This window comes from Aulonocara stuartgranti (assembly GCF_965226115.1).
Source record: "Aulonocara stuartgranti genome assembly, chromosome: 7".
NCBI lineage: Eukaryota > Metazoa > Chordata > Actinopteri > Cichliformes > Cichlidae > Aulonocara > Aulonocara stuartgranti.
Window position 1 is genome coordinate 14,889,130 of NC_138945.1, and position 72,089 is coordinate 14,961,218.

General features: G+C 46.1%; 2 protein-coding genes across 2 annotated transcripts; one reads left to right on the plus strand and one right to left on the minus strand.

Moving 5' to 3' along the window:
- Positions 1-764: 764 nt before the first annotated feature.
- arsb (arylsulfatase B) lies at positions 765-31,546 on the minus strand. Its single transcript, XM_082539624.1, is given in 10 exon segments — positions 765-1,369; positions 1,371-1,442; positions 2,384-2,442; positions 3,389-3,502; positions 10,774-10,844; positions 11,977-12,220; positions 23,052-23,259; positions 23,459-23,649; positions 24,956-25,142; positions 31,061-31,546. Coding segments are annotated over 10 exon segments (1,440 nt in total). The 5' UTR covers positions 31,328-31,546; the 3' UTR covers positions 765-1,342.
- LOC309710300 (histone H1-like) lies at positions 15,853-20,556 on the plus strand. The gene has a single exon (XM_082539629.1). The coding sequence runs from the start codon at positions 16,221-16,223 to the stop codon at positions 16,719-16,721; it is 501 nt and encodes a 166-aa protein (XP_082395755.1). The 5' UTR covers positions 15,853-16,220; the 3' UTR covers positions 16,722-20,556.
- Positions 31,547-72,089: the final 40,543 nt, after the last annotated feature.

Genomic DNA, 72,089 nt, shown 5'->3' on the forward strand with positions numbered 1-72,089 from the left:
ACCGCAGGGGCACCCTGATCATAATGACACGTAGGGGAAGACTGAGCAGCCTGTCAGGAGGGGCACTTCACCACAAACGGGGCATGAGAAGTGCAAAAGTGGTCTGCAGTCGAGCTGAGAAACTTACAGGCCCTGGTTTTACATGAATTGCAAACACTAGTAACGTCTAATTAAATAGACTATCCCATCATACTGAAACGCAGAGTTTTGATTGTAGAGTAAACTGACAAAGTGACAAATTTACAGCCTCAGCAAAGTAAGAAGCACTTTCTCAGAAACATAAAATAATCATGTGGTACTATGGTATTTGCTGTTACCAAAATCCCAGTTTGAACTCCATTTAACTGCCACAAATGCCATTTTACTTTAGCATGTGGTACCATGACAGACTTAGAAAACAAAAATGTAGAGTAGGTTTTAAAAATTTAAGTAAGAAATTGGCAGTGGACATGGGCATGCCATCTGGGCTGACTGTTATTTAATAAATAATTTAGTGAAATTTGCCCTAAAAAAATCTCAAAGGCCACTCATCAATTAAGCATCAAAATTCAGTTTAAGTAGGACTTACTTTGGACCACAGACAAGTGAAGACGCTGAGAAAGTCAATGTAACACTTTTGAATTATGATCAGTTTTGTGCTTTAAAGAGATGATATTGAAGTAAACTGAGTGTATTAAAACCGATAGAAAAGAGATTTACAGTGTTTTAAAATATACTTTACTCTCAATCAGCTTTATACTGTGCAACACAGTAAAAGATTAATCTCAAAACACTATACTCTTTTATTCCAAGTACTTTTTACTTACAAAAAAGTGATGTCACATATTTAGGCACACCGACCAGGATTTGGAAACATGTTAATAAAGATAATATACTTCATACAGACTTTTTGTGGTGCTGGTATTTATGGAACAAATATTAATAATTATAAATTAAGGAAGCCAAGGTATCCATTTCCTTATGTTAAATTACAAAACAAAAATCAATCCACTGATTTGCTTTTAGCGTAACAAAAGAACATTTCAAAACAAACCATTTAAACTGAAACACGAGTTCAAACCCTCACAACTTTGCATAAACGTATTGGCATATCCTTCACATTTAAAGGACAGATTTGAGTGGGTAACAGTGCAAGATATATGTTAAACGTCACATGGAGCAAGGAGCTGAGAGCAAACAGCATTGCAGCTTTGGTTTCTATAGTGACAAGTCTGGGAAATGTGACAAACAAAACACGAGCATCATTGACTCCTTAATGACAAATAGGTCTACGGCTCTGTTTTTCTGTAGCAGCAGTATTGTTGTTTGTTGTGCTCAGCTGTCAATCAACATGCAGGGCAGGTTAAGGGTCGCGGCCCACATTCGGACAGCGGCCGCCTGCTCTCAGCAGGAAGCATTTCCTGCTCTAGTCTGCATGCTGCTTTCAGTGGAAGGTCAAACACCTAGGGGTCAAAGGTCAAAGAGGATGCGTATATGAAAGAAATTAGTTTCTCCTGCTCAGATTCTAGACATGCAAATGTATAGTGTAGCTCCCCTCAGAGACAACACTATGCACTTATATACCTCAACCGGTCGTGATCTGACGAAGATTCACTGGTGAAGATAGACAGAGATTAATAATAACTAGTGATTTATAAACACACGGTGAGTGAAAAAGAAACACTCAGTCCATCAGGGGCCCCCAGCAGCCTAGACCTGTTGCAGAGTAACTAAGAGAGGATTCAGGGTCACTTGATCCAGCCCTAACCTGATACAGCCTAAGATAAAACGTCTGAGAGAGCAGATAAGAATCTCTGAGTAAGGCCCAGGTGGATGATAGATAACAAATAAAACTGGTTTTTGAGTTTTCCAGCAAGGATGGTTGGGGCTAAACATTAGGCTTCCAAATGAATTAAAGTGTCTGGAGTGAAAGATTGCTGCCATCCACCCTCCTCAGCCTTTGCTTTTATGGGACAATTAGCGGTGTTGATTCATTTAAACTAATCCGCTGTAACCAGATTTATGTAAGGCAGAGTAAAGGTGCTGCTGTTAATGACTTTCTGAATTCTTTGGTATTGGCTGTTCTCTTTTAAAAACAAACAAAAATTGTTGTAAAACTTCACCTTTCCCCACAAAGGAAAATTCCTACTGTTGTAATTCACAGTAAACAAAACACTACAATATCGGTAATATCCGCCTAAGCCCAGGGCCCCCAGGCTCCAGTGGGGCCTGGGTCACATCTAGGGTCATCGTCAGGAAAGTTTATGGGCTGAGCACTTTTTTGGTGGTGCTCTAGTCTACAGAGGAGATGCTCGACTACCTTGGGGAACTGAGCAGACACCTCATTTCTCTCTTCTGGATCCTTTTCAATGTTAAACAGCATGACAGGCTTCAGCTGATCTACCTCAGAGGAGCTTGAGTCGGAGGTGTTGCCGTCAGGTCGGGGGAACCAAACGTCACATCCTGGGGATAACAAAAAGGACATTAGCAGTATTGTTAAGAAGGGAAGAAAACCCCATCTGCATTTTCTGTTCAGCTTGTTTGTTCTTTTTTCCTGCCCTACTTATTATAGATGAATTTTATCATGTGCAAAAACTGAGACGCACTGCTAAAATTGCACTTTTCTTATATTAGAATATCTCAGGGATTAAATGTGTAGTTAAACTTCTTTACTGACAGAAAGGGGAGTTTCACTGGTCCGGTCCACTTAAGATCAGACAGAAAAAAAAAAAAAAGAATAATAATTTAAATAAATAAAAATGACCAGGCAACCACTGCTTTTCCTAGTGGCAACAAGGCTGCCATCTTTTTACTCTAGTGTGACTGAGCCATAAGGCAACTTGCTTCTTACTGGTTAGATCGATCACTTAGTATTGGTATTAGAACAATAATTTAAAAAATAACTAAATAAATAAATCCTCCAAGACCCAGAATACATTTTTACCCCCCCCCCCCCCCATATAAATATACATTTTCCACAGTGTGATCACAATGTAATGGGCCAAGTGGTACCCAGTGGGCAGGGCCACGGCTAATGGCACTTTGGCTCATTGACCAGACCACAGACTGAAGATAAAAGATGGTCTCTGGGTCTCAAAAATGAAGGAAGAGAGAACTATTTTCCTCCTGCACAATGAGGACATGCTGTCAGCTCTGACAACAACAACTTTACCGTTTTACATAAGATATATTCAAATATTTGCTACTACCAAACTTTACTTCATGTATTGCTACTTTATGACGTTGGACTTTTACTTGGGATGGAGTGTTTGATTGTATTAAGTTCTTTTTTCTTTTTTAAAAAAAAAATAAAGATAAGAAATGAATGTCTTCCTGTGCATTACTGTGTTTCATATTCTACGTCCCACTTAGACTAAATATGACATTAGAAGTGACAGAAGATACTGACCTGGGTACCCAGTCAGTAGCTTCCACTTTGAAGATCGAATGGCTGCGTGAATGGACACATTGAAGCCGGAGTTGGCCACCTGAGCCAAAGTTAACTCGCGCTGCCTGCCAGGACCTGTAGACAGAGGAGGACAGAGGACAGAGCTGATTCAAAGAAACCATCCATCTTAAAAACTACAGTTCGCTGATTAAGATGATATTAGTCCACCCCTGGATACAAAGCGCCTTCTGTGGATCGGAAACCAAATGAGAAGGTGGACTGGCATCAGCATACTTGACAATCACAGTTGGCATCAGGTGAAGGGTGTGAAAATAAATGTACTAATAACAGACTCTTGTGCTGCAAAATCTGCAGTGAAATAGAACAGTTTAAATAAACAAACCCCACGAAAATCCCTCCTGTTCGAGAACAAAAGTTGTTTTTTTAAATGTATACATTTCTGCAAACACACAGAACTTTGGGCCTGGAGGAATTTGACAGATACGGTGGTAATGTGGTCGACTCAGCACCATTCCTCCATGTTTGCCAAATATAATGAATAATGTGCTGTTAGTGCAGTTGTGCAGACACAAAGACAGAAACAAGGGTCGCAGTTACCAATGAGCACACTTTTATCAGTTTCATAGGGCCAAAGTAAATAACTGATCTTCCTTTTGATGGTGTAGAAATATCTGCAACTTCCAGTGATGGGAATAACGGCGTTACAAGTAACGGCGTTACTAATGGTGTTACTTTTTTCAGTAACGGGTTAAACTAATTACTATTCCTATCGTTTCAACGCCGTTACGGTTACTAACAAGAAAATGCAGTCGCGTTACTATTTTTCAACAAACAGACGGTTGAAGCTGTGTTCAGCTTACTGCACCTTATATCAGTTACACGGAAGTAGCTGTAAGTAATCCGGGCGCTACAGCTTTAAACAGCTGCGCGCGCTCCCGCGGACGGCAATCACTTTCTGGTAGACGATCACTTTTTGGCACAACACCTGGAGCTAAATGGGCAAAACAATGAGAGAGATTTGTGACGTTTAGCGTGTTTGGAGTGTGTAGTGTTGTGGATAGTTTTGTGTTGTGTGTCAGAATAATGAGGTGACTGCTGTCTCCAGGTATCAGGCTGTGATGTTCTCCTTTATAGTGGACAGAAATTATTTTTTTGTAGTGGCACAAATAATCTGTGCGGCATCTTATTGAATGCAGAACAGCTGATTGTTCTGTAAATAGTTTGAAATGGTTATTTAAAAAAAAAAAAAGAGAAAAAAAAAAGGGGGGTAAAAGGTAAATGGCTGCAAATAACTTTGTTTGCAAAACTTGTGCATATGATTTTAAAATTGACAATTTATATTTGCATTTAAAGTTATGAAATATGATTCAATAAACATGTTTGTGGTTGTTACATTAAAAAACAACTTTTTCTACTCTGATTTTACGTTTTTTGTCCGATTTTAGATCAATTGTGTTAATACAGTATGCCAAAATGAAAACATAACTGTAAATTCAGGCACGTGAGGTTGTGCTGAAAACAATGATACCAAACAAGACAAAGTAAATAGTTTTTAAAGGTGAAATGTAGAGGACACATCAAAAGTAGTCAAAAATAGCCAATTATACCCTGGAGCCCAGAGGGGTAAACATTTTTTTTTTTAAAAGTAACGCAATAGTTACTTTTCAAGTAATTAATTACTTTTAGAATCTTGTAACTCAGTTACTTTTTTTGAAGTAATAACTAGTAACTATAATCAATTACCCTTTCAAAGTAACTTGCCCAACACTGTGTATTTCTAACCCTTATGGAAAATGTCTCCCAGGAGTGAGTACACATCTCCGCACCTTCAAACACAGGAGATCTGGCCTTCTCAGGTTCATACCGCTGTTGACCCCAACAATATGGTCCTGGTTAGACAGTCAAGTACAAGCAAGTCATTTCAGCCTCCTAACGCTGTCAAAAACAAGCATGTCCTCAACATTCTTCACATAAAGAGAAATCCGCACCCACACAAAGCCAAAGTTCCCCATCGGGGCTTGTTTAATAGAGCCGATCCTGCCGCAGCAACATGAGTGAGGGAATTAAAACACTTCCGATCTCAGCTTTTTTGCGACCACATGATAAAAGCTTCGACAATGAATTCTTTGCTGATCGTTGTGCGAATGACGTGTGGGTATCTCAAACACTTCCAAATGCAGAGCTAAGCTGCTCAGCTCATTTCAGATCAGCATCGCTCACATGGTTGCGTAAGAATGGGGTGTTCAGATTCAGGTGTGAACACAGTTATGTAAGCAGGTGATTAATGATTGACAGGCTTGATTAATTATGCTGCGCACGAGCTTCTTCTTCTATTCTTAAAAAGGGACTGGACCTCAAACCCCAACAGATTGCCCGCAGTGTACACATGTCCATTTCTTACATTCATTCTTTGCAGGACAAAGGAGGCTGCACTCATCTGGATCCACAGCAGGATGACATACAAACAGGAGGAAGGGAGGGAGGGAGGAACAGTGGGAAGAGACCCCGAGTGAGCAAGAGAAGTTTCTAGAGGGAGAGCTGAGGAGTGATTTAAGGCTTGGGTGAAGTCCAGGAATCGTTCTCTCAGCAAGTGAGAAGTTCAGGAACCCCTCTGTGGCCCATTTAGCCACAATCCTTTTACTCACAAAGCGACAGCAAAGAAGATTTTGAAAAAGAGACTTGAAAGGAGTGAAAAAAAAAAAAAAAAAAAAAAAAAAAAAGCATGAAGAGGAGAAGGAAAAGGAGAGGGAGGTCTCAAAGAGGGGCTGGGTTATAATAGGAAAGAAGAAAAAGGGGAAAAAAAGAGAAGAATTTCAGCCTGGAAGGGAGGGTGGGTGTCAAAGCGGTGGCCGACAATAAACTTTCAAACATAAAACATGAGGTTGAAAGCTTGTAAAGCAGTGCTTTCCTTATCAAGCCAATGATTTAAATGTTAATGACCACCAGTAAACTTTGAGGGTAATTTGAGCAACACTGGCTGAAGCTGTACAAACAGCCTGTTTCAAAACAGACAATAAATCACTGTTTGGATTTTCTGGAATTATTCGTTTAAACAGGTTTGCGAATGAGGGATTTTATTAAGTTAAAGCTTCATTTACCAATATTTGTATTTGGTTTTCTTCCTCTCAGCTTGGTGCAACCAACTATTACAGCTTTCACATTACATTTTTTCAATGATTATTTTTGTGTCTTTAAGCTTGTTTTGGTTTGACAATCAGCAACTTTAAACTTTTGTTACTCTAGTTCAGTACAAGAGGCCCTGATAAACTCAAAGTATACTCCCTGCTCAGCAATAAACAGCCCACCAAAGACATCAGCAACCAGTTAATCTGAGCCCACGGTTGCCCCTAAAGAACTGCTGATGGATGCTAATATTGTTTTGTTCCTCATTTTTGATGTCTACTACACATCATTAAAGACAGAACATACTGTACTTTGTAAAAGTCCTGAGCCATCCTTTATTTCTTTATATCTGGCTTCCAAGGACCTAATTTGGTCCTTGATAGTTATCTTGAGCAAAAGTTCTCCAAACTCTTAGATGTTTTCTTGGGACACGGTCTGCTTTTTAACTCATTTTCAGTCTAATCCTGTACACTGCCATTTTAGAAACACACTGCAGGCGGTTTAGTGTCACGTCTAAGCCTAACCTGCATACCTAACACCGACCTATCAGTCAAGGATGAAAAGACATAAATCAGTATTGTATGAACATGCAACAGACAACTTAGCAAAGAACCAATTTTTAATTGGCTCTTTCAGCACTGTGTTACTGTCAGCCTGTCACAAAAACAGTTTGCTTTCACTACTTAAGTTGAATCTAAGAAAAATGCCAAAGATCAAACAGTTTGACAGGCATTAACTGACAAAAACCTGCCAAACCTGCCATGGTGTGCAGTGTTCCTTTAAAACAATTTGAGGAAAAGACAAGTAGGACAAAATTATAAGAATCAGGCTTTATGGACATGACTTTCAGATATTGTTCATCTGCTGTACACAGTTTTAAGAAACAAGAAAAAAAACAACACAGATACCTAACACAGGACCAGAGCAAAGCATCTGTCATCAATTCACCCATCTACTGTTCACTGAAGCCTTATCAGAAATGGTCTCTATGGAAAGATGGTTGTCAAAAAGCCATTCTTAAGGAAGGCAAGCAGAGAGAGAAGACTGGGGATGCCAAACACACAAGAAGTGGACTGAAAATCAGTGCCAACGGGTCTTATGGGATCATGAATTCTAATTTCAGTCAGTAGACGTCGACAGTAGAGGCCCGTGAGTTTATATGCTCATCTGTAACACATGGTTGAGGCGCTTTCATGGTTTTGGGCTGCATTTCATTCAGTGGTTTTTAGGAAGAAAAATGAAGGACTTTCGAACGAAGAAAAGTACCGTCAGATTTTCATCCATTGTGCAATACCATCTCCAAAGTACCTGATTCACAATGGCTTCTTTTCAGCGTGACATTGATAGCAGATAAACTGGCAATACAGTAAAAGCATACCTGGAAATACACACACACACACACACACACACACACACACACACACACACACACACCATGGATTGGCCTCCCCGGGGCCCGTAACTCAACATTATTTCCGCACTTGCATCATCTTGACAGAGAACGGAACAAACAGGGACTCACTAGTGAGCATTGAGGCCTGGTCCAACCCACCCACTAGAGAGTCGCTAATGTAGATAAGTGAACATGATCCCACCAGTGAACACCAAAGGTTGCCCTTAAACCTGAAATTAAGCCCAGATCTGTGCAGTGCTTAGCTGACTTGAAATACGGATTGACGTCGAACACTGAAAATCTCATATTAAAGCAGGCTGACGTTCATTGTTGAATATGGACTCGGGAAGGAGCGTGACTTGTACAAACTCTAAAGGACTGCTGTTTAAAGAAATCCAGATAATATTTTGAAAAGCCCCTAATACATAAGACTACTGTTTGTTTCACATATGTTTGATCAACATATTAATATCTGTCTGATACATCTGTGAAGCTTTTCAGTCCCAAAAAAGTTTGCAAAAAAAAGAAACAGAGAGCAACCAAGGCTCAGTTGGTAGAGTGTGCTGTCCACTAATAGCAAGGTTGGTGGCTCAGGTTGCAGTTCCTCCACACGTCTGCGTGTCCTTGGGCAAGAAACTAAACCAAAAGTAGCTCCCTATGGCAGGACGGCACCTTGTAGGTCTCTGCTGCTTTAAAAATGCTGTAGGAGAAACACTTTAGAGCATTTTGGAAAAACCACCAAGGTTAAAAAGGTGCTATATAAGCAGGATTTTTTTTTTTTACCATTTCAGTCCCCTTGGACCTTTACTATTTTTAAATGTGTAACTGAGGTGTAGTATCCGCCCCAAAAGTCAGAAAGCACGGCCCCAGATAACTGCCCTGCTACCTCCCCAGAGATGGAAGCGGTTTGGTCCACTAAATATTAAGTGGTTCAGACAAGGATGAGTCCAAAAAAGCAGTCCCATAGCAGATTTCCTGTAAAACCTCCCTACAATCAGAGGTTAAAGAGCGAACACCCGCCCTGCCCTCTAACATCAGCTTTCTCAGATTTCCTCCCTGGCGACTGATTACAGTGTCAACAGTGAATGATTAGAGTTTCACCCCCGTGTTATCAGCATTCCTCAGAAGAAAACAAAATATCTGTTATATACGAAACAGTGAGGGGAAAAAAATCTGATAAAATTCTCTGGATTCAGCTCATTTTAACTAAGATTCCAAACACTCTTTACAAACCTAACAATTTCAAACACTCTTTTTGCTTTATTCAAATGTTATATAAGACTCTATTCTAAGGTCTAAGCTCAAACAATGATCCTTTCATACAGGCTTAATGAGAAAACACAGCAGAATTACATTGTTAGTAAGAAAAGGAGAACATATCCTACACTGCAAGCACACAGAGGAGGAGGAGGTCAGTGCATGAGGTTTTCATCATCTTAAACCTTCACTGGCATGTGAATTATGACTAAGAGTGTTTAAGCTTGCCTGTGTGAGTTTCATCCTCAGTACACAAGCATGCAGGTTAGGCTTAGCCGTGACACTAAACTGCCTGCAGTGTGTGATAAACAGATGATCTGCCAGGCAGCCTGCAGTCCACCTTTGACCCAATGTGAGTACACTCCAGATACCCATGACCCTGCACAGGACGAGCAGACTGATTTACAGCAGCGCCGCTTAAGAACAGCTAAAATCCATATCATGATTACCTGTCACATTTATTGCAATAACAGGTCAGCCCTCCATCGTTCTTTACTGCTTATTCAATTCAGGGTCGCTGGCGAGCAACCTATACTCTAGCTGTTATAGGGCAAGAGGTTGGGTAGCACCAGACCTGTCACCAGTTCGTCACAGGGCCCATCACTTCTCTTAATTACTTTTTTTTTTTTTTTTTTTTTTAAATGCAAGTGAATGTAACTAATCTGCATAATGTTTTAATTATCTGCACTGTGCAGAAAAGAAAATAATTTAACATAATTATTGTATTATAAAGAGTTACATGGATCTTTGGAAACTCATTTCTAGATCTGTATCTTTTTTCATTAGCTCTACCAAAATAGTTTTGAATAATTAAAAGCTCAAAATAGTCACATCCACTGGTCAGCTGGGACCTTTCTCTGCGGGGCTTGCCTGTCTCAGGGTATTCTCTCCCACAGCCCAAAGACAATTATACGATGTGTTAACCCTTTGATGGACTGGCGACCAGTCCAGGGTGTACCCTGACCTCACGCTATGACAGCTGGGATAGACTCCACCTACCTGGAGACACCGAACTGAATAAGCAGTGATGGTCAGTTTATACTTTCTATTTTTTTTTTTTAATGAATCATATACATTCAATTTAGCTTCACTGAAGATTTTCTTCTTGGGGTCATTTCCCACCAGTGGGGTCATCCCACCAGTCCTTTAAACCAGCACTATTGTGATTAGCTGCACCCTCATAAACAAAAGCTTTAATAAACAACAGGTAGGTGGAGCTTCTGTGCTCACAGTCGAAACAGTGTTTCCAAGTTGATCATATCAGGGCTATCTGATATTTATGACATCATACATGTAGCTGTTTAGCAGCTTCCCCAAAGCAATGCCCACTCATGTATTTTCAATGGATTCCTTCTAAGTTCATGACAATGTATCAGATGGTTGAAGACATTATTACACACAAATCAATCCATATTTCCAGTATAATTTTCTATTTTCTATTAAATAACCTTAAAAAAAAAATACTCACTCAACCTTTAGGGAAAGGCATAATTGACTTTAACAATGGACATTCTGTGAAATCAGCAGTTTGAATTAATTGAGAAAATTTTCAGACATACTGAAAAAAAGATTTCCAATAATGTTAAAGTGGAAAAAAGAAATGTGAACTTACATGGAGCAATGTCATAATACAGAGGGTCGATGTTGTGCAGCAGCTCCAGTCTGGGTGAGGCAAACCCTTTGCTGTAAGATAAAAGCAGTGTTGCACTTCAATAAGAGAACACACAACCAACACGCCACGCTGACTCATGTGCTGTGAAACCCACCGGGATCTGTAAATCTGAAGCAGCTGGCTGTTGCTCACCAGGCGGTCATATGCGCTGACCGCACTCCACCACAGAGAAAACGCACCACTTTCTCTGACCACACTGACTGATAACACAACTGAAATAAGTCTCACTCTCTCACTGGGTGCTTCCCTGTTCTGGGCCTTCGTTTGGTTTACCCTTCCCAGGCCGTGCTGTCGGGGCTGCTGTTTTCTGCAACTGGGACGTCCAATTAAAACACAATGAAAGCAGCGTTTTGTGCTCTGTAGTGCTGCTCACACGGCCGTGCCAGCAGCTGGTGGTCAGCTGACACGCAACGGCCAATCGAGTCAAGTGGAGGCTGCGAGTAGTAGTTTGCGGTCCTGGCTAAGCCTCGATTTTCTGCCGGGGCTCTGCTGTAGCCCTCAATTTCACCTCTTTCACTGTGTCCGCATTTAGTTTACAAATATAATGCGTCAGTCAAATGGGACACAGTGACAGCTCGCCTCACATGGAAAGCACATCTGTGGTCTGCAAGCTGCTCCGTGTGACTTATCGATTTACTAATAGCTTCTTTGCAAAGTTCTCCAAAACACAAGAGGTCATCCAGACGTTTAATTGAATATATTACATTTAACAAAATTGCATCATCTCAGGCATGTCCTGACATAAAAGGATTTGCAGCAAAACAAATTAGCTGATCTAACAGGAGGACAGCTTAATTTTTAGTCTGAAGCGAAGCTGGGGGGGGCAGAACAGAGGGATGGATGGACTACAGATTTGTGTGAGAATGACTGATGCAATTTCCTTCTCTTTGAGCTCTCAATGCCACAGCAACAAAGGGCTTATTGAAGAAGCAGGGGCTCCTACGAGAAGAAGACAGAGGTAGCTGGAGAGTGCGAGCATGGGGCGGGGGTGGGGGAGGGTCTGAAAGGGGCACCAAGAGAGGGCAAGCTGTCAAACTTAAGAGCTGGTATCACTCACAAAAACCCTCCAGGCTACAGCCAACTTCCCCCTCAAGTCCTGTGACAGATCTTGACAGTAAAAAAAAAAAAAACAGCCCAGCTCACCTGATCGCGTTCCACACATCGAAGCCGTCCAGCGGCTTCGTGCCTGTGGTGTTTCCTCCTGCCAGGCCGACAAGTGTAGGCAGCCAGTCGGAGATGTGGATGAGCTCACGGTTCACGGTACCCGGCTGTTTCAGTAACGGGCTGGCAACAAATCCAACGCCTCGGACTCCTCCTTCCCATAGTGACCACTTTCTCCCTCGCAGAGGCCAGTTGCTGCCACCAGACAGCGTTTGACCTCCATTATCTGAAACAACCACAGGGGCAAAAGGTATGAAGATCATTTGTAGATACTGAAACAATGTTCAAAATTTCCCAGAGTCTGGATTTCATATATGTTCAGGTTCCAATGTCACTCTGTGGAAATTCGGTTTCTGAATGTTGATTGTACATCAGCCAAACATTTTATATTTCCAGCAGACATGTGGGAAACCATGAAAATGAATTTAAAGGTGGAAAACCCATCTAAGCGATATGTGCTCAGGTTTTGATGAGTCAAATACTCTTTAAGCAAATGCATAAAGTTGTTTTCTTTCTTCTTCTTTTTTTTTTATAAGGCAAAAAAGCAACAGGAAACTCCTATCACCTGATAACATTTTATCCAGTCAGCTGATATCCTTCCACTTTATGTTACCTAATTCAAGTGAGCTGAATCACTGAATGCCAATAAGGTCAACTGTGACTATAGCAGCAACTGTAGCCTTTAACCTTATAGCAAATGAACAGCATCAACAAGCTGCAACATTACAAAGTTTCACAGCTGACACAATGTAATGTGCCAATTTGCTATGGGGGCTACACAGGGTTTTATTTTGTTGTTGTCAATTTCAGATGTGTGACATACAGTCATGTGAAGAACAATCTTCTATAGATTTCACTGCAAATCTATGAATTTTGTTTTGTTTTTTAATAAAACTGCATAAAGTCCAGTGATCAGCAATTATTGGGAAACTTCATGTGGTGCTGAGCTAAAGTCAAAGCATCATTAAAGTCATTAGGGATTCATGTACTCTGTAATATGACTGTAAAAATTCAATAGCAATCCATCCAAGCGATGAAGGATTTCAGTTTGAACAACCAATGAAGCAGCTGTCGGTGCACTCCCCAGGGCTGCTATTGCTGAAAACAAGTGATCAGCTGAGACATTAAAACAACACGCCGATGTTGTTAGATTTGTATTGTTGATTGTCATTTATGCTTAGAAATATTTACTTATATATGCTTAGAGTTTTGTAATTAGTTGTAGATTGGTAGAGGTTTTGATCCTTGATAGTCTGCAAACTTTGTGTGTATTAGACAGCACTTTGGGAGCATGAGAGGTCATACCGTGTCTTATTATTTTATGGTAGGATTAACGTAGTTGCGTCTGTTCTAGTCTAAGTGCTCTTTGTTTAGATGAACTGCAGGACTTCCTCACCGTGTTATCTAGGATGAACCATCTAGGGTGAGGGGGAGGCTACCCTCTTCCTGACCAAGGATGTTTGACCCTTTGATCAGCAGTCCACACACACACACACACACACACACACACACACACACACACAGGCAAGGTACTCTTTGTTTGTATGTAGACGTCGTATGTTAATGAACCTATGCATATTCATGTAACCTCAATAAAAGGACAGTGTATGGGAGAACGGACGAGACCAACTGGAGTCAAGCGGTTGTCCGGTTCTCTCCCGTGCACGAGTAACATGAAGAACTTTGCCTATTTGTGTCTTGCTTAGCAGTGTAATTATATTGTCTTAACGTTCCAGCGAATAGGTTTATGCTACAAACCTAACATTAATTGGTCCTTTGATGCCGGAGCCCTGGAATCGCATTCACCGAGGGGAGGAGAGGCACGCTGAAAGACTGACGTCAGCCAGGAAGTTCCTGTGGATTCGCTGTATGTCTTTTCTCCTCGATGAATGGCGATTGGCGGGATTCGAGGCTGATATTACACGCTAAGCAACACCGAGTAAGTTTAGAGTCCAACTCTATAACTGTACGTCTTCGCCGCTCAGTGGGGCGTTGTCCGTGGCCGCTTAGTGGGGCTAAAATTACGTCTTCGCCGCTCAGTGGGGCGTTGTCCGTGGCCGCTTAGTGGGGCTAAAATTCGCCGTCTAAGTGGGGCGATGTACAAGGCCGCTCAGTGGGGTTTTTTGTACAGAAGCATTAAGTCGCAGAGTTGCGCAGTTCGAACTTTTTTTGGTTCGCCGTCTTAGTGGGGCGAAATACAGACCGCTGTGTGGGGTACTGTAGTGAGTTCTCCACCGCTCAGTGGGGTGTTGAGAAGTTCCGCGGGGTCCAGATTGTGCTGGACAGTAGGCCTATTTTGTGTTGTTGTCATTGTCGTCGTCGTTGTTGTTGTTGTTGTGTGTGCGGAGCAGAACATGTGGTCTGTGACACCGACTGTTGTTGTTATCATGGGTTTCTAAGCAACCAAGAGTGAGTCGGAGGGAGACAGACGTTTGTGCTGAACTTTGCTCCTGGCAGCACAAAGTATTTATGTAAAAAAGAGAGAGAGCGACGGCTCCACAGCTGCGCGGGTTCACGCGAGCGCGGTCACGCGGACCTGAGCCGTGCGGTTAATCGCAGGCTTATAAATGGAAGAGATTCAAATGTTAGAAGTTTTCAGAAAACACACCAGCCTTGGAGAGCTGTGGAGGCCAGCCCACATCAGCAGCACTTAAGATATGCTCTGGTGAATGGCTTTCCCCCCACCCCTTGCTGACACAATGTTTATTCTTTAGCTTGCCCTGATCGACAGCAGCCTGTGTGCCAGACCATAGATTTAATTGAGGTGGATAGTTGTTAAAAGTAATCTACATTAAGCTTGTGGTTGCTTAAATTCAGTACAATGACATGTGAGGTGAAGTGATATAGATAAATATTTAAACTCATGAAGTGCATAGAGGCACTTGACCTGTGTGGAAGACTGTCGTCTTATTATGAGCCATTGTTGAGATATAGAGCACATCTGTGAAAACAACTAATATGCTCAACCCTGTATGAAACATCTAAAAATACATGATGGAGAAGCTGTGTTGAATATGTAAGTGTAAGACTTTGCCACTGTGGGCAGAGCATGCAACTACTGTGTGATGTCGCGTTGCAGTTTTGTTTTTGTTTTTTGAGCTGATGAGCAAGCTACACATTATCAGATCAAGAGCTGTCTGAGAACTACTCAAAGAGAGGGAAACAGAGAGTGTGCAGCGTTTCCATGAGCAGTTTTTCTGCACCTTGACTCGTGTGTGTGTGTAGCATCAGCATCATGTTTTTGTTTATTTGTTTTGTTGGATTAAAAATAATTAAATAAACTGGTGATCATGCTTATGGATCACCATGGCACATATCTCCAGCCATATGGTTTATTTATGCAGATGAAAAAGTGAGTGTGAATGTGTCTGACATCACAGTGTTTTTGTGCACTGTGCAAAAGTGATTGCCTCTGATTGTGAGTGAGAGCAGTGATTTTGCAGACCACCAGCTATTGTGAAGAAAAAAAAAAAAAGAGTGAAAAAGAGACAAATTACTACATTGTAGACGAAGAGAAATAATCATAGGAAAAAGGTTTTGTGTTGATCAGCCGAAAAACAACTACAATGTCATTTTCTGCTTTTAAGAAAGGATTGTTCACACAAACACAGAGAGAGAGAGAGAGAGAGAGATGTGTGTTGATTAAGCAGTGATGATAATAATGAACATGTTTTAGTTTGTCACTTTCAGGTGAAAAGCAGACCTGTATCAATTTTCCACATGCAACAGTCGGAAGAAAGTTATAGTTTAACATCATTGGAAACATGCAGGCCAAGTTTCTGGCTGACTTATTTACAGTGCCATGTGTTTCTCAACCTCACAAGCGAGCTCACTCCTCCCTGAAGATAAGAAATGCAGCTCCAAAGCAATAACATGATAAAGAGACAGCAGCAAGTCCTGAGCACAAAAAGTCCCAGCAAAGCAGCAGCAATGTGGATAAACAGCAGCAGAAGAAGAAAGCAAACCCATCTTCCTGTCTGATTGGTTGAATTTCACGGAGGGGCGAGCAAGATGGCAGCGTGAAGAGGAGTTTTTGTTTGAGTTCTCAGCACGAGACACTTATTTGATGTCTTTCTGGCCTTCGGGACTTTTTTGGAGATCAGCGCGCTAAACTTGCTGGATCTGAGGCCAGGGTCTGCGGCGGCAGCATGTTGAAATGCTCAAAAAGGACTGAGTGACTCGGGCAAGCCACATGCGGCTAGCGACATGAAAGAAATGGACCCTTCATGATGCGTTCAACGTGCCAGCGCTGTGGTGGGAAAGGCTCCATCATAAACACGCCCTGCGCCGAGGTTCAGGCCAAGAAGAAGAAGACGATGACTTCCAAGCCCAAGAAGGTCGGCCTCAGCGTGGGCGAGCTGATTGTGAAAGCCGTGGCCGCTTCCAAGGAGCGCAACGGCCTGTCTGTGGCCGCTCTCAAGAAGGCTCTGGCTGCCGGAGGCTACGATGTGGACAAGAACAAGGCCCGTGTCAAGACCGCCATCAAGAGCCTGGTGGCGAAGGGCACTCTGGTGCAGACCAAGGGCACCAGGACCTCCGGATCCTTCAAGATGAACAAGGCTACTGAGAGCAAAGCCAAGAAGCCCGCTGCAGCCAAAGCCAAGAAACCGGCAGCAGCTGCTAAGAAGTCACCCAAGAAAGCAGCAGCAGCACTTCAGCCACTAGCACGAAGTCAACCGCATCAGAGGACAATAGTGAGAGTGGCTGTGACTTCACTGTGCATGTGAAGAAAACGTTTGAGGAGAACTGAACAGTTGGAGTTTGACATTTGCCACCTGTGGAGTAAAATGGCAAGAAGAGACAGTGGGACACAGGACAAAGCTGAAGGAGAACTGCCGGCTGTTGGACTGTTGAAGTGGGAGAGGACAAAAGAGTGAGAGGACAACAGAGTGAGAAGACTAGGTGAGAACACATAGGAATTATTTAATGTGGGAAATCAAAATTTGGGTTAGCAAACCTGGGGAAAAGAAAACTGACTGCTTAAGTTGGAAAATTGAGACGGAGTCTGAAACATTGCGAAAATAGAAACATATACAAAATCACACACACACAAGCAGAACATGCATTAACCCTACTAACAATTCCAAACACAAAATGACTCATGAAGACTCATAGCACATTAGTTAAGAAATGATTAAATAATAGCAGAGAAATGTGTAGGAAAGGCAGCTTTAAGAACATGCTCTGCTGGAGATGCAGCTCCACAGACATGCATTAGACCTGCCTAATAACACAAACACATGTAATGAAAATTAGCTTGTTATCTTTCATCAGTGTTAAAATAGTGTCAATTTAGCAGACACTTGTTATCAAATACTGAATTTATCCTAAAGAAAAAAATTGACTCTACAAGTTGCAGGACAACAATTTAACTTTTGTGGGAAAAAAAAAAAAAAAATCCTGGTTTGATAAATCAGTGATCAGACAATAAATTTAGTTGTTAAAATGGTAAATTGGGAGAAGCTTCCTGCTTGATTGAGGCAGCATAAGTAATTTACTGTATGAGGGAAATTGTCTTTTGTGATACTATTTTGAACATGCTTTTCTGTCGTCCTGTCAACTTAGTGGGTTAATAGCTGATATGCAAATTAGTTGATCGGTTTTAGATTAATGAAAGGTGATTGAATTCTAGCACGAGTGAATGAGATGTGTTGGAGTTTGTTGTGTGTTGAGTAGAGACTCTAAAACACTGAGTTTCCTGCTTTGATGTGCGAGTGAATCCTGTATTTAGATACACAACTCTGAATACGTCAGAACAGACTGTTTTGTGAAGTGCATGACAGCATGTCACATGTTTTATGATGAAGGGAAAAGGAAAATTGAATAAAATAGATCTGTGGCTTAAATGAGTGAAGAGCACAGACCGGGTGATTAAACTCATAGCTAATATGACATTAGGGTTATGTTGTGTGTTGTGCAGCTGATGGTTGATTTGGAGTGAATCTAGCTGATGATTTTTCTTTTGTTGTGAAGCTGAGCCTGCCGATTAGTATGATGGTATGATAAACCATGCTAATGGTATGATTTACCCTCCTGAGATGAGGAGCTTGTGTCATGACTTAACAAGGCCTTTTTATTTTGATACTTTCACAGTGCACTGAAAGTTTTGTTTGATAATCTCTGTTCTTTAAGCAGATCTGCACGTCGGGAATTAAAAGCGCTACACGTCGTCGAGAAAATTGTGCCAAGTGAGTTCTCCACATTTAAATGGACTCTGGAGAAAGCCACTTATTTGGGACAATTATTAAATGACAGTCCCAGTCCAAAAGGATTCAGCGATGTAATCCAAACTAAAGTTCTTCTTTTTCTTTTTGAAATGACGTCATTTTGCTGAGAGTGGAAACTAAATGCGACGATAGGTTCCACTATCAGCAAGGAAAGAAAGAATGAATGCATGAATGAGTGAGTGAAAGGAAAACAAACTGACTGACTGGTAAAAGCTGACAAAAGCTGACAAGACTTTACTGATGTAACACGACTGTGTGAAGTTGACCCCCGCCTGGCAGGGGTGCAGATGAGTCTGTGTGTGCTTCCCTTTACAGAAGCAGAAAGATGACAGCAACACTCGAGGTTGCATGATGATTTAACCTTTTAAATGCCATTTTCTGTGTCTGTGCATTTATCAGGTGTGTTATTCATAGGCTTGAGTTGCTCACAGAGATATCTGTGACAAAGTATGCATACGCCTGCGCAAGCGCTAATATTTGCATTTTCGTTTTTACAGCATTACGGTTCTTCATGTGTTTGATCATGTGATTTATAGGAATACTGGCTAATGTTTCTCTACTACAAGATTTCTGGGTTTATGTGTGAGGAAAACTGTGTTTACAGGTTATGAGTGGTGATGCTGTTGCATTGTGTTGATGGGAAAATGTGAAGGTTACTTTGATAATGTGAATAACCTGTGTGAAATTTCCTGTGTTGAGAACTGGTGTTACTTCTTTCCACAGCTAGGGTTGACTTTATGGTGTTTTTATGGCACCTCTGGAACCTGTTGACCTGTGTCTGACCTCCGTCTGACCACAGTCAATGTGTATTGCTAATGTTTGTTTTTCTATGACTGCGTGTAGAGGATTCGGCAGAAGCGGACAAGTGACATGAGAAGAACAAATAAGAGATACAGTGTTTCTGGGATAGTTTGATATGGGCTCATTAGCTGGCCACTTTTGAGCCCATAGTAATATATAAGTGGAGTGACTTTGCTTAAGAGCAGTCACCGATTACATTAATGTTGCCTGAGTACATGGGATGATCCATGTCTGAGGCGACTTATGAAAATAATTGTAGTTTACTGATTTGAGAAAACCTGCACATGACACTTGTCTTGCTGATGTTGAATGCTTATTACTCTTATGATACAATTGTTTACAGGTATGAAGTTTGATTTTACTTCCAGATTTTGTTTTCCAGGCCATGATGGTGTGTATGCAGGCTCCTGGGAGAGCCAGGTGTTAAGCAAACTTAATATGCAACACACGCTAACATCTTTTATTGCAGGGTTGCGGAGCTACTCCAGAGGAGATGCCCTGATGTTGCCTGGGACATGATCTAGCTAATCTTTTTCTTTAAGACAGGGATCCAGGTTTGGTGAGTTGACGCATGGGGATGTCCATGCGTCAAGAGGTGGAGTCCAAGGATTAACATTAAACAATGTTTTTTATTATTGTTGCAGTGATTTGTGTGATTAGCTGTTTATTTACAAGTATTAAACCTATGCAAGTGGTGCATCCATGTTCAGATGAGGCTTTGATGGCCTATAAGTGAAGTTCACTGAACTAAAGAATGTGGTTTGATGATTGTTGACATGCTCTCCAAATAGAAGTTTTTCTTCTTAGCAAGGAAATACAGGTGCAGCAGTAATCTCCTGAGAAATCTTCAGAGGCCCAGTGAGAAGCGTGAACCATTCCAGGCATAGCTGACAGCCAGGCAGTGGTTGAGGTCAAAGGTCAAGCTGGTTGGGGCCCATCATGAGATCAGACCTTGGAGCCACAGCAAGGACCATGAAACTGCCTGCAAAATAGAGGAGAGGATCGTCCACAAGATGGGAGCTGAGGCCAGGAGAGAGGCTTCAGGAGGATCAGAGATCATCTTCAGCACAGCAGACATCACACAGAGAGCTGTGCTACTGAGCTTCCAGGAGATTTTAAATAAAATGAAAGATTCAATATTGACGCTGAGGAAGACGACTAAGGTGTACGACGTGCTCTGCCTTAAACCTTCAGCAGCGTTGGAACATGAAAACTCGTGGGATGAGGGGAGCGTGCCAAGCTCCATCGACAGCGCAGAAGGAGTTCGAGGATGACATCATGATTCTGTGAAAGCACAGGAACCAGAAGCTATGGTGGTGATGACAGCAGTTTCCTATGAACATCACCTAACGCTGTGCCACTATACTGTGCATACGATGACACTCTGAAGGCTGCTGGGATCATAACAGCAGTAAGATGACGGAACCCAGCACCCTTTCCACAGAGAGCTTTTTCTGCAGAGCGTGGACAATTAAGGAGTCATAAATATCCCCCTCACAAGACGAAGGTCTGAAGTCAGGTGATGGGGGTTGGTAAGAGGCCATAAAACTAGAGTGCTGAGAGGTCTGCAGCTTTGGAAATAGCTGAGAACCATGTTGACAAACAACAAAACCAACTGGTATGTTTGAATGTCTATTCTACATACATTTGGACTCTGGTCCTATGGACAACGATGGAAACAACTGGAAGAGACATTCATGACGCCCTGCAGAGCTTAAACCACTCTGCAGAGAGACATGTGATGTGCACACCCGGAGGAAGCACCACCAAGTTGAGATGTTTTTGAAAATGTTACTTTTTTATTTTCACTATTAAATTAACAATTTCTTTGGTTGCTCGTAAGATGCAGTTTGCCATGAGATGAGCTCAATGAATGGGGTAACTGCTAATACATTTATTAAACTGTGTACCTTTCAGTAATTTAGGGTGATTTGACATATGCTGAGTATAAAAATGTTTGCATTGAAACTGTTAGACATGAGGTATTCATACCTGGGAACTTTTCAGGCATAAAGGTCAAAAAGGGGGGAAATGTTAGATTTGTATTGTTGATTGTCATTTATGCTTAGAAATATTTACTTATATATGCTTAGAGTTTTGTAATTAGTTGTAGATTGGTAGAGGTTTTGATCCTTGATAGTCTGCAAACTTTGTGTGTATTAGACAGCACTTTGGGAGCATGAGAGGTCATACCGTGTCTTATTATTTTATGGTAGGATTAACGTAGTTGCGTCTGTTCTAGTCTAAGTGCTCTTTGTTTAGATGAACTGCAGGACTTCCTCACCGTGTTATCTAGGATGAACCATCTAGGGTGAGGGGGAGGCTACCCTCTTCCTGACCAAGGATGTTTGACCCTTTGATCAGCAGTCCACACACACACACACACACACACACACACACAGGCAAGGTACTCTTTGTTTGTATGTAGACGTCGTATGTTAATGAACCTATGCATATTCATGTAACCTCAATAAAAGGACAGTGTATGGGAGAACGGACGAGACCAACTGGAGTCAAGCGGTTGTCCGGTTCTCTCCCGTGCACGAGTAACATGAAGAACTTTGCCTATTTGTGTCTTGCTTAGCAGTGTAATTATATTGTCTTAACGTTCCAGCGAATAGGTTTATGCTACAAACCTAACAGATGTTGTCTCACTGTCTGACAAATACACCTATAAAATATCCAACCATTACACAAGTGCACACACAGGCGGTTAGACTGTCATCATCCCAATAAGCCGATCCAGTATAAATACTCTTGACCAGTCACATCCAGGCAAGGCTCCCCTTTCACAGGCAAAGTGTCATCCAAGTCCAGGAAGTAGTCTGTGTCGATTCCCGAACGGTTTTTGGAAGAGACCGTCTGCTTCTTAATGTCTTTTCAAGCTGCTTCGCCTCTCTACAGGCCAACTCTGTCTTTCCCAGCTCCCCCAAAAGGTCCCTTCATCCTCGTTGCTCATTTGCTTACAGTAAATTCCCAGTGAGGCTGTCAGTTTACAGAAAATGTCATCATAAAGGAAACTCAAAGTCCAACCAAACCAAATTCTGCCAATTCTGTCCTGTTAAGCTTAGTCAGTGATAACAGCTTGACCAGGATGGATTCAAAGTGTGAGCTGGAAATGTGACTAACCAAACAACTGATAAGCCTTCTTTCAGTAAGTTATAGTTAAACATTTATCTGGTCAAATCACAGATTACATAAGCTCTGCACCACATTTACACAGAAGCAGGAAGTACTCTGAGTTTTTCCACTGCTTCAGCTCAGCAGAGTCAGTGTCTGCCCAGCATATGGTTGGCTCAATCCTCAGAGTCACAGCGAGCCAAATGTGTAAAGGAACAATGAAACAGGCCACCTACCGTAGCCCACCACAGGCATAAAAACGCTCACACTTTACTTTCACAGCATTGTTCCTGTCTTCTAATTACCCTTTAAAAACACTAAACCCCCTAAAAATAACCCTCAAACGTAGTTACCTACTTCAGATGCAAATCATTAGATGTTCCACGTGTGGAAACCTGCGAGCAGGCACAGGTTTAAATGATGTGGTTTATGGCCCGTCTTGGCCACATTACGTTCTTCATCAAAGGTTTATTAGATGTTTTTCCTTTGTCTTTTTCTCGGCGAGTTGCCTGTAGAGCTCTACACGAAGACATGAGCTAAGAAAAGTTTTCCTTACTTCTATCAGCCGGCAGTGACGTTTGAACAAACATGGCAAAACACCGCCCTCTAGTGGGCATCCGCAGAAATACAGCTGTCAGCCAAGATAACTTAAAATAAATAAATCTGGGACATTTGAGATCTCTTTCAGCTCGTGGAGACTGATTTCAACATCATGGAGTCAATTTTGGGATTACATGAAGAGATAGACGGCACTGAGACACAGCTCTAATTAGTGCTCAGCTATATAATGCATTAATTTCTAAATAAATAAATAAAAACAACATCAACTGTAGAACAAATAGTGGTTTATCTAGCATCTCAGTTTAAAAAACCAAAAACAACAACAACAACTAATAATTAAACTCATACCAGTTGAGAACACAAGGACCGTGTTGTTCCAGAGTCCCACTTTCTGTAAAGCCAGGGTGATGTTGCCCACCGCCTCATCCATAGCTGACACCATGCCGGCATAGAGCCTGCGATTGGTGTCTGTGATAAAACTGTAGGGAGTCACGTAGCGCTCTGGCACCTGCAGGGGTGCATGGACCGCCTGCAGCGCCACATACATGAAGAGTGGCTGAAAGATAGAGGGAAACGGGGACAGAACATTCACACTGTTGTCATTACAGACGTTAAATGCCCCCCGATGTCTGAGCTGATAACCTTCTATACATGTTAAATCTAGGATTATGATTAAGATAACTAAGGTTAACTCTACGAATTGGTTAGGCCAGCAGTGTCACAGTTAATGTATGTGATGAGATGTTGTGTGTCACCTTTTGAGAGTTGTGTCTCTCAATGATGCTGATGGCCCTCTGGCTCAGCAGCTCAGTGGAATAGACCCCTTCGTATCCTGTGGCGACGTCTTCCCCATCTCTAAGGTCCAACGCACAGCGGCTCAGGTTCAGCGAGCGGCTTTGATAACAGCGGAAGTGAGTGAAGTAATCCTCACCACCTGTCAGGTAACCTGTGGCACACAGCGGGTAATCAATACATTAAAAACAGCTTTAAAAACATTGAAAGCACAGTCATGCATGGTAATTTATCCTGTTATTCTTTATATGTTCATTATATCACTTTATATAGTGAGATGGCAAAAAAACCAAAGAATATTAAATATTTATTACATATTTATTATTCTTCTCTGTAAGCTACATATTCACTGTCCATTACAGACACTATTAGCAAAATTTACACGTAATGTCGCAGTTTGTTTTGAGGTCTGCTACGACACAGAATTTTTATCATTCGTAAAGATCTGAATGTGACAGAAATGATTCCCAAAAACCACATAGATAATGAGAATTCTGGTACTGGCAGTTTATATAGCACGTGTCATTCAGACGTGTGTGTATATTGGGTAGTTTGAGAACAGACGGACGTGATCTATGAGACTACGATCAAGATGCCAGATAAATAATGACACTAGTTTTGTTAGGCTTTAAATATAGATGGGAAAGTACTGTATGTGCTCAAAAATTAAAAACAAAAATCATTAAATACATAATGTTATTTAAAAATAATGCAAAATGTCTATAATACTGTTCGACCTCTGGACCAGTAGTATAGGGAAGCATTTTTAATAGTCGCAGTTTTTTTTAATTTATGTCACTCTTTAAAAAACAAGAAGACTTAAATTCTCAATTTGACTCTTACTGGGATAAACAAAGGCTACAATAAAAATGCTGTAGTTGTGGTCAGCTACTGAGGAGCTCATTTCACATGTGAAGAAATTGCAGACTTTGGCATGACACACAGCGAGCAATGCAGCAAGCGGTTAGGAAAGTTTCCTCAGCAGAGGTATACGTGTTGATTTGTCAACAAAATTGTTCAAAAAACAAGATGGCTAAACCCTCGCAAGAACAGTCCTCCCTTAAGGCGCTATGCTCTAGTCCAAACGGTGCTTTTGTCCTCTGCATGTTTAGAACTGGATTTATTCACTTAACAGTGTCCTCTTCAGTGAAGTCAAACATCTTCATCTAAGCCCTCTTCAGTTTTTAGCATGTGGCCTTAGCATCTAAGGTGTCAGCATTAATGATTGGGGTGAACAAAAACCTTGCATTAACTGTTGGGTAACTTCGCTTTTAATACACGAGCTAATATTTTTAGTTCAAATGCAAAAGATTCAAATGTATCATGAAGGTGACGTGTAACTAAGGCAATCGTCACTTACTATGTGCATGATTTTACACAAAGATAAACACATGAGCTGTTACTGAGTAGCATTCATGCAAAATGTGCTCCGTGAAGTGTTTCTTCCACATTATACAAACCAAGGTACGTGTCAAAGCCACGGCGTGTGGGCAGGCAGTCCTTCATGTACATGCCCAGGTGCCACTTGCCGACCATGTGTGTGGCATACCCCGCCTCCTTCATGAGCTGAGGCAGCAGTTTCTCATCCAGAGGAACGCAGTAAGGCTGGCAGGGCCAGATGATCTGGTGCTGCATACCGGTGTGGATCTGAAGTTTAAAGACAAACACAAACGGTTAAGAAGAAATTTGCAATTTAGTAAAAAGGGAACAAAATCGTTAAAAAACAGAAAAGAGGAAAACAACAGCCTTTGTGGTGGCGATGACTCAAACAGAAGTTTCAAAATAAATGTCCTGACTTTGTCTTGTTCTCCTTTCCATCAACATCTATTATAATAATTATAATAATAATAATAATAATAATAAGTAATTCCCTAGAAAGACTCCATTAAAATAAAGTTTACAAATCCAAAGTAGAGCCTGTAGGAAGACTGTTCTCATCGTGCAGGGAAGGGTCCTCTGTGATTGGCTTAACCAAATTTCACAAGAAAAAAAAAAAGAAAAAAAGAAAGAAAATCTAACTATTGTTTAGAAGTGTTGGTTATAATAACGGGGATTGTTCCTTACAGGAAAGACAATTTAACATGCATAAACACCAAATAATGCCACGAAACATGTGACGTTAACATCGGACATAAGAGTGTTAGCTCGCTAGCTAGCTGGAATCACAATGACCTCCATCAGTGACTCTTCATACTACTGATGCAAATTCTTTGGTGATCTTTCCACTTTTGCTGTGGGTGGATGTGCAGCTTACGCCTTTATGAAGGCCAGCAGGGAATGACTCCTGCGGTTAAAAACAAAAAAAAAAAACAAAAAAAAAAAAAAAACACCCCACATCTGGTTGCATTAAAGTTTACAGTGGGGGAAATAATTATCTCATCCCCTGCTGAATTTGTAAGTTTGCTCACTTACAAATAAATCACAAGTTTCTAATTATTATGGTAGTTTCAATTTAGAGAGAAACGGTATCAACCAAAAATCCAGAAAAAAAAAAAAAAAAAAAAAAAAAAAAAAACACCCAACACACATTACTTAAATATGTAAATTGAGTTGCATTTCACTGAGTGACCTACAACCTAGCCAGAATTCTGGCTCCCACATCCTGATCTCGATTCTGTCCACAGAATTGATCATCTGTTCATTAAATATCCTGTTATCGATCCGTGAAGATGACACAACAATGACGTAAACTGCAGTATGTGGTAAAGACATAAAGACCTGGATCAACTCTAATTTCCTGCTGCAGATAAAACTCTAAAAATCTTAGAGACATGTTATCTAACCAGATACTTACTCTGGACGGCATTACCTTGGCCTCCAGTAACACTGTGAGGAATCCTGGAGTGATTTTGATCAGGATTTGTCCTCCAATGTCCATATTGAAAAAATATGTAGGACTACTTTCTTTAAGTTGCGCAATATTCTCTAAAATTAAAACAGAATAGAATATACAACTGTATAGTGACAATAAAGGCAATGAGATACAGAGCATCTCCTACTCAGTGTAAACATGCTGGGGGGGGGGGGGGGGGGGGGGTACAGTTCTGCAGCGCTATGTACATATGGACATAGTTGATGCACCTGTAGCACTTCCCTGAGGGAAGCAGGCTGAACATGTTGAAGCCAGGGTGGGAGCTGTCCTTGATAATGTTTGCTGCTCTGCTGAGGCAGCGGGAGGAATAAATGTCCATCAGGGAGGGGAGAGGGCAGCCGATGATCTTTTGTGCTGTCTTGACCACACTCTGAAGCCTCACTCTATCTGCTTTGGTGCAGCTGCCGTACCATACCGTGATGCAGTAGGTTAGCAGGCTCTCAATGGACGAGCGGTAGAAGGTCAGCAGCAGGTTGGAGTTCAGCTTGTACTTCCTGAGGACTCTCAGGAAGTGCAGCCGCTGTTGGGCCTTCTTGATGACCGCTGAGATGTTTCCTGTCCAGGAGATGTCAGCAAAGATGAGGACACCAAGGAACCGGAAAGTGTGGACCCTCTCCACACACTCCCCGTTGATGTAGAGGGGGGGCCAAGTCGGTGCTGTGTCTCCTGAAGTCAACAATGAGCTCTTTGGTTTTCTTAGTGTTCAGTGCCAGATTGTTTTCTGAACACCAGGCTGCCAACTTCAGGACTTCCTCTCTGTACTCTGCCTCGTCTCCCTTCGAGATGAGTCCAACTACCGTGGTGTCATCAGCAAACTTGATGAGAGTGCTGTTGTGGGTCGAACTGTAGTCGTGGGTGTAGAGAGAATAGAGGAGGGGGCTCAGCACACAGCCCTGTGGGGAGCCGGTGCTCAGTGTGCGAGTGGAGGAGAGATGAGGGCCGAGTCTTACAGTCTGGGGCCGGTTTGTGAGGAAATCCTTTATCCAGGCACACGTGAGAGGAGGGAGGCCAAGAGTGACCAGTTTGGTGATGAGGATGTCCGGGATGATTGTATTAAAGGCTGAGCTGTAGTCCACAAAGAGCATTCGGACGTAGCTTTGCCGCTGCTCTAGGTGACTCAGCACAGCGTGGAGGGCTGTGGCGATGGCGTCTTCTGTGGATCTGTTTGCACGGTATGCAAACTGGTGGGGGTCGAATTCTGGGGGGGAGGTAATCCTTGATGTGCTGAAGGACTAGTCTCTCAAAGCATTTCATGATTACCGGTGTGAGGGCCACAGGGCGGTAATCATTCAGGCTGGAGATGGGAGACTTCTTCGGCACTGGGATGATTGTGGCCGATTTTTAGACAGGATGGGATGGCTGCCTGATCCAGTGAGAGGTTGAAGAGTCTGGTGAAGATGAGGGTGAGCTGGTGTGCGCATGCTCTTAGTACCTTGCCAGGTACTCGATCTGGACCGGCCGCCTTCCTGTGGTTCACTGCTAGGAGCACACGTCTGACATCGTGCTCTGTTACAGTGAGTGGAGCGGTGCAGGAACCAGGTGAGGATGAGGATGGGAGCAGGGCTGAAGCAGATGAGTGTTGCTGTTGTGGTGTTTCAAAGTGGGCGAAGAAGCTGTTTATTTCCTCTGCCAGCTGCCCACTCGGGTTTTCTGTTTTCGCAGTAGTCAAAGGAGCTTGCAAAGAAAAGCGTCTGGATTTCTTTAAGTTGCTTGAAGACGTTTCACCTCTCATCCGAGAAGCTTCTTCAGTGGGAGGGAGGATAAGAAGGACAGACGCAACAACATTGTCATCCCCTATGTAGCCGGTGCATCAGAGAAACTCAGGAGAGTTTTCTCCAAGCATGACATCCCAGTGTATTTCAGACCCAGCAACACGCTCAGACAGAAACTGGTTCACCCGAAAGACAAAACGCCAAAACACAAACTTAACAATGTGGTGTACGCTGTACAGTGCAGCGAGGAATGCTCAGACCTCTACATTGGAGAGACCAAACAGCCACTTCACAAGCGCATGGCACAACACAGAAGAGCCACCTCCACAGGACAAGACTCAGCAGTCCATCTGCATCTTAAGGATAAAGGACACTCTTTCGAGGATGCCAATGTTCACATTTTGGACAGAGAGGACAGATGGTTTGAAAGAGGAGTGAAAGAAGCCATCTATGTCCACTGTGAGCGACCATCTTTGAACAGAGGCGGGGGTTTACGACACCAACTCTCTGCCATAATCCAGTTTTGAGATCCCTTCCCAGACGCCTTAACGCCCACTCACATCCTGGGCCATCTGACCTCAGGAATTCGCATGATAAGGTGGGGCCAGGTTTCACAATGAACACACCCGAAACTCTGGCTGATTGGGACCCACGCACAGTTTCACACCTTGGCTCAGGCGATTAGAGGATCATCAGGAGGTCCTTTTGTCCCTCTGTGGGGGGTCACTCCCACTAGGTTTATATCTGGGACTCTCCACCATTTGACCTTAGAACTGAATAAGCTTCTCGGATGAGAGGTGAAACGTCTTCAAGCAACTTAAAGAAGTCCAGACGCTTTTCTTTGCAAGCTCCTTTGACTACGATGACCTGGATGACTGAGAACCTTCACAGACATGTTTTTGCAGTACTGCCTCTGTGGTTGATGATGTCTTGCATTCCCTGCCACACCTCTCGTGTGTTGTTGCTGGACAGGTGGGACTCGATGTTCCTTTTATGGTCTGACTTGGCTTTTTTAATCCCCCTTTTCAGGTCAACTCGAGCAGCCCTGTACAGAGCTCTGTCACCTGACCTGAAGGCGGCATCACGGGCTTTGAGGAGTGAGCGGACCTCGCTGGTCATCCAGGGTTTTTGATTTGGGAAAACCCGAATGCTTTTGTCCACTGTCACATTTGCAGTACAGAACTTGATGTAGTCCAGTGCTGATCCTGTGAATGTTTCTAGGTCCTGGTGTTCAAATATGTCCCAGTCTGTCTCTGTGAAGCAGTCCTGTAGTTTGGAGAGAGCATTTTCCAGCCAGGTTGTAACAGTCTTTGTGGTGGGCCTGGCACTGCGCCTGAGGGGGGTGTAGGCTGGGGAGAGCAGGAGGGAGAGATGGTCGGACTGACCGAGGTGGGGGAGGGATATGGCTCTATATGCATGCTTGATGTTGGAGTAAACATGATCTAGAGCGTTTTCTCCTCTGGTGGGACATTTGACATGCTGATAGAACTTTGGGAGTACAGTCTTTATGTTGGCCTTATTAAAGTCACCTGCAATTATGTGAACACCGTCCGGGTGGGCCCGCTGCTGTTCGTTAATGGTGTTCAGCAGGATAGAGAGCGCCGTGTTTACGTTGGCATCGGGTGGAATGTACACAGCCGTGATGATCACTACTGTTAGCTCTCTCGGTAGAAAGAAAGGCCGGCATCTTACCGACATGTACTCGAGGTTCGGGGAGCAGTGACTGTTTATAATTGTCCCGTTGTTGCACCAGCTTTCATGCACGTAAATACATCCATCTAAGAGTGATGCTGAAGACACTAGTTCGTGAATGTGTTACTTCTTGGGTGAACTATTATAATTCGTTATAATCAGGCTGTCATAAAAACTCAATGAAGAGCCTTCAGTTAATCCAAAAATGATGAAGCAAGAGTCCTGACAGGGACTAGAAAGAAAGAGCAGATTTCTCCCACATTGGCTTATTTTTTACTGGCTCCCTGTTAAATTCAGAATTCAATTCTAAATCCTTCTGCTCACATACAGGTCTTGAATAATCAGGCCACATCTTATCTTAAACACCTTATAGTACCATATCACCCAAATAGAGCTCTTTGCTCTCAGACTGCTGGTTTGTGGTTTCTCTGATAATTAAAAGTAGAATGGGAACTCTTTTCCTCAGTCCCTCCTTCTGTGGAACCAGTTACCACTTAGGATTCAGGAGACAGACGGCCTCTCTACTTTAAGATTAGGCTTAAAAGCTTCCTTTAAAGGAGTTGACTTTAACCCCCCCTTATAGCTGTGCTGCAATAGGTCTTAGGCTGCTGGGGGCTTCCCATGATGACTGTTCTCCCTTGAGAAGCTTTGTTACCAACCATTTGCTATGCCTTTAATGCAGCCACCATCAGTTGTGGTCTCCCTGTCTTCAGTTTAGCAGGAGAGATTCTGTAATCCTCCACTTTAGTAATTTTTGTGTGTGTGTTTTTTTTTCTTCAGACCTTTGGGTGTTGCCAACTTGGCCACTTTATTCTGTCTTTTTAGAAAAGCAGATTGTTGATTTGACCACTCCTGAAGCTTTTGCTCCTCTCGTCACTAATATGGCATTATGTTGCATAAATATGCTTAATTGTGGACAAAATATAAAAAAATGCCTCACTGTCCAAATACTTATTACCTGACTCTATATAGATGTCCGTCTTTTATTTATTTTTAAGCCTACCAAGTAACTAATGTGATATTTTCCAACTCGTCGAATGAAGTGACAATAACGATTCTAAAATATTGGAATAGATTCATTATTTTGTTCCCCTGTATGCGTTTGTAGCCATTTCACTGATTTATTTAGCATATTCACTTAACACCTCTTAAAATGATTGATCGTTTACACCGGTAATTTGTGTCAGAAAAATTAAGAATTAAGTTCAGATCAGGACTGTTTGGCTTATTGGTCATTAAGAAATATCGACTGTATTTAACCTATCTTTATATCCAGTCTGTGTTCTCACCTGATACCTCCCGGTCATGAGCTGGTTCCTGGAGGGGGTGCACAGAGGCTGCACATAGTAGTTCTCCAGGCGGACTCCTCTGGACGACAGCTTGTCCAGGTTTGGCGTCCTGATCTCGGAGCCGTGGTAGCCGATATCGTACCAGCCGAAGTCATCGGCCAGGATAAACACGACGTGAGGCTGCCGAGCCGCTAAAGTTTGAGCTAAATTTACTATGAAAGTCGAGGCAATGATCCAGTAAACCACCTTGCCATTACCTTCAGTCATCTTCTTATTTATCACCTCAATGGGACAGTTTTTTTTCCGTTGAAATCAAACAGGAAGTCGGTACAGCCGCGTTTAGCTAACCAAGAAAGAGTAAAGTAGCACCAGCTGTTCACGAGTTAATGTAACTAATGAGGTGTCAGTGTAATGATTACACACATCAATAATGAACTGCAGCTAACTTTCACTTCCCTGTTCCACAGATTAAAAGCACTGCCGAGACTGCAGCAGCCAATCAGATGATCGAAAAACATTGCGAAGCACGTGATGTATGGAAGCCCGACGCTATAAGCGAAGCTCTAAAAGCGCTATTAAATTAAATTAAATTAAATTAAATTAAATTAAATTAAATTAAATTAAATACACAAATTTAATACTTCAGTGTAGAAAACTGAGCATAATGGAAATCTTTTGATAAATTTGTCAAACTAAATTACATTAGAAAATACAAAGTAAAGTATAAATAAGTACATTACTGGCAGTAATAAATGGTGATTAGCACTGTTGCCTCACAGCAAGAAGGTCCTGAGTTCAATACCACCACCAGGGTCTTTCTGTGTGGAGTTTGCATGGGTTCTCACCCACAGTCCAAAGACATAGAGGCTGTACAGGGAGTGCAGAATTATTAGGCAAATGAGTATTTTGTCCACATCATCCTCTTCATGCATGTTGTCTTACTCCAAGCTGTATAGGCTCGAAAGCCTACTACCAATTAAGCATATTAGGTGATGTGCATCTCTGTAATGAGAAGGGGTGTGGTCTAATGACATCAACACCCTATATCAGGTGTGCATAATTATTAGGCAACTTCCTTTCCTTTGGCAAAATGGGTCAAAAGAAGGACTTGACAGGCTCAGAAAAGTCAAAAATAGTGAGATATCTTGCAGAGGGATGCAGCAGTCTCAAAACTGCAAAGCTTCTGAAGCGTGATCATCGAACAATCAAGTGTTTCATTCAAAATAGTCAACAGGGTCGCAAGAAGCGTGTGGAAAAACCAAGGCGCAAAATAACTGCCCATGAACTGAGAAAAGTCAAGCGTGCAGCTGCCAAGATGCCACTTGCCACCAGTTTGGCCATATTTCAGAGCTGCAACATCACTGGAGTGCCCAAAAGCACAAGGTGTGCAATACTCAGAGACATGGCCAAGGTAAGAAAGGCTGAAAGACGACCACCACTGAACAAGACACACAAGCTGAAACGTCAAGACTGGGCCAAGAAACATCTCAAGACTGGTTTTTCTAAGGTTTTATGGACTGATGAAATGAGAGTGAGTCTTGATGGGCCAGATGGATGGGCCCGTGGCTGGATTGGTAAAGGGCAGAGAGCTCCAGTCCGACTCAGACGCCAGCAAGGTGGAGGTGGAGTACTGGTTTGGGCTGGTATCATCAAAGATGAGCTTGTGGGGCCTTTTCGGGTTGAGGATGGAGTCAAGCTCAACTCCCAGTCCTACTGCCAGTTTCTGGAAGACACCTTCTTCAAGCAGTGGTACAGGAAGAAGGCTGCATCCTTCAAGAAAAACATGATTTTCATGCAGGACAATGCTCCATCACACGCGTCCAAGTACTCCACAGCGTGGCTGGCAAGAAAGGGTATCAAAGAAGAAAAACTAATGACATGGCCTCCTCGTTCACCTGATCTGAACCCCATTGAGAACCTGTGGTCCATCATCAAATGTGAGATTTACAAGGAGGGGAAACGGTACACCTCTCTGAACAGTGTCTGGGAGGCTGTGGTTGCTGCTGCACGCAATGTTGATGGTGAACAGATCAAAACACTGACAGAATCCATGGATGGCAGGCTTTTGAGTGTCCTTGCAAAGAAAGGTGGCTATATTGGTCGCTGATTTGTTTTTGTTTTGTTTTTGAATGTCAGAAATGTATATTTGTGAATGTGGAGATGTTATATTGGTTTCACTGGTAAAAATAAATAATTGAAATGGGTATATATTTGTTTTTTGTTAAGTTGCCTAATAATTATGCACAGTAATAGTCACCTGCACACACAGATATCCCCCTAAAATAGCTAAAACTAAAAACAAACTAAAAACTACTTCCAAAAAGATTCAGCTTTGATAATAATGAGTTTTTTGGGTTCATTGGGAACATGGTTGTTGTTCAATAATAAAATTATTCCTCAAAAATACAACTTGCCTAATAATTCTGCACTCCCTGTATCCCAATTCAGGGTCTGCACGCCTTAAAGGCCCCGGACACCAAGAACCACTTGGGGTGAGAGAAGGAAGACAGGATAAAGACATGCTGTGGAAGAGATACAGAGATTCATAACAAGTATGATTCAATGCAGAGAGGTCTATTAACACAGAGTGAGTGAAAACGGTGACTGAAAAGCTGAAAAGGAAAATCATGGGAGTCCCCCAGCCAGTGGCGGTCCTAGCCTGTTTGGCACCCTGGGCGAACACTCCCTCTGGCGCAACACTGCAGTTGTCTTTTACTCGCGAGGACGGTCATAGAGCGCTCTTCCTCGCAGGAGGCACTCATGGACTCGCGCTGTATCACCGTCTGCGTTCTTTATTTATACAAGCTTGTATCTGTGTGTGTGTGTGTGTGTGTGTGTGTGTGTGTACAAAGATAACAGAGTTATTCTAAGAACTCAGAGCTGAGGTTCCCCTTTTCTAAGTCTGCATGTTCTTACAGAAAGAGGAAGCTGTTAGTTGTTTATCACACAAGAGTTCATGTCAAAAGTACGGTGGCCCTGAAGTGCAAATCACACCAACAAATTGCTAAACACAACAACAAAATTGAGAGGCCCTGAAGTGCAAATCAGTTTTGTTTTTGTGCTTCTCAATTTTGTTTTTGTGATTCTCAGTTTTGTTTTTGTGCTTCTCAATTTTGTTTTTGTGATTCTCAGTTTTGTTTTTGTGCTTCTCAATTTTGTTTTTGTGATTCTCCATTTGTTTTTTTGTTTCTCGATTTTGTTGTTGTGTTTAGCAATTTGTTGGTGTGATTTGCACTTCAGGGCCACCGTACAAAAGTCACGTAGACATTTGCTTAATGATCAATAAAAGAACACATTTCATGAAGCTGATCACACTATGTACAATTTTCTCCTAACATTCCCTCCTGAAGATCAGAAAATGAAATGTACATATTATCAGTAAGTAACTACTTGTCTTTCACATTTTCAGTTACTACATCATTAGTTGCACTTCATCTTCATCTACCAAATAGAAAAAGAACTCTTCATAATCTTCATCGCTTTGTGGTACATCTGCATATGCTGTGAGTGATAAACTTATCATCTGTGAAATTACAGCTTTTAAACAAGGAATAACACAAGTATAGAAAAGCAAAATAAAACCAGGGAAACTCCAATGCCGATCAACAGTCTCTTTAGAATCTGAAGCCATTTTTGAAGAATGTACATTATCTGGCATGTAAGTGCAGCATGTGGTGTTGAATAAGACGCACAATCCTCCTTTCTCAGGTTAATGTTCATGCTACACGATGTTGCATTACAGCAATTCTGAGAGCGTCTATTTCTTGGTTTTGTCCCTCGTTGACCTTTCAGGATGCATTGAGGAACAAGCTGAATCTATAGTCCAGTGTCTCAATTCCGAGAGCATGTTTTCCAACTCCTGCCCATGGGAAGAGTGAGTTGAGGGCCTTTTGTCCAATTGTCCAGAGTTTGAATTCTTCAGGTACAGTCGGTTCCCCAGATTGAGTCATGTGGTCTGACTGTTGAAGTTGAGCGTTTCTTCTTGGATGAGGATGGTGATGTTGATGTGCACTTTACACAAGTCATTCTGAAGATGTGGTCAGAGATCAGAATTGGTGCACATGTTCCAGGGTGTTTCCCATATATGGTTGGTTGTACTGATGTGCTCGGCATGTGCGAGCAGACGTAACAGTCTTTCTCTGTGGTTCTGTTAAATACGTATCTGTATCAGGCATTTTTCATCCAAGGATGGATTCAATTGAATTCAATTTTATTCATATAGCGCCAAATCACAACATAAGTCGCCTCAAGGCGCTTCATAGATACAGAGAAAAACCCAACAATCATATGACCCCCTATGAGCAAGCACTTTGGCGACAGTGGGAAGGAAAAACTCCCTTTTAACAGGAAGAAATTATTGTCCAAACACACAGTATTGTAAAAAATATTTCCAGTCATCAACTTCATTTCTGTTCAGTTCTGTTTTAACAATTCAGTTCAATTCAATTTTATTTATACCATGGCAAATCACAACAGCATCGTCTCAAAGCACTTTATATTGCAACCTAGACCAAACAATAATACATAAAGAAAAAAAAACCCAACAATCATATGACACCCTATGAGCAAGCACTTTGGTAACAGCGGGAAGGAAAAACTTTAACAGGAAGAAACCTCCGGCAGAACCAGGCTCAGGGAGGGGCGGGGCCATCTGCTGCGACCGGTTGGGGTGAGAGAAGGAAGACAGGATAAAAGACATGCTGTGGAAGAGAGACAGAGGTTAATAACAGATATGATTCAATGCAGAGAGGTCTGTTAACACATAGTGAGTGAGAAAGGTGACTGGAAAGGAAAAACTCAATGCATCATGGGAATCCCCCGGCAGCCTATGTCTATTGCAGCATAACTAAGGGAGGATTCAGGGTCACCTGGTCCAGCCCTAACTATATGTTTTAGCAAAAAGGAAAGTTTTAAGCCTAATCTTAAAAGTAGAGATAGTGTCTGTCTCCTGAATCCAAACTGGAAGCTGGTTCCACAGAAGAGGGGCCTGAAAACTGAAGGCTCTCCCTCCCATTCTACCTTTAAATACTCTATGAACAACAAGTAGGCCTGCAGAGCGAGAGCGAAGTGCTCTAATAGGGTGATATGGTACTACAAGGTCATTAAGATAAGATGGGGCCTGATTAATTAAGACCTTCTATGTGAGGAGCAGGATTTTGAATTAAATTCTGGATTTAACAGGAAGCCAATGAAGGGAAGCCAAAACAGGAGAAATATGCTCTCTCTTTCTAGTCCCTGTCAGTACTCTTGCTGCAGCATTTTGGATTAGCTGAAGGCTTTTCAGTGAGTTTTGTGGACATATTGATAATAATGAATTACAGTAGTCCAGCCTGGAAGTAATAAATGCATGAACTAGTTTTTCAGCGTCACTCTGAGACAGGATATTTCTAATTTTAGAGATGTTGCGCAAATGGAAGAACGCAGTCTTACATATTTGTTTAATATGTGCATTGAAGGACATATCCTGGTCAAAAATGACTCCAAGGTTCCTCACAGCGTTACTGGAGGCCAAGGTAATGCCATCCAGAGTAAGAATCTGGTTAGATACCATATTTCTAGGCTTTTCAGGGCCCAGTACAATAACCTCAGTTTTTTCTGAATTAAGAAGCAGAAAGTTAGCGGCCATCCAGGTATTTATGTCTTTAAGACATTCCTGCAGTTTAACTAATTGGGGTGTGTTATCTGGCTTCATGGACAGATAGAGCTGGGTGTCATCTGCATAGCAGTGAAAATGTATGCTATGTCTTCTAATGATACTGCCTAAGGGAAGCATGTATAATGTAAACAGAATTGGTCCTAGCACTGAACCCTGTGGAACTCCATAATTAACCTCAGTGTGTGAAGAGGACTCTCCATTTACATGAACAAATTGGAGTCTATTAGATAGATATGATACAAACCACTGCAGTGCAGTACCTGTAATACCTAGAGCATGTTCTAATCGCTCTAATAGGATATTATGGTCGACAGTATCGAATGCTGCACTAAGGTCTAGCAGGACAAGCACAGAGATGAGTCCACTGTCAGAGGCCATAAGAAAATCATTTGTAACCTTCACTAAAGCTGTTTCTGTGCTATGATGAGCTCTGAAACCTGACTGAAACTCTTCAAATAAACCATTCCTCTGCAGATGATCTGTTAGCTGGTTGACAACTACTCTTTCAAGGATTTTTGATATGAAAGGAAGGTTGGAGATTGGCCTATAATTAGCTAAGACTTCTGGGTCTAGAGATGGCTTTTTGAGTAAAGGTTTAACTACAGCTAGCTTGAAAGCCTGTGGTACATAGCCGATCATTAGAGATAGGTTGGATGTGGTCTTGTGTCACGTCCGGTAGATGTGAGTTGTCATGTCTCTTATCTCGGCTCGTGTATGGGATTCTGCCGTCTTCCAGGTCAGATAGTCTGATGAATAGAGCCGTTGCCAGTAGTAAGACGCCAGTCATCACCTGAGAACACTTCATGCTTGAGGTTGGCCACACCCAAATGTATCAGTGAGCCTAAAGTTGGTCAGTGGCTGGAGAGAATGAGAGTGCGAGCTGAGCTCAATCAGCACTCCTCCCTCACCACTGGACTCACTGACACCTGGTGAAACACCCCTTTACACTTCTGTGAATCTCTGGTGGTCTGGGCTTCAAGCTCTACTTTCTTGCAGTGGCTCTGATGAATCCAAGATGGTCTCTCTGCTATTTTACAGGCTGTGGGTGCGGTCAATAACACTTGGTATGGGCCCTCCCAGGGTGACTGTGGCTACAATGTAGCTTGCCATCACCAGTGTGTGAATATGTGTGTGAATGGGTGGATGACTGGTTGTGTAAAGCGCTTTGGGGTCCTTAGGGACTAGAAAAGCGCTATACAAATACAGGCCATTTACCAAACCATATTAATGATGATAGGAAGGCCCCAACCCCGCCTTCCTAATGTGGGAGCCAACCAATAGGACCACTCACTCCATAACTGCGACTAGTAAGGGCACGATCATCACCACCTAACAAGGTACCAGTGGTATGAAACACACACTTGTTGTATTCCACTTGTATGCACAATCATAGTGGGTCACAGGCTGAACAGATATCCACAGGTAGTACGTGGCAGTCAGGTGAACAGGTCGCCGGTGGCAGGAAACTAAGTCAGTGCGTCAGAGGGGGGAAAGCCGAGATTCAGTTTGTTAGGATGGGGGACAGTGCGTTTGGAGGATGGGTGCAACACTGAGTGTCCTGGAGCAAAATTCAGTGTTTGGATTGTTTTCTGGGTCTCCCATCCTCCTCTTCATCATTCTCTTCCACTCTTGGCTCCATCATCATCACTGTCGTTGTCGTCAGTGTCAGTGTGATTGGCGTCACTGTCAGGACCACTCTCAGGGACACTTTCGTTGTCACTCTCATCCTCCTCATCATCCCAGTACCACCTCATTTCTTCAGCAATGGGATCTTCTGCTTGCTGGGCCGGGTGTATTTCAATTTCTCCTGCTGGGATTTCTTCTCTGTTATTGACCCAGGGTCCTTCAACTTGAGGTGGATTTATTTCTGTGCCTGCCTTGAACTCTTCAGGTACAGTCGGTTCCCCAGATTGAGTCATGTGGTCTGACTGTTGAAGTTGAGCATTTCTTCTTGGATGAGGATGGTGATGTTGATGTGCACTTTACACAAGTCATTCTGAAGATGTGGTCAGAGATCAGAATTGGTGCACATGTTCCAGAGTGTTTCCCATATATGGTTGGTTGTACCGATGTGCTCGGCATGTGCGAGCAGACGTAACAGTCTTTCTCTGTGGTTCTGTTAAACACGTATCTGTATCAGGCATTTTTCATCCAAGGATGGATGTGGTCTTGTGTCACGTCCGGTAGATGTGAGTTGTCATGTCTCTTATCTCGGCTCGTGTATGGGATTCTGCCGTCTTCCAGGTCAGATAGTCTGATGAATAGAGCCGTTGCCAGTAGTAAGACGCCAGTCATCACCTGAGAACACTTCATGCATGAGGTTGGCCACACCCAAATGTATCAGTGAGCCTAAAGTTGGTCAGTGGCTGGAGAGAATGAGAGTGCGAGCTGAGCTCAATCAGCACTCCTCCCTCGCCACTGGACTCACTGACACCTGGTGAAACACCCCGTTACACTTCTGTGAATCTCTGGTGGTCTGGGCTTCAAGCTCTACTTTCTTGCAGTGGCTCTGATGAATCCAAGATGGTCTCTCTGCTATTTTACAGGCTGTGGGTGTGGTCAATAACACTTGGTATGGGCCCTCCCTGTTAGGTGAGGCTGTGTGCAGTCAGGAATAGGACCCTAGGTGCAGACTCCGGAGACAGACGTGAACTCAAAAAGGCTTTAATGCTGAACGCAACATGACATAACTAGAAAAACTCAAAATAAACTTACACCGGTGGACAGGCAAAACACACAGCAAAATAAACGGTAGATCGCGACATGGACACAGAGAAACACAGGGCTTAAATACACAGAGGGAGCAATCAGGGAATGGGTAACAGGAGGGAAACACAGCTGGGGCAAATCAGGCCTAACGAGACAAGGGGAAGCAAAACCAGACACATTAACATCAGACATGGACTTTCAAAGTAAAACAGGAAACATAACACAGACTCACGGGCAGGCACTATAACAAAGGGAACAGAGACGTGGGACCAGGGCAGACACAGACACTGACTGGATGTGGGGATACAGCAGAAAGGGGAGACAGCAACATGGAACACAGACAGAAAACCAGAACACAAAAACTCTAACCAAACCCCACCCAGAGAACCTAAACTAAGAATAATCCTAAAACCCATACAGCAAAGCTAGAATATAATGAAATAACAAAATCAAAGAACCAAAAACACAAATCACTGGGTCAACGACCCAGGGACCCTAACAGTACCCCCCCCCCTTAAGGGCTGGCTTCCAGACAGCCCAAACCAGAACATTAAAAAACAAAAAACAACCCAACCAGGGCGGGCGGTGGGGGAAACAGGATGGAGGGCTCGAAACAAAACCAAACAAGGAGCCAGAAACAACAAAACAAAAAAAAGTGCAAACACTGGAGCCCGGAAAGCAACAGAACAAAACACAGAAACAAAGTCCAAAACAACAGCACCAAGGCCCAGGCAAAGTCCAAAAGCAAACAAACAAAAGAGCTCACGAAAGGCGCAGAGGCCCAGGCAATAGTCTCAAAAAAAAAAAGTTTAGGGGGCCGGCCCGGAGGCTGACGGCACAACAGTCCAAACCCGGGTAGGTCAGGGGGGCGGCCCGGAGGCTGATGGTCCAAGAGCCCAGAAAACAGTTCAGGAGGCCGGCCGGGCAGAAGGCACCGGTGGCGACGGAGCAGATCAGGAGGCCGGCCGGGCGGGAGGCACCGACGGCGGCAGAGCAGGTCAGGAGGCCGGCCGGGCGGGACGTGCAGGCCGGACAGGACGTGCAGGCCGGACAGGACGTGCAGGCTGGACAGGAACAGACAGATTGGAGACCTCAGGGGCAGACAAAACTGAACCCTCGGAGGCTGGACCAGGCGGAGCTGCAGAGTCAGAGGCCGGACCAGGCGGAGCTGCAGAGTCAGAGGCCGGACCAGGCGGAGCTGCAGAGGCAGAGGCCGGACCAGGCGGAGCTGCAGAGGCAGAGGCCGGACCAGGCGGAGCTGCAGAGGCAGAGGCCGGACCAGGCGGCGTAGCAGAGGCAGAGGCCGGACCAGGCGTAGCAGAGGCAGAGGCCGGACCAGGCGTAGCAGAGGCAGAGGCCGGACCAGGCGTAGCAGAGGCAGAGGCTGGACCAGGCATAACAGAGGCAGAAGGCTGAACAGGCTCCTCGGGCCCTCCAGCTGACGTGGCAGGAGGCTGAACGGGCTCCTCGGGCCCTCCAGCTGACGTGGCAGGAGGCTGAACGGGCTCCTCGGGCCCTCCAGCTGACGTGGCAGGAGGCTGAACGGGCTCCTCGGGCCCTCCAGCGGAGACAGGTGGCTGAACGGGCTCCTCGGGCCCTCCAGCTGACGTGGCAGAAGGCTGAACGGGCTCCTCGGGCCCTCCAGCTGACGAGACAGGTGGCTGAACGGGCTCCTCGGGCCCTCCAGCGGAGACAGGTGGCTGAACGGGCTCCTCGGGCCCTCCAGCTGACGTGGCAGAAGGCTGAACGGGCTCCTCGGGCCCTCCAGCTGACGTGGCAGAAGGCTGAACGGGCTCCTCGGGCCCTCCAGCGGAGACAGGTGGCTGAACGGGCCCCCCCTCGGACCCTCCAGCGGAGACAGGAGGCTGAACGGGCCCCCCCTCGGACCCTCCAGCGGAGACAGGAGGCTGAACGGGCCCCCCCTCGGACCCTCCAGCGGAGACAGGAGGCTGAACGGGCCCCCCCTCGGACCCTCCAGCGGAGGCAGATTGCTGGACGGATGACAGAGGAGAGGAGTGACGATGGCGTCGCTTCCTTCTAGATGAGGGAAGTGAAACTGGTGGAGATACGGAGACCTCCTCCTCATCCGACCACATGGCCGCCAGAAAAAAGGCAGGCGAATGGGCAGGCGAACAAGGTCCTGGCTGGTGTGAGGAAGGAGAGGCAGTCTGAGGTAGCGACGAGGCAGGTGGTGAGTGTGTGTTGTCCTGGGGCGGCGGTGAAGAAGTGGAAGTGAAGGTAGAGAGAGCAAGCTCGCCAGCCCTGACTTGCTCCCTCCAGGCAGCTATGGAGCTGCCCAGCACAGTGTCCATAGAAAACTGAGTAAGCCGAGGGTTGCTCCGAATGATGGCATCCACAGCACTTAGCCCAACTGCCATGGTCCTCAAATCATTGGCCTGAGCAATGCGGTCAAGGAGCCTAATCATCCGCTCCATCTCAGCATCGAATCCAAAAGCTGAAGAGTCTGCAGGGTCCATGTTCTGGTCGTGATCTTCTGTTAGGTGAGGCTGTGTGCAGTCAGGAATAGGACCCAAGGTGCAGACTCCGGAGACAGACGTGAACTCAAAAAGGCTTTAATGCTGAACGCAACATGACATAACTAGAAAAACTCAAAATAAACTTACACCGGTGGACAGGCAAAACACACAGCAAAATAAACGGTAGATCGCGACATGGACACAGAGAAACACAGGGCTTAAATACACAGAGGGAGCAATCAGGGAATGGGTAACAGGAGGGAAACACAGCTGGAGCAAATCAGGCCTAACGAGACAAGGGGAAGCAAAACCAGACACATTAACATCAGACATGGACTTTCAAAGTAAAACAGGAAACATAACACAGACTCACGGGCAGGCACTATAACAAAGGGAACAGAGACGTGGGACCAGGGCAGACACAGACACTGACTGGATGTGGGGATACAGCAGAAAGGGGAGACAGCAACATGGAACACAGACAGAAAACCAGAACACAAAAACTCTAACCAAACCCCACCCAGAGAACCTAAACTAAGAATAATCCTAAAACCCATACAGCAAAGCTAGAATATAATGAAATAACAAAATCAAACAACCAAAAACACAAATCACTGGGTCAACGACCCAGGGACCCTAACACTCCCAGGGTGGCTGTGGCTACAATGTAGCTTGCCATCACCAGTGTGTGAATGTGTGTGTGAATGGGTGGATGACTGGTTGTGTAAAGCGCTTTGGGGTCCTTAGGGACTAGAAAAGCGCTATACAAATACAGGCCATTTACCAAACCATATTAATGATGATAGGAAGGCCCCAACCCCGCCTTCCTAATGTGGGAGCCAACCAATAGGACCACTCACTCCATAACTGCGACTAGTAAGGGCACGATCATCACCACCTAACAAGGTACCAGTGGTATGAAACACACACTTGTTGTATTCCACTTGTATGCACAATCATAGTGGGTCACAGGCTGAACAGATATCCACAGGTAGTACGTGGCAGTCAGGTGAACAGGTCGCCGGTGGCAGGAAACTAAGTCAGTGCGTCAGAGGGGGGAAAGCCGAGATTCAGTTTGTTAGGATGGGGGACAGTGCGTTTGGAGGATGGGTGCAAGACTGAGTGTCCCCGAGCAAAATTCAGTGTTTGGATTGTTTTCTGGGTCTCCCATCCTCCTCTTCATCATTCTCTTCCACTCTTGGCTCCATCATCATCACTGTCGTTGTCGTCAGTGTCAGTGTGATTGGCGTCACTGTCAGGACCACTCTCAGGGACACTTTCGTTGTCACTCTCATCCTCCTCATCATCCCAGTACCACCTCATTTCTTCAGCAATGGGATCTTCTGCTTGCTGGGCCGGGTGTATTTCAATTTCTCCTGCTGGGATTTCTTCTCTGTTATTGACCCAGGGTCCTTCAACTTGAGGTGGATTTATTTCTGTGCCTGCCTTGAACTCTTCAGGTACAGTCGGTTCCCCAGATTGAGTCATGTGGTCTGACTGTTGAAGTTGAGCATTTCTTCTTGGATGAGGATGGTGATGTTGATGTGCACTTTACACAAGTCATTCTGAAGATGTGGTCAGAGATCAGAATTGGTGCACATGTTCCAGGGTGTTTCCCATATATGGTTGGTTGTACCGATGTGCTCGGCATGTGCGAGCAGACGTAACAGTCTTTCTCTGTGGTTCTGTTAAACACGTATCTGTATCAGACATTTTTCATCCAAGGATGGATGTGGTCTTGTGTCACGTCCGGTAGATGTGAGTTGTCATGTCTCTTATCTCGGCTCGTGTATGGGATTCTGCCGTCTTCCAGGTCAGATAGTCTGATGAATAGAACCGTTGCCAGTAGTAAGACGCCAGTCATCACCTGAGAACACTTCATGCTTGAGGTTGGCCACACCCAAATGTATCAGTGAGCCTAAAGTTGGTCAGTGGCTGGAGAGAATGAGAGTGCGAGCTGAGCTCAATCAGCACTCCTCCCTCGCCACTGGACTCACTGACACCTGGTGAAACACCCCTTTACACTTCTGTGAATCTCTGGTGGTCTGGGCTTCAAGCTCTACTTTCTTGCAGTGGCTCTGATGAATCCAAGATGGTCTCTCTGCTATTTTACAGGCTGTGGGTGTGGTCAATAACACTTGGTATGGGCCCTCCCAGGGTGGCTGTGGCTACAATGTAGCTTGCCATCACCAGTGTGTGAATGTGTGTGTGAATGGGTGGATGACTGGTTGTGTAAAGTGCTTTGGGGTCCTTAGGGACTAGAAAAGCGCTATACAAATACAGGCCATTTACCAAACCATATTAATGATGGTAAATGGTAAATGGCCTGCATTTGTATAGCGCTTTTCTAGTCCATAGGACCCCAAAGCGCTTTACACTACATTCAGTCATTCACCCATTCACACACACATTCACACACTGGCGATAGCAAGCTACATTGTAGCCACAGCTGCCCTGGGGCGCACTGACAGAGGCGAGGCTGCCGGACACAGGTGCCACCGGGCCCTCTGACCACCACCAGCAGGCAAACACGGGGTTAGTATCTTGCCCAAGGACATTTGGCATGCAGCCAGGATGCAGCCTGGGATCGAACCACCGACCTTCTGATTAGTGGCTGACCTGCTCTGCCACCTGAGCTACAGCCACCCCATGATGATAGGAAGGCCCCAACCCCGCCTTCCTAATGTGGGAGCCAACCAATAGGACCACTCACTCCATAACTGCGACTAGTAAGGGCACGATCATCACCACCTAACAAGGTACCAGTGGTATGAAACACACACTTGTTGTATTCCACTTGTATGCACAATCATAGTGGGTCACAGGCTGAACTGATATCCACAGGTAGTACGTGGCAGTCGGGTGAACAGGTCGCCGGTGGCAGGAAACTAAGTCAGTGCGTCAGAGGGGGGAAAGCCGAGATTCAGTTTGTTAGGATGGGGGACAGTGCGTTTGGAGGATGGGTGCAAGACTGAGTGTCCCGGAGCAAAATTCAGTGTTTGGATTGTTTTCTGGGTCTCCCATCCTCCTCTTCATCATTCTCTTCCACTCTTGGCTCCATCAACATCACTGTCGTTGTCGTCAGTGTCAGTGTGATTGGCGTCACTGTCAGGACCACTCTCAGGGACACTTTCGTTGTCACTCTCATCCTCCTCATCATCCCAGTACCACCTCATTTCTTCAGCAATGGGATCTTCTGCTTGCTGGGCCGGGTGTATTTCAATTTCTCCTGCTGGGATTTCTTCTCTGTTATTGACCCAGGGTCCTTCAACTTGAGGTGGATTTATTTCTGTGCCTGCCTTGAACTCTTCAGGTACAGTCGGTTCCCCAGATTGAGTCATGTGGTCTGACTGTTGAAGTTGAGCATTTCTTCTTGGATGAGGATGGTGATGTTGATGTGCACTTTACACAAGTCATTCTGAAGATGTGGTCAGAGATCAGAATTGGTGCACATGTTCCAGGGTGTTTCCCATATATGGTTGGTTGTACCGATGTGCTCGGCATGTGCGAGCAGACGTAACAGTCTTTCTCTGTGGTTCTGTTAAACACGTATCTGTATCAGGCATTTTTCATCCAAGGATGGATGTGGTCTTGTGTCACGTCCGGTAGATGTGAGTTGTCATGTCTCTTATCTCGGCTCGTGTATGGGATTCTGCCGTCTTCCAGGTCGGATAGTCTGATGAATAGAGCCGTTGCCAGTAGTAAGACGCCAGTCATCACCTGAGAACACTTCATGCTTGAGGTTGGCCACACCCAAATGTATCAGTGAGCCTAAAGTTGGTCAGTGGCTGGAGAGAATGAGAGTGCGAGCTGAGCTCAATCAGCACTCCTCCCTCGCCACTGGACTCACTGACACCTGGTGAAACACCCCTTTACACTTCTGTGAATCTCTGGTGGTCTGGGCTTCAAGCTCTACTTTCTTGCAGTGGCTCTGATGAATCCAAGATGGTCTCTCTGCTATTTTACAGGCTGTGGGTGTGGTCAATAACACTTGGTATGGGCCCTCCCAGGGTGACTGTGGCTACAATGTAGCTTGCCATCACCAGTGTGTGAATGTGTGTGTGAATGGGTGGATGACTGGTTGTGTAAAGCGCTTTGGGGTCCTTAGGGACTAGAAAAGCGCTATACAAATACAGGCCATTTACCAAACCATATTAATGATGATAGGAAGGCCCCAACCCCGCCTTCCTAATGTGGGAGCCAACCAATAGGACCACTCACTCCATAACTGCGACTAGTAAGGGCACGATCATCACCACCTAACAAGGTACCAGTGGTATGAAACACACACTTGTTGTATTCCACTTGTATGCACAATCATAGTGGGTCACAGGCTGAACAGATATCCACAGGTAGTACGTGGCAGTCAGGTGAACAGGTCGCCGGTGGCAGGAAACTAAGTCAGTGCGTCAGAGGGGGGAAAGCCGAGATTCAGTTTGTTAGGATGGGGGACAGTGCGTTTGGAGGATGGGTGCAACACTGAGTGTCCTGGAGCAAAATTCAGTGTTTGGATTGTTTTCTGGGTCTCCCATCCTCCTCTTCATCATTCTCTTCCACTCTTGGCTCCATCAACATCACTGTCGTTGTCGTCAGTGTCAGTGTGATTGGCGTCACTGTCAGGACCACTCTCAGGGACACTTTCGTTGTCACTCTCATCCTCCTCATCATCCCAGTACCACCTCATTTCTTCAGCAATGGGATCTTCTGCTTGCTGGGCCGGGTGTATTTCAATTTCTCCTGCTGGGATTTCTTCTCTGTTATTGACCCAGGGTCCTTCAACTTGAGGTGGATTTATTTCTGTGCCTGCCTTGAACTCTTCAGGTACAGTCGGTTCCCCAGATTGAGTCATGTGGTCTGACTGTTGAAGTTGAGCATTTCTTCTTGGATGAGGATGGTGATGTTGATGTGCACTTTACACAAGTCATTCTGAAGATGTGGTCAGAGATCAGAATTGGTGCACATGTTCCAGGGTGTTTCCCATATATGGTTGGTTGTACCGATGTGCTCGGCATGTGCGAGCAGACGTAACAGTCTTTCTCTGTGGTTCTGTTAAACACGTATCTGTATCAGACATTTTTCATCCAAGGATGGATGTGGTCTTGTGTCACGTCCGGTAGATGTGAGTTGTCATGTCTCTTATCTCGGCTCGTGTATGGGATTCTGCCGTCTTCCAGGTCAGATAGTCTGATGAATAGAGCCGTTGCCAGTAGTAAGACGCCAGTCATCACCTGAGAACACTTCATGCTTGAGGTTGGCCACACCCAAATGTATCAGTGAGCCTAAAGTTGGTCAGTGGCTGGAGAGAATGAGAGTGCGAGCTGAGCTCAATCAGCACTCCTCCCTCGCCACTGGACTCACTGACACCTGGTGAAACACCCCTTTACACTTCTGTGAATCTCTGGTGGTCTGGGCTTCAAGCTCTACTTTCTTGCAGTGGCTCTGATGAATCCAAGATGGTCTCTCTGCTATTTTACAGGCTGTGGGTGTGGTCAATAACACTTGGTATGGGCCCTCCCAGGGTGGCTGTGGCTACAATGTAGCTTGCCATCACCAGTGTGTGAATGTGTGTGTGAATGGGTGGATGACTGGTTGTGTAAAGTGCTTTGGGGTCCTTAGGGACTAGAAAAGCGCTATACAAATACAGGCCATTTACCAAACCATATTAATGATGGTAAATGGTAAATGGCCTGCATTTGTATAGCGCTTTTCTAGTCCATAGGACCCCAAAGCGCTTTACACTACATTCAGTCATTCACCCATTCACACACACATTCACACACTGGCGATAGCAAGCTACATTGTAGCCACAGCTGCCCTGGGGCGCACTGACAGAGGCGAGGCTGCCGGACACAGGTGCCACCGAGCCCTCTGACCACCACCAGCAGGCAAACACGGGGTTAGTATCTTGCCCAAGGACATTTGGCATGCAGCCAGGATGCAGCCTGGGATCGAACCACCAACCTTCTGATTAGTGGCTGACCTGCTCTGCCACCTGAGCTACAGCCACCCCATGATGATAGGAAGGCCCCAACCCCGCCTTCCTAATGTGGGAGCCAACCAATAGGACCACTCACTCCATAACTGCGACTAGTAAGGGCACGATCATCACCACCTAACAAGGTACCAGTGGTATGAAACACACACTTGTTGTATTCCACTTGTATGCACAATCATAGTGGGTCACAGGCTGAACAGATATCCACAGGTAGTACGTGGCAGTCAGGTGAACAGGTCGCCGGTGGCAGGAAACTAAGTCAGTGCGTCAGAGGGGGGAAAGCCGAGATTCAGTTTGTTAGGATGGGGGACAGTGCGTTTGGAGGATGGGTGCAACACTGAGTGTCCTGGAGCAAAATTCAGTGTTTGGATTGTTTTCTGGGTCTCCCATCCTCCTCTTCATCATTCTCTTCCACTCTTGGCTCCATCAACATCACTGTCGTTGTCGTCAGTGTCAGTGTGATTGGCGTCACTGTCAGGACCACTCTCAGGGACACTTTCGTTGTCACTCTCATCCTCCTCATCATCCCAGTACCACCTCATTTCTTCAGCAATGGGATCTTCTGCTTGCTGGGCCGGGTGTATTTCAATTTCTCCTGCTGGGATTTCTTCTCTGTTATTGACCCAGGGTCCTTCAACTTGAGGTGGATTTATTTCTGTGCCTGCCTTGAACTCTTCAGGTACAGTCGGTTCCCCAGATTGAGTCATGTGGTCTGACTGTTGAAGTTGAGCATTTCTTCTTGGATGAGGATGGTGATGTTGATGTGCACTTTACACAAGTCATTCTGAAGATGTGGTCAGAGATCAGAATTGGTGCACATGTTCCAGGGTGTTTCCCATATATGGTTGGTTGTACCGATGTGCTCGGCATGTGCGAGCAGACGTAACAGTCTTTCTCTGTGGTTCTGTTAAACACGTATCTGTATCAGACATTTTTCATCCAAGGATGGATGTGGTCTTGTGTCACGTCCGGTAGATGTGAGTTGTCATGTCTCTTATCTCGGCTCGTGTATGGGATTCTGCCGTCTTCCAGGTCAGATAGTCTGATGAATAGAGCCGTTGCCAGTAGTAAGACGCCAGTCATCACCTGAGAACACTTCATGCTTGAGGTTGGCCACACCCAAATGTATCAATGAGCCTAAAGTTGGTCAGTGGCTGGAGAGAATGAGAGTGCGAGCTGAGCTCAATCAGCACTCCTCCCTCGCCACTGGACTCACTGACACCTGGTGAAACACCCCTTTACACTTCTGTGAATCTCTGGTGGTCTGGGCTTCAAGCTCTACTTTCTTGCAGTGGCTCTGATGAATCCAAGATGGTCTCTCTGCTATTTTACAGGCTGTGGGTGTGGTCAATAACACTTGGTATGGGCCCTCCCAGGGTGGCTGTGGCTACAATGTAGCTTGCCATCACCAGTGTGTGAATGTGTGTGTGAATGGGTGGATGACTGGTTGTGTAAAGCGCTTTGGGGTCCTTAGGGACTAGAAAAGCGCTATACAAATACAGGCCATTTACCAAACCATATTAATGATGATAGGAAGGCCCCAACCCCGCCTTCCTAATGTGGGAGCCAACCAATAGGACCACTCACTCCATAACTGCGACTAGTAAGGGCACGATCATCACCACCTAACAAGGTACCAGTGGTATGAAACACACACTTGTTGTATTCCACTTGTATGCACAATCATAGTGGGTCACAGGCTGAACAGATATCCACAGGTAGTACGTGGCAGTCAGGTGAACAGGTCGCCGGTGGCAGGAAACTAAGTCAGTGCGTCAGAGGGGGGAAAGCCGAGATTCAGTTTGTTAGGATGGGGGACAGTGCGTTTGGAGGATGGGTGCAAGACTGAGTGTCCCCGAGCAAAATTCAGTGTTTGGATTGTTTTCTGGGTCTCCCATCCTCCTCTTCATCATTCTCTTCCACTCTTGGCTCCATCATCATCACTGTCGTTGTCGTCAGTGTCAGTGTGATTGGCGTCACTGTCAGGACCACTCTCAGGGACACTTTCGTTGTCACTCTCATCCTCCTCATCATCCCAGTACCACCTCATTTCTTCAGCAATGGGATCTTCTGCTTGCTGGGCCGGGTGTATTTCAATTTCTCCTGCTGGGATTTCTTCTCTGTTATTGACCCAGGGTCCTTCAACTTGAGGTGGATTTATTTCTGTGCCTGCCTTGAACTCTTCAGGTACAGTCGGTTCCCCAGATTGAGTCATGTGGTCTGACTGTTGAAGTTGAGCATTTCTTCTTGGATGAGGATGTTGATGTTGATGTGCACTTTACACAAGTCATTCTGAAGATGTGGTCAGAGATCAGAATTGGTGCACATGTTCCAGGGTGTTTCCCATATATGGTTGGTTGTACCGATGTGCTCGGCATGTGTGAGCAGACGTAACAGTCTTTCTCTGTGGTTCTGTTAAACACGTATCTGTATCAGACATTTTTCATCCAAGGATGGATGTGGTCTTGTGTCACGTCCGGTAGATGTGAGTTGTCATGTCTCTTATCTCGGCTCGTGTATGGGATTCTGCCGTCTTCCAGGTCAGATAGTCTGATGAATAGAGCCGTTGCCAGTAGTAAGACGCCAGTCATCACCTGAGAACACTTCATGCTTGAGGTTGGCCACACCCAAATGTATCAGTGAGCCTAAAGTTGGTCAGTGGCTGGAGAGAATGAGAGTGCGAGCTGAGCTCAATCAGCACTCCTCCCTCGCCACTGGACTCACTGACACCTGGTGAAACACCCCTTTACACTTCTGTGAATCTCTGGTGGTCTGGGCTTCAAGCTCTACTTTCTTGCAGTGGCTCTGATGAATCCAAGATGGTCTCTCTGCTATTTTACAGGCTGTGGGTGCGGTCAATAACACTTGGTATGGGCCCTCCCAGGGTGACTGTGGCTACAATGTAGCTTGCCATCACCAGTGTGTGAATATGTGTGTGAATGGGTGGATGACTGGTTGTGTAAAGCGCTTTGGGGTCCTTAGGGACTAGAAAAGCGCTATACAAATACAGGCCATTTACCAAACCATATTAATGATGGTAAATGGTAAATGGCCTGCATTTGTATAGCGCTTTTCTAGTCCATAGGACCCCAAAGCGCTTTACACTACATTCAGTCATTCACCCATTCACACACACATTCACACACTGGCGATAGCAAGCTACATTGTAGCCACAGCTGCCCTGGGGCGCACTGACAGAGGCGAGGCTGCCGGACACAGGCGCCACCGGGCCCTCTGACCACCACCAGCAGGCAAACACGGGGTTAGTATCTTGCCCAAGGACATTTGGCATGCAGCCAGGATGCAGCCTGGGATCGAACCACCGACCTTCTGATTAGTGGCTGACCTGCTCTGCCACCTGAGCTACAGCCACCCCATGATGATAGGAAGGCCCCAACCCCGCCTTCCTAATGTGGGAGCCAACCAATAGGACCACTCACTCCATAACTGCGACTAGTAAGGGCACGATCATCACCACCTAACAAGGTACCAGTGGTATGAAACACACACTTGTTGTATTCCACTTGTATGCACAATCATAGTGGGTCACAGGCTGAACTGATATCCACAGGTAGTACGTGGCAGTCGGGTGAACAGGTCGCCGGTGGCAGGAAACTAAGTCAGTGCGTCAGAGGGGGGAAAGCCGAGATTCAGTTTGTTAGGATGGGGGACAGTGCGTTTGGAGGATGGGTGCAAGACTGAGTGTCCCGGAGCAAAATTCAGTGTTTGGATTGTTTTCTGGGTCTCCCATCCTCCTCTTCATCATTCTCTTCCACTCTTGGCTCCATCATCATCACTGTCGTTGTCGTCAGTGTCAGTGTGATTGGCGTCACTGTCAGGACCACTCTCAGGGACACTTTCGTTGTCACTCTCATCCTCCTCATCATCCCAGTACCACCTCATTTCTTCAGCAATGGGATCTTCTGCTTGCTGGGCCGGGTGTATTTCAATTTCTCCTGCTGGGATTTCTTCTCTGTTATTGACCCAGGGTCCTTCAACTTGAGGTGGATTTATTTCTGTGCCTGCCTTGAACTCTTCAGGTACAGTCGGTTCCCCAGATTGAGTCATGTGGTCTGACTGTTGAAGTTGAGCATTTCTTCTTGGATGAGGATGGTGATGTTGATGTGCACTTTACACAAGTCATTCTGAAGATGTGGTCAGAGATCAGAATTGGTGCACATGTTCCAGGGTGTTTCCCATATATGGTTGGTTGTACCGATGTGCTCGGCATGTGCGAGCAGACGTAACAGTCTTTCTCTGTGGTTCTGTTAAACACGTATCTGTATCAGACATTTTTCATCCAAGGATGGATGTGGTCTTGTGTCACGTCCGGTAGATGTGAGTTGTCATGTCTCTTATCTCGGCTCGTGTATGGGATTCTGCCGTCTTCCAGGTCAGATAGTCTGATGAATAGAGCCGTTGCCAGTAGTAAGACGCCAGTCATCACCTGAGAACACTTCATGCTTGAGGTTGGCCACACCCAAATGTATCAGTGAGCCTAAAGTTGGTCAGTGGCTGGAGAGAATGAGAGTGCGAGCTGAGCTCAATCAGCACTCCTCCCTCGCCACTGGACTCACTGACACCTGGTGAAACACCCCTTTACACTTCTGTGAATCTCTGGTGGTCTGGGCTTCAAGCTCTACTTTCTTGCAGTGGCTCTGATGAATCCAAGATGGTCTCTCTGCTATTTTACAGGCTGTGGGTGTGGTCAATAACACTTGGTATGGGCCCTCCCAGGGTGGCTGTGGCTACAATGTAGCTTGCCATCACCAGTGTGTGAATGTGTGTGTGAATGGGTGGATGACTGGTTGTGTAAAGTGCTTTGGGGTCCTTAGGGACTAGAAAAGCGCTATACAAATACAGGCCATTTACCAAACCATATTAATGATGATAGGAAGGCCCCAACCCCGCCTTCCTAATGTGGGAGCCAACCAATAGGACCACTCACTCCATAACTGCGACTAGTAAGGGCACGATCATCACCACCTAACAAGGTACCAGTGGTATGAAACACACACTTGTTGTATTCCACTTGTATGCACAATCATAGTGGGTCACAGGCTGAACAGATATCCACAGGTAGTACGTGGCAGTCAGGTGAACAGGTCGCCGGTGGCAGGAAACTAAGTCAGTGCGTCAGAGGGGGGAAAGCCGAGATTCAGTTTGTTAGGATGGGGGACAGTGCGTTTGGAGGATGGGTGCAACACTGAGTGTCCTGGAGCAAAATTCAGTGTTTGGATTGTTTTCTGGGTCTCCCATCCTCCTCTTCATCATCCTCTTCCACTCTTGGCTCCATCAACATCACTGTCGTTGTCGTCAGTGTCAGTGTGATTGGCGTCACTGTCAGGACCACTCTCAGGGACACTTTCGTTGTCACTCTCATCCTCCTCATCATCCCAGTACCACCTCATTTCTTCAGCAATGGGATCTTCTGCTTGCTGGGCCGGGTGTATTTCAATTTCTCCTGCTGGGATTTCTTCTCTGTTATTGACCCAGGGTCCTTCAACTTGAGGTGGATTTATTTCTGTGCCTGCCTTGAACTCTTCAGGTACAGTCGGTTCCCCAGATTGAGTCATGTGGTCTGACTGTTGAAGTTGAGCATTTCTTCTTGGATGAGGATGGTGATGTTGATGTGCACTTTACACAAGTCATTCTGAAGATGTGGTCAGAGATCAGAATTGGTGCACATGTTCCAGGGTGTTTCCCATATATGGTTGGTTGTACCGATGTGCTCGGCATGTGCGAGCAGACGTAACAGTCTTTCTCTGTGGTTCTGTTAAACACGTATCTGTATCAGACATTTTTCATCCAAGGATGGATGTGGTCTTGTGTCACGTCCGGTAGATGTGAGTTGTCATGTCTCTTATCTCGGCTCGTGTATGGGATTCTGCCGTCTTCCAGGTCAGATAGTCTGATGAATAGAGCCGTTGCCAGTAGTAAGACGCCAGTCATCACCTGAGAACACTTCATGCTTGAGGTTGGCCACACCCAAATGTATCAATGAGCCTAAAGTTGGTCAGTGGCTGGAGAGAATGAGAGTGCGAGCTGAGCTCAATCAGCACTCCTCCCTCGCCACTGGACTCACTGACACCTGGTGAAACACCCCTTTACACTTCTGTGAATCTCTGGTGGTCTGGGCTTCAAGCTCTACTTTCTTGCAGTGGCTCTGATGAATCCAAGATGGTCTCTCTGCTATTTTACAGGCTGTGGGTGTGGTCAATAACACTTGGTATGGGCCCTCCCAGGGTGGCTGTGGCTACAATGTAGCTTGCCATCACCAGTGTGTGAATGTGTGTGTGAATGGGTGGATGACTGGTTGTGTAAAGCGCTTTGGGGTCCTTAGGGACTAGAAAAGCGCTATACAAATACAGGCCATTTACCAAACCATATTAATGATGATAGGAAGGCCCCAACCCCGCCTTCCTAATGTGGGAGCCAACCAATAGGACCACTCACTCCATAACTGCGACTAGTAAGGGCACGATCATCACCACCTAACAAGGTACCAGTGGTATGAAACACACACTTGTTGTATTCCACTTGTATGCACAATCATAGTGGGTCACAGGCTGAACTGATATCCACAGGTAGTACGTGGCAGTCGGGTGAACAGGTCGCCGGTGGCAGGAAACTAAGTCAGTGCGTCAGAGGGGGGAAAGCCGAGATTCAGTTTGTTAGGATGGGGGACAGTGCGTTTGGAGGATGGGTGCAAGACTGAGTGTCCCGGAGCAAAATTCAGTGTTTGGATTGTTTTCTGGGTCTCCCATCCTCCTCTTCATCATTCTCTTCCACTCTTGGCTCCATCATCATCACTGTCGTTGTCGTCAGTGTCAGTGTGATTGGCGTCACTGTCAGGACCACTCTCAGGGACACTTTCGTTGTCACTCTCATCCTCCTCATCATCCCAGTACCACCTCATTTCTTCAGCAATGGGATCTTCTGCTTGCTGGGCCGGGTGTATTTCAATTTCTCCTGCTGGGATTTCTTCTCTGTTATTGACCCAGGGTCCTTCAACTTGAGGTGGATTTATTTCTGTGCCTGCCTTGAACTCTTCAGGTACAGTCGGTTCCCCAGATTGAGTCATGTGGTCTGACTGTTGAAGTTGAGCATTTCTTCTTGGATGAGGATGGTGATGTTGATGTGCACTTTACACAAGTCATTCTGAAGATGTGGTCAGAGATCAGAATTGGTGCACATGTTCCAGGGTGTTTCCCATATATGGTTGGTTGTACCGATGTGCTCGGCATGTGCGAGCAGACGTAACAGTCTTTCTCTGTGGTTCTGTTAAACACGTATCTGTATCAGGCATTTTTCATCCAAGGATGGATGTGGTCTTGTGTCACGTCCGGTAGATGTGAGTTGTCATGTCTCTTATCTCGGCTCGTGTATGGGATTCTGCCGTCTTCCAGGTCAGATAGTCTGATGAATAGAGCCGTTGCCAGTAGTAAGACGCCAGTCATCACCTGAGAACACTTCATGCTTGAGGTTGGCCACACCCAAATGTATCAGTGAGCCTAAAGTTGGTCAGTGGCTGGAGAGAATGAGAGTGCGAGCTGAGCTCAATCAGCACTCCTCCCTCGCCACTGGACTCACTGACACCTGGTGAAACACCCCTTTACACTTCTGTGAATCTCTGGTGGTCTGGGCTTCAAGCTCTACTTTCTTGCAGTGGCTCTGATGAATCCAAGATGGTCTCTCTGCTATTTTACAGGCTGTGGGTGTGGTCAATAACACTTGGTATGGGCCCTCCCAGGGTGGCTGTGGCTACAATGTAGCTTGCCATCACCAGTGTGTGAATGTGTGTGTGAATGGGTGGATGACTGGTTGTGTAAAGCGCTTTGGGGTCCTTAGGGACTAGAAAAGCGCTATACAAATACAGGCCATTTACCAAACCATATTAATGATGATAGGAAGGCCCCAACCCCGCCTTCCTAATGTGGGAGCCAACCAATAGGACCACTCACTCCATAACTGCGACTAGTAAGGGCACGATCATCACCACCTAACAAGGTACCAGTGGTATGAAACACACACTTGTTGTATTCCACTTGTATGCACAATCATAGTGGGTCACAGGCTGAACTGATATCCACAGGTAGTACGTGGCAGTCGGGTGAACAGGTCGCCGGTGGCAGGAAACTAAGTCAGTGCGTCAGAGGGGGGAAAGCCGAGATTCAGTTTGTTAGGATGGGGGACAGTGCGTTTGGAGGATGGGTGCAAGACTGAGTGTCCCGGAGCAAAATTCAGTGTTTGGATTGTTTTCTGGGTCTCCCATCCTCCTCTTCATCATTCTCTTCCACTCTTGGCTCCATCATCATCACTGTCGTTGTCGTCAGTGTCAGTGTGATTGGCGTCACTGTCAGGACCACTCTCAGGGACACTTTCGTTGTCACTCTCATCCTCCTCATCATCCCAGTACCACCTCATTTCTTCAGCAATGGGATCTTCTGCTTGCTGGGCCGGGTGTATTTCAATTTCTCCTGCTGGGATTTCTTCTCTGTTATTGACCCAGGGTCCTTCAACTTGAGGTGGATTTATTTCTGTGCCTGCCTTGAACTCTTCAGGTACAGTCGGTTCCCCAGATTGAGTCATGTGGTCTGACTGTTGAAGTTGAGCATTTCTTCTTGGATGAGGATGGTGATGTTGATGTGCACTTTACACAAGTCATTCTGAAGATGTGGTCAGAGATCAGAATTGGTGCACATGTTCCAGGGTGTTTCCCATATATGGTTGGTTGTACCGATGTGCTCGGCATGTGCGAGCAGACGTAACAGTCTTTCTCTGTGGTTCTGTTAAACACGTATCTGTATCAGACATTTTTCATCCAAGGATGGATGTGGTCTTGTGTCACGTCCGGTAGATGTGAGTTGTCATGTCTCTTATCTCGGCTCGTGTATGGGATTCTGCCGTCTTCCAGGTCAGATAGTCTGATGAATAGAGCCGTTGCCAGTAGTAAGACGCCAGTCATCACCTGAGAACACTTCATGCTTGAGGTTGGCCACACCCAAATGTATCAGTGAGCCTAAAGTTGGTCAGTGGCTGGAGAGAATGAGAGTGCGAGCTGAGCTCAATCAGCACTCCTCCCTCGCCACTGGACTCACTGACACCTGGTGAAACACCCCTTTACACTTCTGTGAATCTCTGGTGGTCTGGGCTTCAAGCTCTACTTTCTTGCAGTGGCTCTGATGAATCCAAGATGGTCTCTCTGCTATTTTACAGGCTGTGGGTGTGGTCAATAACACTTGGTATGGGCCCTCCCAGGGTGGCTGTGGCTACAATGTAGCTTGCCATCACCAGTGTGTGAATGTGTGTGTGAATGGGTGGATGACTGGTTGTGTAAAGTGCTTTGGGGTCCTTAGGGACTAGAAAAGCGCTATACAAATACAGGCCATTTACCAAACCATATTAATGATGATAGGAAGGCCCCAACCCCGCCTTCCTAATGTGGGAGCCAACCAATAGGACCACTCACTCCATAACTGCGACTAGTAAGGGCACGATCATCACCACCTAACAAGGTACCAGTGGTATGAAACACACACTTGTTGTATTCCACTTGTATGCACAATCATAGTGGGTCACAGGCTGAACAGATATCCACAGGTAGTACGTGGCAGTCAGGTGAACAGGTCGCCGGTGGCAGGAAACTAAGTCAGTGCGTCAGAGGGGGGAAAGCCGAGATTCAGTTTGTTAGGATGGGGGACAGTGCGTTTGGAGGATGGGTGCAACACTGAGTGTCCTGGAGCAAAATTCAGTGTTTGGATTGTTTTCTGGGTCTCCCATCCTCCTCTTCATCATTCTCTTCCACTCTTGGCTCCATCAACATCACTGTCGTTGTCGTCAGTGTCAGTGTGATTGGCGTCAGTGTCAGGACCACTCTCAGGGACACTTTCGTTGTCACTCTCATCCTCCTCATCATCCCAGTACCACCTCATTTCTTCAGCAATGGGATCTTCTGCTTGCTGGGCCGGGTGTATTTCAATTTCTCCTGCTGGGATTTCTTCTCTGTTATTGACCCAGGGTCCTTCAACTTGAGGTGGATTTATTTCTGTGCCTGCCTTGAACTCTTCAGGTACAGTCGGTTCCCCAGATTGAGTCATGTGGTCTGACTGTTGAAGTTGAGCATTTCTTCTTGGATGAGGATGGTGATGTTGATGTGCACTTTACACAAGTCATTCTGAAGATGTGGTCAGAGATCAGAATTGGTGCACATGTTCCAGGGTGTTTCCCATATATGGTTGGTTGTACCGATGTGCTCGGCATGTGCGAGCAGACGTAACAGTCTTTCTCTGTGGTTCTGTTAAACACGTATCTGTATCAGACATTTTTCATCCAAGGATGGATGTGGTCTTGTGTCACGTCCGGTAGATGTGAGTTGTCATGTCTCTTATCTCGGCTCGTGTATGGGATTCTGCCGTCTTCCAGGTCAGATAGTCTGATGAATAGAGCCGTTGCCAGTAGTAAGACGCCAGTCATCACCTGAGAACACTTCATGCTTGAGGTTGGCCACACCCAAATGTATCAATGAGCCTAAAGTTGGTCAGTGGCTGGAGAGAATGAGAGTGCGAGCTGAGCTCAATCAGCACTCCTCCCTCGCCACTGGACTCACTGACACCTGGTGAAACACCCCTTTACACTTCTGTGAATCTCTGGTGGTCTGGGCTTCAAGCTCTACTTTCTTGCAGTGGCTCTGATGAATCCAAGATGGTCTCTCTGCTATTTTACAGGCTGTGGGTGTGGTCAATAACACTTGGTATGGGCCCTCCCAGGGTGGCTGTGGCTACAATGTAGCTTGCCATCACCAGTGTGTGAATGTGTGTGTGAATGGGTGGATGACTGGTTGTGTAAAGCGCTTTGGGGTCCTTAGGGACTAGAAAAGCGCTATACAAATACAGGCCATTTACCAAACCATATTAATGATGATAGGAAGGCCCCAACCCCGCCTTCCTAATGTGGGAGCCAACCAATAGGACCACTCACTCCATAACTGCGACTAGTAAGGGCACGATCATCACCACCTAACAAGGTACCAGTGGTATGAAACACACACTTGTTGTATTCCACTTGTATGCACAATCATAGTGGGTCACAGGCTGAACTGATATCCACAGGTAGTACGTGGCAGTCGGGTGAACAGGTCGCCGGTGGCAGGAAACTAAGTCAGTGCGTCAGAGGGGGGAAAGCCGAGATTCAGTTTGTTAGGATGGGGGACAGTGCGTTTGGAGGATGGGTGCAAGACTGAGTGTCCCGGAGCAAAATTCAGTGTTTGGATTGTTTTCTGGGTCTCCCATCCTCCTCTTCATCATTCTCTTCCACTCTTGGCTCCATCATCATCACTGTCGTTGTCGTCAGTGTCAGTGTGATTGGTGTCACTGTCAGGACCACTCTCAGGGACACTTTCGTTGTCACTCTCATCCTCCTCATCATCCCAGTACCACCTCATTTCTTCAGCAATGGGATCTTCTGCTTGCTGGGCCGGGTGTATTTCAATTTCTCCTGCTGGGATTTCTTCTCTGTTATTGACCCAGGGTCCTTCAACTTGAGGTGGATTTATTTCTGTGCCTGCCTTGAACTCTTCAGGTACAGTCGGTTCCCCAGATTGAGTCATGTGGTCTGACTGTTGAAGTTGAGCATTTCTTCTTGGATGAGGATGGTGATGTTGATGTGCACTTTACACAAGTCATTCTGAAGATGTGGTCAGAGATCAGAATTGGTGCACATGTTCCAGGGTGTTTCCCATATATGGTTGGTTGTACCGATGTGCTCGGCATGTGCGAGCAGACGTAACAGTCTTTCTCTGTGGTTCTGTTAAACACGTATCTGTATCAGACATTTTTCATCCAAGGATGGATGTGGTCTTGTGTCACGTCCGGTAGATGTGAGTTGTCATGTCTCTTATCTCGGCTCGTGTATGGGATTCTGCCGTCTTCCAGGTCAGATAGTCTGATGAATAGAGCCGTTGCCAGTAGTAAGACGCCAGTCATCACCTGAGAACACTTCATGCTTGAGGTTGGCCACACCCAAATGTATCAGTGAGCCTAAAGTTGGTCAGTGGCTGGAGAGAATGAGAGTGCGAGCTGAGCTCAATCAGCACTCCTCCCTCGCCACTGGACTCACTGACACCTGGTGAAACACCCCTTTACACTTCTGTGAATCTCTGGTGGTCTGGGCTTCAAGCTCTACTTTCTTGCAGTGGCTCTGATGAATCCAAGATGGTCTCTCTGCTATTTTACAGGCTGTGGGTGTGGTCAATAACACTTGGTATGGGCCCTCCCAGGGTGGCTGTGGCTACAATGTAGCTTGCCATCACCAGTGTGTGAATGTGTGTGTGAATGGGTGGATGACTGGTTGTGTAAAGTGCTTTGGGGTCCTTAGGGACTAGAAAAGCGCTATACAAATACAGGCCATTTACCAAACCATATTAATGATGATAGGAAGGCCCCAACCCCGCCTTCCTAATGTGGGAGCCAACCAATAGGACCACTCACTCCATAACTGCGACTAGTAAGGGCACGATCATCACCACCTAACAAGGTACCAGTGGTATGAAACACACACTTGTTGTATTCCACTTGTATGCACAATCATAGTGGGTCACAGGCTGAACAGATATCCACAGGTAGTACGTGGCAGTCAGGTGAACAGGTCGCTGGTGGCAGGAAACTAAGTCAGTGCGTCAGAGGGGGGAAAGCCGAGATTCAGTTTGTTAGGATGGGGGACAGTGCGTTTGGAGGATGGGTGCAACACTGAGTGTCCTGGAGCAAAATTCAGTGTTTGGATTGTTTTCTGGGTCTCCCATCCTCCTCTTCATCATTCTCTTCCACTCTTGGCTCCATCAACATCACTGTCGTTGTCGTCAGTGTCAGTGTGATTGGCGTCACTGTCAGGACCACTCTCAGGGACACTTTCGTTGTCACTCTCATCCTCCTCATCATCCCAGTACCACCTCATTTCTTCAGCAATGGGATCTTCTGCTTGCTGGGCCGGGTGTATTTCAATTTCTCCTGCTGGGATTTCTTCTCTGTTATTGACCCAGGGTCCTTCAACTTGAGGTGGATTTATTTCTGTGCCTGCCTTGAACTCTTCAGGTACAGTCGGTTCCCCAGATTGAGTCATGTGGTCTGACTGTTGAAGTTGAGCATTTCTTCTTGGATGAGGATGGTGATGTTGATGTGCACTTTACACAAGTCATTCTGAAGATGTGGTCAGAGATCAGAATTGGTGCACATGTTCCAGGGTGTTTCCCATATATGGTTGGTTGTACCGATGTGCTCGGCATGTGCGAGCAGACGTAACAGTCTTTCTCTGTGGTTCTGTTAATAAACACGTATCTGTATCAGGCATTTTTCATCCAAGGATGGATGTGGTCTTGTGTCACGTCCGGTAGATGTGAGTTGTCATGTCTCTTATCTCGGCTCGTGTATGGGATTCTGCCGTCTTCCAGGTCAGATAGTCTGATGAATAGAGCCGTTGCCAGTAGTAAGACGCCAGTCATCACCTGAGAACACTTCATGCTTGAGGTTGGCCACACCCAAATGTATCAGTGAGCCTAAAGTTGGTCAGTGGCTGGAGAGAATGAGAGTGCGAGCTGAGCTCAATCAGCACTCCTCCCTCGCCACTGGACTCACTGACACCTGGTGAAACACCCCTTTACACTTCTGTGAATCTCTGGTGGTCTGGGCTTCAAGCTCTACTTTCTTGCAGTGGCTCTGATGAATCCAAGATGGTCTCTCTGCTATTTTACAGGCTGTGGGTGTGGTCAATAACACTTGGTATGGGCCCTCCCAGGGTGGCTGTGGCTACAATGTAGCTTGCCATCACCAGTGTGTGAATGTGTGTGTGAATGGGTGGATGACTGGTTGTGTAAAGCGCTTTGGGGTCCTTAGGGACTAGAAAAGCGCTATACAAATACAGGCCATTTACCAAACCATATTAATGATGATAGGAAGGCCCCAACCCCGCCTTCCTAATGTGGGAGCCAACCAATAGGACCACTCACTCCATAACTGCGACTAGTAAGGGCACGATCATCACCACCTAACAAGGTACCAGTGGTATGAAACACACACTTGTTGTATTCCACTTGTATGCACAATCATAGTGGGTCACAGGCTGAACTGATATCCACAGGTAGTACGTGGCAGTCGGGTGAACAGGTCGCCGGTGGCAGGAAACTAAGTCAGTGCGTCAGAGGGGGGAAAGCCGAGATTCAGTTTGTTAGGATGGGGGACAGTGCGTTTGGAGGATGGGTGCAAGACTGAGTGTCCCGGAGCAAAATTCAGTGTTTGGATTGTTTTCTGGGTCTCCCATCCTCCTCTTCATCATTCTCTTCCACTCTTGGCTCCATCATCATCACTGTCGTTGTCGTCAGTGTCAGTGTGATTGGCGTCACTGTCAGGACCACTCTCAGGGACACTTTCGTTGTCACTCTCATCCTCCTCATCATCCCAGTACCACCTCATTTCTTCAGCAATGGGATCTTCTGCTTGCTGGGCCAGGTGTATTTCAATTTCTCCTGCTGGGATTTCTTCTCTGTTATTGACCCAGGGTCCTTCAACTTGAGGTGGATTTATTTCTGTGCCTGCCTTGAACTCTTCAGGTACAGTCGGTTCCCCAGATTGAGTCATGTGGTCTGACTGTTGAAGTTGAGCGTTTCTTCTTGGATGAGGATGGTGATGTTGATGTGCACTTTACACAAGTCATTCTGAAGATGTGGTCAGAGATCAGAATTGGTGCACATGTTCCAGGGTGTTTCCCATATATGGTTGGTTGTACCGATGTGCTCGGCATGTGCGAGCAGACGTAACAGTCTTTCTCTGTGGTTCTGTTAAACACGTATCTGTATCAGGCATTTTTCATCCAAGGATGGATGTGGTCTTGTGTCACGTCCGGTAGATGTGAGTTGTCATGTCTCTTATCTCGGCTCGTGTATGGGATTCTGCCGTCTTCCAGGTCAGATAGTCTGATGAATAGAGCCGTTGCCAGTAGTAAGACGCCAGTCATCACCTGAGAACACTTCATGCTTGAGGTTGGCCACACCCAAATGTATCAGTGAGCCTAAAGTTGGTCAGTGGCTGGAGAGAATGAGAGTGCGAGCTGAGCTCAATCAGCACTCCTCCCTCGCCACTGGACTCACTGACACCTGGTGAAACACCCCTTTACACTTCTGTGAATCTCTGGTGGTCTGGGCTTCAAGCTCTACTTTCTTGCAGTGGCTCTGATGAATCCAAGATGGTCTCTCTGCTATTTTACAGGCTGTGGGTGTGGTCAATAACACTTGGTATGGGCCCTCCCAGGGTGGCTGTGGCTACAATGTAGCTTGCCATCACCAGTGTGTGAATGTGTGTGTGAATGGGTGGATGACTGGTTGTGTAAAGCGCTTTGGGGTCCTTAGGGACTAGAAAAGCGCTATACAAATACAGGCCATTTACCAAACCATATTAATGATGATAGGAAGGCCCCAACCCCGCCTTCCTAATGTGGGAGCCAACCAATAGGACCACTCACTCCATAACTGCGACTAGTAAGGGCACGATCATCACCACCTAACAAGGTACCAGTGGTATGAAACACACACTTGTTGTATTCCACTTGTATGCACAATCATAGTGGGTCACAGGCTGAACTGATATCCACAGGTAGTACGTGGCAGTCGGGTGAACAGGTCGCCGGTGGCAGGAAACTAAGTCAGTGCGTCAGAGGGGGGAAAGCCGAGATTCAGTTTGTTAGGATGGGGGACAGTGCGTTTGGAGGATGGGTGCAAGACTGAGTGTCCCGGAGCAAAATTCAGTGTTTGGATTGTTTTCTGGGTCTCCCATCCTCCTCTTCATCATTCTCTTCCACTCTTGGCTCCATCATCATCACTGTCGTTGTCGTCAGTGTCAGTGTGATTGGCGTCACTGTCAGGACCACTCTCAGGGACACTTTCGTTGTCACTCTCATCCTCCTCATCATCCCAGTACCACCTCATTTCTTCAGCAATGGGATCTTCTGCTTGCTGGGCCGGGTGTATTTCAATTTCTCCTGCTGGGATTTCTTCTCTGTTATTGACCCAGGGTCCTTCAACTTGAGGTGGATTTATTTCTGTGCCTGCCTTGAACTCTTCAGGTACAGTCGGTTCCCCAGATTGAGTCATGTGGTCTGACTGTTGAAGTTGAGCATTTCTTCTTGGATGAGGATGGTGATGTTGATGTGCACTTTACACAAGTCATTCTGAAGATGTGGTCAGAGATCAGAATTGGTGCACATGTTCCAGGGTGTTTCCCATATATGGTTGGTTGTACCGATGTGCTCGGCATGTGCGAGCAGACGTAACAGTCTTTCTCTGTGGTTCTGTTAAACACGTATCTGTATCAGGCATTTTTCATCCAAGGATGGATGTGGTCTTGTGTCACGTCCGGTAGATGTGAGTTGTCATGTCTCTTATCTCGGCTCGTGTATGGGATTCTGCCGTCTTCCAGGTCAGATAGTCTGATGAATAGAGCCGTTGCCAGTAGTAAGACGCCAGTCATCACCTGAGAACACTTCATGCTTGAGGTTGGCCACACCCAAATGTATCAGTGAGCCTAAAGTTGGTCAGTGGCTGGAGAGAATGAGAGTGCGAGCTGAGCTCAATCAGCACTCCTCCCTTGCCACTGGACTCACTGACACCTGGTGAAACACCCCTTTACACTTCTGTGAATCTCTGGTGGTCTGGGCTTCAAGCTCTACTTTCTTGCAGTGGCTCTGATGAATCCAAGATGGTCTCTCTGCTATTTTACAGGCTGTGGGTGTGGTCAATAACACTTGGTATGGGCCCTCCCAGGGTGGCTGTGGCTACAATGTAGCTTGCCATCACCAGTGTGTGAATGTGTGTGTGAATGGGTGGATGACTGGTTGTGTAAAGCGCTTTGGGGTCCTTAGGGACTAGAAAAGCGCTATACAAATACAGGCCATTTACCAAACCATATTAATGATGATAGGAAGGCCCCAACCCCGCCTTCCTAATGTGGGAGCCAACCAATAGGACCACTCACTCCATAACTGCGACTAGTAAGGGCACGATCATCACCACCTAACAAGGTACCAGTGGTATGAAACACATACTTGTTGTATTCCACTTGTATGCACAATCATAGTGGGTCACAGGCTGAACAGATATCCACAGGTAGTACGTGGCAGTCGGGTGAACAGGTCGCCGGTGGCAGGAAACTAAGTCAGTGCGTCAGAGGGGGGAAAGCCGAGATTCAGTTTGTTAGGATGGGGGACAGTGCGTTTGGAGGATGGGTGCAACACTGAGTGTCCCGGAGCAAAATTCAGTGTTTGGATTGTTTTCTGGGTCTCCCATCCTCCTCTTCATCATTCTCTTCCACTCTTGGCTCCATCATCATCACTGTCGTTGTCGTCAGTGTCAGTGTGATTGGCGTCAGTGTCAGGACCACTCTCAGGGACACTTTCGTTGTCACTCTCATCCTCCTCATCATCCCAGTACCACCTCATTTCTTCAGCAATGGGATCTTCTGCTTGCTGGGCCGGGTGTATTTCAATTTCTCCTGCTGGGATTTCTTCTCTGTTATTGACCCAGGGTCCTTCAACTTGAGGTGGATTTATTTCTGTGCCTGCCTTGAACTCTTCAGGTACAGTCGGTTCCCCAGATTGAGTCATGTGGTCTGACTGTTGAAGTTGAGCGTTTCTTCTTGGATGAGGATGGTGATGTTGATGTGCACTTTACACAAGTCATTCTGAAGATGTGGTCAGAGATCAGAATTGGTGCACATGTTCCAGGGTGTTTCCCATATATGGTTGGTTGTACCGATGTGCTCGGCATGTGCGAGCAGACGTAACAGTCTTTCTCTGTGGTTCTGTTAAACACGTATCTGTATCAGGCATTTTTCATCCAAGGATGGATGTGGTCTTGTGTCACGTCCGGTAGATGTGAGTTGTCATGTCTCTTATCTCGGCTCGTGTATGGGATTCTGCCGTCTTCCAGGTCAGATAGTCTGATGAATAGAGCCGTTGCCAGTAGTAAGACGCCAGTCATCACCTGAGAACACTTCATGCTTGAGGTTGGCCACACCCAAATGTATCAGTGAGCCTAAAGTTGGTCAGTGGCTGGAGAGAATGAGAGTGCGAGCTGAGCTCAATCAGCACTCCTCCCTCGCCACTGGACTCACTGACACCTGGTGAAACACCCCTTTACACTTCTGTGAATCTCTGGTGGTCTGGGCTTCAAGCTCTACTTTCTTGCAGTGGCTCTGATGAATCCAAGATGGTCTCTCTGCTATTTTACAGGCTGTGGGTGTGGTCAATAACACTTGGTATGGGCCCTCCCAGGGTGGCTGTGGCTACAATGTAGCTTGCCATCACCAGTGTGTGAATGTGTGTGTGAATGGGTGGATGACTGGTTGTGTAAAGCGCTTTGGGGTCCTTAGGGACTAGAAAAGCGCTATACAAATACAGGCCATTTACCAAACCATATTAATGATGATAGGAAGGCCCCAACCCCGCCTTCCTAATGTGGGAGCCAACCAATAGGACCACTCACTCCATAACTGCGACTAGTAAGGGCACGATCATCACCACCTAACAAGGTACCAGTGGTATGAAACACATACTTGTTGTATTCCACTTGTATGCACAATCATAGTGGGTCACAGGCTGAACAGATATCCACAGGTAGTACGTGGCAGTCGGGTGAACAGGTCGCCGGTGGCAGGAAACTAAGTCAGTGCGTCAGAGGGGGGAAAGCCGAGATTCAGTTTGTTAGGATGGGGGACAGTGCGTTTGGAGGATGGGTGCAACACTGAGTGTCCCGGAGCAAAATTCAGTGTTTGGATTGTTTTCTGGGTCTCCCATCCTCCTCTTCATCATTCTCTTCCACTCTTGGCTCCATCATCATCACTGTCGTTGTCGTCAGTGTCAGTGTGATTGGCGTCAGTGTCAGGACCACTCTCAGGGACACTTTCGTTGTCACTCTCATCCTCCTCATCATCCCAGTACCACCTCATTTCTTCAGCAATGGGATCTTCTGCTTGCTGGGCCGGGTGTATTTCAATTTCTCCTGCTGGGATTTCTTCTCTGTTATTGACCCAGGGTCCTTCAACTTGAGGTGGATTTATTTCTGTGCCTGCCTTGAACTCTTCAGGTACAGTCGGTTCCCCAGATTGAGTCATGTGGTCTGACTGTTGAAGTTGAGCGTTTCTTCTTGGATGAGGATGGTGATGTTGATGTGCACTTTACACAAGTCATTCTGAAGATGTGGTCAGAGATCAGAATTGGTGCACATGTTCCAGGGTGTTTCCCATATATGGTTGGTTGTACCGATGTGCTCGGCATGTGCGAGCAGACGTAACAGTCTTTCTCTGTGGTTCTGTTAAACACGTATCTGTATCAGGCATTTTTCATCCAAGGATGGATGTGGTCTTGTGTCACGTCCGGTAGATGTGAGTTGTCATGTCTCTTATCTCGGCTCGTGTATGGGATTCTGCCGTCTTCCAGGTCAGATAGTCTGATGAATAGAGCCGTTGCCAGTAGTAAGACGCCAGTCATCACCTGAGAACACTTCATGCTTGAGGTTGGCCACACCCAAATGTATCAGTGAGCCTAAAGTTGGTCAGTGGCTGGAGAGAATGAGAGTGCGAGCTGAGCTCAATCAGCACTCCTCCCTCGCCACTGGACTCACTGACACCTGGTGAAACACCCCTTTACACTTCTGTGAATCTCTGGTGGTCTGGGCTTCAAGCTCTACTTTCTTGCAGTGGCTCTGATGAATCCAAGATGGTCTCTCTGCTATTTTACAGGCTGTGGGTGTGGTCAATAACACTTGGTATGGGCCCTCCCAGGGTGGCTGTGGCTACAATGTAGCTTGCCATCACCAGTGTGTGAATGTGTGTGTGAATGGGTGGATGACTGGTTGTGTAAAGCGCTTTGGGGTCCTTAGGGACTAGAAAAGCGCTATACAAATACAGGCCATTTACCAAACCATATTAATGATGATAGGAAGGCCCCAACCCCGCCTTCCTAATGTGGGAGCCAACCAATAGGACCACTCACTCCATAACTGCGACTAGTAAGGGCACGATCATCACCACCTAACAAGGTACCAGTGGTATGAAACACATACTTGTTGTATTCCACTTGTATGCACAATCATAGTGGGTCACAGGCTGAACAGATATCCACAGGTAGTACGTGGCAGTCGGGTGAACAGGTCGCCGGTGGCAGGAAACTAAGTCAGTGCGTCAGAGGGGGGAAAGCCGAGATTCAGTTTGTTAGGATGGGGGACAGTGCGTTTGGAGGATGGGTGCAACACTGAGTGTCCCGGAGCAAAATTCAGTGTTTGGATTGTTTTCTGGGTCTCCCATCCTCCTCTTCATCATTCTCTTCCACTCTTGGCTCCATCATCATCACTGTCGTTGTCGTCAGTGTCAGTGTGATTGGCGTCAGTGTCAGGACCACTCTCAGGGACACTTTCGTTGTCACTCTCATCCTCCTCATCATCCCAGTACCACCTCATTTCTTCAGCAATGGGATCTTCTGCTTGCTGGGCCGGGTGTATTTCAATTTCTCCTGCTGGGATTTCTTCTCTGTTATTGACCCAGGGTCCTTCAACTTGAGGTGGATTTATTTCTGTGCCTGCCTTGAACTCTTCAGGTACAGTCGGTTCCCCAGATTGAGTCATGTGGTCTGACTGTTGAAGTTGAGCGTTTCTTCTTGGATGAGGATGGTGATGTTGATGTGCACTTTACACAAGTCATTCTGAAGATGTGGTCAGAGATCAGAATTGGTGCACATGTTCCAGGGTGTTTCCCATATATGGTTGGTTGTACCGATGTGCTCGGCATGTGCGAGCAGACGTAACAGTCTTTCTCTGTGGTTCTGTTAAACACGTATCTGTATCAGGCATTTTTCATCCAAGGATGGATGTGGTCTTGTGTCACGTCCGGTAGATGTGAGTTGTCATGTCTCTTATCTCGGCTCGTGTATGGGATTCTGCCGTCTTCCAGGTCAGATAGTCTGATGAATAGAGCCGTTGCCAGTAGTAAGACGCCAGTCATCACCTGAGAACACTTCATGCTTGAGGTTGGCCACACCCAAATGTATCAGTGAGCCTAAAGTTGGTCAGTGGCTGGAGAGAATGAGAGTGCGAGCTGAGCTCAATCAGCACTCCTCCCTCGCCACTGGACTCACTGACACCTGGTGAAACACCCCTTTACACTTCTGTGAATCTCTGGTGGTCTGGGCTTCAAGCTCTACTTTCTTGCAGTGGCTCTGATGAATCCAAGATGGTCTCTCTGCTATTTTACAGGCTGTGGGTGTGGTCAATAACACTTGGTATGGGCCCTCCCAGGGTGGCTGTGGCTACAATGTAGCTTGCCATCACCAGTGTGTGAATGTGTGTGTGAATGGGTGGATGACTGGTTGTGTAAAGCGCTTTGGGGTCCTTAGGGACTAGAAAAGCGCTATACAAATACAGGCCATTTACCAAACCATATTAATGATGATAGGAAGGCCCCAACCCCGCCTTCCTAATGTGGGAGCCAACCAATAGGACCACTCACTCCATAACTGCGACCAGTAAGGGCACGATCATCACCACCTAACAAGGTACCAGTGGTATGAAACACACACTTGTTGTATTCCTTTTTTATTTTATTTTATTTTTTTTTGTTTATTTTATTTTCACTTAATGAATACGGGACAGACTTGACTGGGGGAAAGAAGGGGAGAAAGAAAGAGGGAAAGAGAAACAGCTGAGAAGAGTGACGGGGGAGAAGGGCAAAAGACAAAAACCAACAGAACGGGCAGAGAAAAAAAAATGCATATATCAATCACCTGGATCACCTGCTGAGAAAGAAAAAAGAAAGCAAGCAGAAGAGAACAAGAGTAATAGAATAAACAACATCACAATGATATATGGGAATATGACAGTAAATACTAAATGTTAAACATTATTGTGCAGCACATAAGATCAACAGAACACAGTGTGCTTTGAGGTAGGAGCCAAAAAGGGTGTAGTTTGTGGGTGTGATCACCCGTGTGTACACCTGTGAGCATGGACGCGCTTGTTTTTTGTGTTTTTAAAAGGTTCCTTCATGTAATAATCTGCTAGAGGGTGTGGGGGGGCCACAGCCCCGTCCTCCAGGGCGTGAAGCAGGTGTGGAGGAGATCAAAACTCCAGACATCCAGAGGCCCCCAGAACACAAGAGACCAAGGAAGACCAACAGAGGGGCAGCTGTGCCACTGTCCCGGAAAGAGCTGAGGAGAGTCCCAGATGAGGGCTCACTCAGCAGCCGCGGAGCCGAAGCCAGGGGGAGTTGCAGTGACGCGCCCGTGAGCTCCGCCGGCAGCCAGCTGCGCCTGAGTGACCGAGCCCCAGGCCGAGAGGCCGGGGGCACCCCACCTCCGAAGTGGCCCGAGCGAGCCCCAGGCCCCAGGCCCCGATAAGCGGCCGCCAAGGAGTGAGCCGGTGTGTACCTGGACGCCCATCCCCGGACACAAAGAACCACCAACGCACCGATGTCTGAGGGGGTCCGCCACTGGCAGGGGAAGTGGTGGTAGGGGGAGATAGGCCTCCAAACCTTGGAGGGCCTGAGATGTCCCCAGAGAGGTGGCGCCTGACACCCAACCTGACATATAGACACAGACATACAGGCACACACAGATACAAACATCCATTCCCCCCCTCATGCTCTCATATGCACTTACTCCACACTCAACCAACGTGGAGACAGACATAAAGAGACGTTGTACACACGATCACACTCCCCAAGCGTACTCTACAAACTGGGTCTAGGTGCCCCCGCCCCTGGAGGGGGGAACTGCACCCAGACCCAGGTGGTGTTTCCCTTTTCCCTGCGGTGGGGGGAGGCAGACCGCCCCGACTCCGCAGCAGCAGGAAGGCTCCACACTCCAGACCGCAGTCGGACGGCCAACTCCTCCTCCTAGTCCTAGCCCCCCTGCTCCAGCAGGTCGCAGAGAACGGGGGTGAGAGAAGACTCCGAACCTCCCTCCACCCGCTCATTGTAATGTTGATGCATGTGTGTTCTAAGGTGCATTTAAAACCCAGGAGGGCTTGGAGCTACCTGCCAGAGAGCAGCAGGTAAGCGCATGGTCCCTCCTGCTAGCCCTCAATGTCTACGTGTATTTAAAATTGAGAGGTGGGCAACGATGCCAGGGGTGGGGTGTACACCCTGATGGTACTTTGGACTCCGTGTATCGTGCCCACCCCCAAGATCCTATATGTATGTGTAATGAGAGTGTGAGTAATGTGAATGTCTAAGTTGTGGGATAAAATTGAGGCAGAGGCAGCCAGAAGGGGACAGAGGGGGGGGTAGCCTCCTCTGCACCCTGGTGACATACCCCTACTCCAAGGCCCTGCATGTGTGGGTGGTTGTGGTGGAGCAGGAAGAGGGAGGCAGCTGGAGATGGGGAGGGAAGGAAGGGAGGGGCAAGTGACCCCTCCCTGGGGCCAGCTCCCCCGCTGACCCCAGTAGGCACCCCCATACTCCGCGACCCGCCAGGGAAAGGGGGCCCAGGCCCATCCAGACCGGGCCCAGTGCAGCAGCGCCGCCCGGCCCCACAGAGCCCGGGACAGTCCACCCAACCCCACCACAGAGAAAACTGCACCCACCCCACCATCCACTCATCTTCCAGACTACATAAGACAATAAACACCCAGGCTGAGATCTTCCTCCACCTCTCCTGTATCTCCCCCTCCTGCAGAGGGAGCTCCTGAGGAGAGGAAAGCTCCTGCAAGATGTGACAATCTCCCCCACCAGTTGAAGAGCCCCCCAGGTGGCTCGACGCACCGGCGGCACCCTGCTCCAGGGCTGGGCCCCCATGCACCCACCCGCCCACAACCCCGGCAACACACCAACCAGGACCCAAGCCCCCGAGGCCCGGTCCGGGTCCCAGCCCAGAGACGGAGCGCCCCCAGAACCTCACGCCCATCCCGGACCCACCCAGGGGCAGCCAGGCTACCAGGTCAGTAACCCACGTCCGTCAGCACAGACCCTCCCCTAGCCCCGCTGCACGCAGCCGCGAGGAAACAGTCACCGGAGAGCCAACAGAGCTCCTAACCGGACATGACCGCTACCCCGGGTTGAGCCCCCCAAGGAAGATGCCTCCGGGGAACCCCCCGACGCCCTAAGCCTGTCCCTACCCCCACACCAATCACAACAGTGAAGGCGGGACCAAACTATGACCCCCCAC

Bases quoted from the DNA above. Each gene is read 5' to 3' on its own strand.
- LOC309710300 (XM_082539629.1), top strand. From the start codon at position 16,221: ATGATGCGTTCAACGTGCCAGCGCTGTGGTGGGAAAGGCTCCATCATA.